At 42.8% G+C, this 72,089-nt stretch overlaps 1 protein-coding gene across 1 annotated transcript; it reads right to left on the reverse strand.

Annotated features, from left to right (window-relative positions):
- Positions 1–2,984: 2,984 nt before the first annotated feature.
- Positions 2,985–15,789, reverse strand: LOC124788844 (neuropeptide F receptor-like). Its single transcript, XM_047256127.1, has 2 exons — positions 14,448–15,789; positions 2,985–3,142 (listed from the first exon to the last, which is right to left on the reverse strand). Exons 1-2 carry the CDS (start codon positions 15,787–15,789, stop codon positions 2,985–2,987), a joined length of 1,500 nt encoding a protein of 499 aa, XP_047112083.1.
- Positions 15,790–72,089: the final 56,300 nt, after the last annotated feature.

The following is a 72,089-nucleotide window of genomic DNA, read 5'->3' on the forward strand; positions in this document are numbered from 1 at the left end:
GGACACCTGTTCATAGGACTTTTTTCCTTCATTTACAGTCATCAATTTGTCCCTGCAGTTTGTCGGTTTTATTAATGTTCACCCTGCATATGACAACAATACTGTCCAACTTTCAGAGTAAAATAAGATGTATAGGTCCCGTCTGAAAGCAATAATGATACAACCGACGGATGTGTCTATGATTTCGAGTGAAAAATGTAAAATACAAGGGTCAATCCAAAAGAAATGCATACTATTTTTTTTAAATCCATCTTTTATTCTACATTTTTGAAAGTTTTAGAGTGTGTAGATACATCTTTTAGAAACGATATTTTCATTTCTCCACATAATTTCCATCCCTCTCAACTGCCTTACGCCATCTTGGAACCAGTGCCTGTATACCCACACGTTAAAATTGTGCACCAACCTGTTGGAGCCACTGTTTGGCAGCGTGCACAAGGGAGTCATCATCTTCCAACCTTGTTCCACAAAGAGAGTCCTTCAGTTTCCCAAAGAGATGATAGTCACATGGAGCCAGATCAGGAGTGTAAGGCGGGTGTTTCAGTGTTGTTCATCCAAGTTTTGTGATCGATTCCGTGATTTTTGACTGACATATGGCCGTGCATTGTCGTGCAACAGTAAAACACCCCTCTTTTACCGATGTGGTCGAACACGACTCAATCGAGCTTGAAGTTTCTTCAGAGTCGTCACATACGCATCAGAATTTATGGAGATTCCACTTGGCATGATGTCCACAAGCAAGAGTCCTTCGGAATCGAAAAACACCGTAGCCATAACTTTTCCAGAAGAAGGTGTGATTTTGAATTTTTTTTTTCTTGGGTGAATTTTCATGATGCCACCTCATTGATTGCCTCTTTGTCTCTGGTGAAAAATTATGGAGCCATGTTTCATCACCTGTCACAATTCTTCCAAGAAATTCATCTTCACCATTCTCGTACTGTTCCAAAAGTTTGCTGCATACCGTTTTTCTTGTTTCTTTGTCAACATCCTGGGAACCCACGTGGCACAAACCTTTTTTAACGCCAACACTTCCAGTATTCTGCAAACATTCCTTCCCCTATCCCAACGTAGCGTGACAATTCGTTCACTGTGATGCGTCTGTCACCAGTCACCAATTCGTTAACTCACTGCACATTGTCTGGAGTGTGTGCAGTACGAGGCCTGCCGCTGCGAGGACAATCCTCAATATTGCCCTGCCCGCTTTCATCACTTAACCTGCTTGTCCACCGAATAACTGTACTGCGATCGACAGCAGCATCTCCATACATCTTTTTAACCTCTTGTGGATGTTTACCACTGCCTCGTTTTCACAGCACAGGAATTCTTTGACAGCACGTTGCTTCTGACGAACGTCAACTGTAGCAGCCATCTTGAAGACATGCTGTGACGGCGCCATTGACTGGAACAGGTTGAACTAAGTTTGAAAACAAGCGGGAAGGAAGTATCTACACACTGTAAAACTTTCACACATGCAGAATGAAAACCCTATTTTTACAAAGATAGTGTGTATTTCTTTTGGAGTGACCCTCGTATCTAACAAAACATCTCAGTACGACAATGTTGACTTCTGTGATGTTTAAAGCTTTCCCGGCGTACTGATTGTTCCATAAAATCACGGGAGAACTGCAGGATATCAGTAACGTCCTGCCACGATATTCTGGCCATCTTCAGTTGAGTGCCACTGTAGTAGTACGGCTAGTACGCGCTGAGCTCAGCGTGTGCGTTCATAACGGCTCCGCGCGCTGCGGCTCGCGCCCTCCACCGTGAAAGCCTGGCGTATCGGTATCAGGTCGAGTCATCTTTCGCCCTCCTTCCAAAATTTCATCACTGGTGGTATCCGTTAAAGACGATCTGGGCCTGCGTAAATCAGATGTTTACAAAATTCCGTCTGAATGCGCAAATCATATATAGGGCAAACAACACGAACTGTGCAGGAACGCATTGTGGAACAGCAATGGCATACTCGCCTTCTCCAACCCACCAAGTCCGCAATCGCCGAACATTGTATTTCCACAGACCATTTCAAGAATTACAACGGCACAAAAATTTTGGCCCATACATCAAACTTTTGGAGCTCGATTATCAATGAATCTGTGGAAATAAGATTGTCTGACAACGAGACTCTCATCAATCGAGATAACGGTTATCAGCTAAACTCTGCTTGGAATCCTGTTATAGAGGAACTTCATAGTCGACGTAGTTATCTGCATAAAGATGGAAATCGACCTGATACCGATACGCCAGGCGCCGGCCGCGGTGGTCTCGCGGTTCTAGGCGCGCAGTCCGGAACCGTGCGACTGCTACGGTCGCAGGTTCGAATCCTGCCTCGGGCATGGATGTGTGTGATGTCCTTAGGTTAGTTAGGTTTAAGTAGTTCTAAGTTCAAGGGGACTGATGACCACAGATGTTAAGTCCCATAGGGCTCAGAGCCATTTGAACCATTTGATACGCCAGGCTTTCACAGTGGAGGGCGCGAGGCGCAGCGCACGGAGCCGTTATGAACGCACACGCTGAGCAGCGCATGCGCAATGTCACCTCAATACGGCTTTAAATAACGGAGCTCAGCGCGTACTCGCCAGTACTACTACTGTGGCACTCGCTTGAAGATGGCCAGAAGACTCTGCGCCGAAATATCGTGGCAGGACGTTACTGATATCCGGCAGTTCACCCGTGTTTTTATGGGACAATGTTGACTTCTAATTCGTTTGCAACGACATCACGTTACTTTATGCCCAAAGTTTTAAGCTAATCCTCTAAAAGAATAATTTTTGATCCTCCAAATTGGTCCGCCATTTTCAGTTTTGTAATTCAGATGTCGTTTTAGTAATCGGGGAACCAAGGAATCTAAAAAGAACACAGTCATGTAGGGTTTTGTAACCATTTTCCCTTTATGTCCAGGTTTTGAAGTGATTTGGCACACTGTGCGCAGTAGCGACACAGACGGAGACTGACCTGCGGTGCTGTGGCGCGGAGCGGCGCGGCCCCTACGCCCTGGACAGCACCGTCATCTCGGTGTCGGGCTGCAGCGAGCCCGTGGCGCCGTTGTCGGTGTCCGTGTCCCGCCGAGACCACGCCCCCGCACCCGCACCCACCGCTTGCGCCTCCACCAGGCGCGTCGTCAGCGCCGCCGACCCGTTGGCGCCTGCAGCAGCAGCGAACAATACACTGCAACAGACTATAAAAAACGTACATTTTCTGATTAAATGTATGCGGACACCTATTCCCGGACATTAGTATGGGATGTGTCGCAGATATGAATGCCTGAACTCTACGGGGGACACAGGGCGGCGTCTGAAAGTCTGTGGAGGCATGGTAGCCCATTACTACTCAAGAACTGAGACCAGAGAACAAGGATGGGGAACCTCTGGCGCCCCGTGGTCCTAATTCAAACGTTTATTTAAACTCGCAGCCGTCTCGTCACGTGATGCGACTGTAATGCTCCTGGCGCATCAGTCAAAACTATAACAAGCGTTGTGACGCTACAACGCAGTCCTTGCTATGAATTTTTTCGCTTACTTAACACATGAAACTGTTTGTATACGATGTATTGTCTAGTGTAAATATGTATTGTAAATACTATGTTTAAATTACATAGTATTTAACACTGGCAAGTCAGGGCATATTTAGTTAACGTTGAAGTCAGAGACATCGTTTTGTCGTGCCGCTGGGCGCGGGACCGCGCCAGCGAGTAGTAGTAGCAGTAACGCCGTGCTCGGAGTACGAAGTACAGTCGAGTGCTGCTAGTCCTACCTGTGTTACATGTAACGGCTAGTGTGTAGACCTAAGTACGACGGGAAAGTAATGGTCGGCATATCTGGAAGCTTGGCCGGGCAAGTTATTATTGATTAATCGGCATAGTGCTGAAGAAACGAGGACTTAAATGTGAAGCGCACTGTGGGCCCAAGTCGCAACAGTAAAAGCCCGCTGCCACATTGTGTCGCTGCCGTGGGCTTCCGTCGATCCACCGACAACGAGAGAAGTGAGATCTACGTAATTTTCGTAGGATAAAACTGTAGAAGGCTTGCCAGTGACTGTGCTTTTCTCTGAAGTTGAACAATTAATAACAAGCACTTTATAATCGAAGTGTTCTAGTTACATTCCACCCGACAATAACACCAAGTAGGTTCCTTTCGATCCTTATCTAATTGAATCGAGTGTGTCACGCCATTATCAAGAGAAAATATGTTAATTATCAAATTATTGGCATAGACGGTGAAGAGTAAATTTCAGACTGGTTATCGTAGTTAATTGTTGCACTTAATAAGCTTACGCCAATCGTAGTAACTTAATAATGGACTGAAGTAATAAATTTGATTATTAAGATTTATTTCAATGCATATTCAGCTGAAGTTAGTTTAAGGATATTTCATGAAACTATAAAGCTTATTCCACCTGACAATCCCCCAATTAATGAATTATTATCATTCAAAACATAGTTAATCAATTATTGGCAATATATTTCATTATCAGTAGATTAAACTGTGCAAAGTACCTAATTTTAAAGACAGAATGACATTCCATTATTCAAAATCTCGATAGATAATTATCTGTGTTGTCAGCATTGCACTTAGCTGACAAATTGTGAACAAAATAATTATCAAAATACTTATTGAAAGTTAACCATTAATGTTTAAGTGTAGTTACATTGTTATGACATTGTTTTATATGACTACTGAGCCTGACACAGCACTTACGTAAAAGTTCCCGTTCCACCTGCTGCGCTACAAACAGCTAAACTTTATTTTTGACACAATTATGCACGTACTTAACAGTACCGTCGCTCATCAGTTGAGCTGGAGACCGATTTTTTAATTGCTTTTACAACTTAATCATTTCTTTCGGCAAAATTTCCACTGGCAAAATTTATTTCCAAATTATTTCCATTATATCATTTACCGATCGTTATTGAATGAAATTACTTATTCAATAACGATCAAGTTATAACAACTCCTGTTTCCCGCGGAATAATCATTATTTACTTCGGATTCGGATGTCTTATACCGACGCAGGTCAAAGTTCATAATTCACGGTTATTGTCAACTTGTAATTTCGCAAATCCCGGGAAGGAAGGGGGTGTTATAGCGTGACATTCACGTTCACAGGATAACACACCGATATGAATAGCATCGCTTTCCCAAGAAAGCACGCCAGCAAATTATGCCTCAAAACACCCGCTTTTGAGAGTACATTCATTTTCATACGATCTTAAGATGTTTACATTTACTTACACGACGTGAACACTTTTCTTTACTTAGGATGTTTTACAATAGCTGCCCTAAAAATCTCAGTTGCAAAATTCTGCGACGCCGTTCGCAAAAACAGTGTTCACAGCACGTAAATACTGTTAATGTAAACATCTGACTAGATGAATAGCAATCTGCTCTCTGGTACTCCCTACAAATACCATGTAAAATATGTATAATTTCCTTACCTCCCGTTCAGAAAAATGAAGACTCCTCGAATGAAATGGGCAGAATCTTCCGTCACAACTTTACGTTTACCGAAATACGTATGCACTGTAAAGGAAAACAGGTGTTTTGAACATTGCACAAGATGGTCGAAACAGGATTGAGAATCAGGCTGGCGTAGGCGAAGGAACTGTCCTGTGATGTTACGACTGTCAAAATAGACAGATGGGTAGTAATAAACCCGGATGTAAATGAGAAAGGAAGATTAAAGGTCAAAATTCCGTAGACCACTTGTACGTCAGCGATGTAGCAGTTTAAACAGTTTACTGTATGCAGCATTCCCTGTCGGTTCAGCATACTTCCTCTAGGCGATTGGCAGAATGTTTATGATTACTGTTACTGGATTTAGTCTTTACATTACCTATGAAACCATACCATTTACGTCATGACTTCAACACAACTTGGAAAACTGAAGACGCTCAACGAACGAAACTGGACCCAACATAATAAATGTTGTTGTTATTGTGGTCTTCATTCCTGAGACTGGTTTGATGCAGCTCTCCATGCTATTCTACCCTGTGCAAGCTTCTTCATCTCCCAGTACCTACTGCAACCTACATCCTTCTGAATCTCCTTAGTGTATTCATCTCTTGGTCTCCCTCTACGATTTTTACCATCCGCGCTGCCCTCCAATACTAAATTGGTGATCCCTTGATGCCTCAGAACATGTCCTACCAACCGATCCCTTCTTCTGGTCAAGTTGTGCCACAAACTTCTCTTCTCCCCAATCCTATTCAATACATCCTCATTAGTTATGTGATCTACCCATCTAATCTTCAGCATTCTTCTGTAGCACCACATTTCGAAAGCTTCTATTCTCTTCTTGTGCAAACTATTTATCGTCCATGTTTAACTTGCATACATGGCAACATTCTATACAAATACTTTCAGAAATGACTTCCTGACACTTACATCTATACGCGATGTTAACAAATTTCTCTTCTTCAGAAATGCTTTCCTTGCCATTGCCAGTCAACATTTTATATCCTCTCTACTTCGACCATCATCAGTTATTTTGCTCCCCAAATAGCAAAACTCCTTTACTACTTTAAGTGTCACATTTCCTAATCTAATTCCCTCAGCATCACTCGACTTAATTCGACTACATTCCATTATCCTCGTTTTGCTTTTGTTGATGTTCATCTTATATCCTCCTTTCAAGACACTATCCATTCCGTTCAACTGCTCTTCCAAGTCCTTTGCTGTCTCTGACAGAATTACAATGTCATCTGCGAACCTCAAAGCTTTTATTTCTTCTCCATGGATTTTAATACCTACTCCGAATTTTTCTTTTGTTTCCTTTACTGCTTGCTCAATATACTGATTGAATAACATCGGGGAGAGACTACAACCTTGTCTCACTCCCTTCCCAACCACTGCTTCCCTTTCATGTCCCTCGACTCTTATAACTGGTTTCTGTACAAATTGTAATAGCCTTTCACTCTTTGTATTTTACCCCTGCCACCTTCATAATTTGAAAGAGAGTATTCCAGTCAACATTGTCAAAAGCTTTCTCTAAGTCTACAGATGCTAGAAACGTAGGTTTGTCCTTCCTTAATCTAGCTTCTAAGATAAGTAGTAGGGTCAGTATTGCATCACGTGTTCCAATATTTCTACGGAATCCAAACTGATGTTCCGCAAGGTCGGCTTCTACTAGTTTTTCCATTGGTCTGTAAAGAAATCGCGTTAGTGTTTTGCAGCCGAGACTTATTAAACTGATAGTTCGGTAATTCTCACATCTGTCAACACCAGCTTTCTTTGGGATTGGAATTATTATATTCTTCTTGCTGTCTGAGGGTATTTCGCCTGTCTCATACATGTTGCTCACTAGATGGTAGAGTTTTGTCAGGACTGGCTCTCCCAAGGCCGTCAGTAATTCTATTGGAACGTTATCTCAGTAGGTGGGACTATACCAGGCGCGGCCTACATCTCAACAGGAAAGGGAAGGGGAAACTGGCTGGGGTAATAGCAGGAAATTTAAGGGGGAGAGGCACTGCCATGAATGGTAAAATACCAGTGGTTACAGGTGTTGGAGCAGCACCTTTTTTAGGATAGGTAAGACAGAAAGGTGTCAAGTTCTACGAGAGGTCAGGATTGAAACAAATCTTCAGTTTAAGAAAGAAATTAAACAGCACAATTCTAGCACATTGGATCACCAATCACAGCTATCAATTATAAATTTTCACCAATCACCAGAAATTTTATCTCCACCAAGTTGTATCTCAGTCCTAGGTAGTTGCATTGATGAATTAAAGTCACCCAACCCAGTTGACATAATCTGCCTCTCTGAACACCATGTGACCACTGGTATAGGAACTAGGCCTAAGCACAATGAGAAACTCAGACAGGAGAGTACTGCAAATGTTAGAATAAGGAAAGGTTCTCATATAAGTATAATTAAAAATAATGTAAGTATATTTCATCAAAATATTGGGAGTTTAAAGAATAAAGTAGATGAGCTTCTGGTTTCTTCAGAAAATTTAGAAGCTGAGAATGAAATAGATATACTATGCCTGTCTGAGCATCACATTGTTACTGATATGGATAAGGTAAATGTAAGTGGTTATAAGCTCTCTGCACATGTAATGAGAGAAAATATGGAGAAAGGAGTTGCCATATATGTCAAAAGTTATCATTGTGCAAAAAGTATAGAAACAAAAAAGTTTTGTGTAGAGAAACATATAGAAGCATGTGCCTGTGAGCTTAAATTAAATAAAGGCACATTTATAATTGTAACTGTATATAGGTCCCCATCAGGAAATTTTCATCTATTTCTGAAAAATTTGGACTCCTTGTTGTGCTATCTGTCAGACAGGGGGAAGCAAATTATTATTTGTGGGGACTTCAATGTAGATTCTCTGAAAGAGGGTAATAGGAAAAATGACCTTGAAGTATTACTCGGTTCTTTCAATTTGACACCCGTTATTGATTTTCCTACTCGGGTGGTAAAGGATAGCAGCTCACTGATAGATAACTTCTTTATAGACCAAGATAAGGTTAACCAGATAAATACTCAGCCTGTTGAGAATGGTCTTTCTGATCATGGTGCACAGCTGGTTACAATATATGACATAGCTTCATTCAGCAATACTAAACAGTCCTCCAAAGTAGTACGTTCAGTCAACGATTTAACAATTGCAAATTTCAGGGAAAGCCTACAGCAGTTAGACTGGGATGAGGTGTACCATGAACCTGATGCCAATTTAAAATATAATTTATTTCATGACATTTTTGTAAATGCATTTGAAAATTGCTTCCCCAAGAAACCTTGTAACAAACCATGGCTTACTAAGGGTATAAAAATATCTTGAAACCGGAAAAGGGAAATGTATCTGACAGCAAGAAAGAGTAGTGACCCAGAAACTATCAAAAATTATAAAAACTACTGTGTTATATTAAGAAAAGTTATTAAAAAATCCAGGAGTATGTGTGTCATGTCTGAAATCAGCAACTCTGATAATAAAATTAAAACAATTTGGAATATTATTGAAAGAGAAACAGGTCAACCAAGAGCAGAGGAAGACAGTATTACCATCAAATTGAATGAAAACTTTATGAACAAAAAGTCAGAAGTTGAAAATATTTTTTATAATCATTTTCTAAATGTTGTGGATATAGTAGGATCCAGGTGTTCATTAGAAGATGCTAGGCTGTTAATGGAAGAGGCCATACCTATGCAATTTGATACAATTGAAATCTCACCCACTTCTCCCTCTGAAATTAGGAAAATAATAAACTTGCTTAAAAGCAAAAACTCACATGGAATTGATGGCATTTCCAGCAAAATACTAAAAGCTTGTTCTCAACAGATAAGTAAGATTCTCAGCCACCTGTGTAATAGCTCTCTGGAACAGGGCATTTTCCCTGATAGACTGAAATATGCTATTGTTATACCTTTGCATAAAAAGGGGGATAGATCTGATGTCAACAATTACCGTCCAATCTCCCTTCTAACAGCTTTATCCAAAATTTTTGAGAAAGTAATGTATTCAAGAGTAGCTTCACATATCTGTAAAAATGAAGTACTAACAAAATGTCAGTTTGGTTTCCAGAAAGGTTTTTCAACAGAAAATGCCATATATGCTTTCACCAGTCAAATTTTGAATGATCTGAATAACCGAACACCACCCATTGGGATTTTTTGTGATCTCTCAAAGGCTTTTGTTTGTGTAAATCATGAAATTCTGCTAGACAAGCTCAAGTATTGTGGCATGAGTGGGACAGTGCACAAATGGTTTAATTCGTACCTAACTGTAAGAGTGCAGAAAGTTGAAATAAGTAGTTCTCGTAACATGCAAAGATCAGCACATTCCTCAAACTGGGGAACTATCAAGAATGGGGTTCCACAAGGGTCAGTCTTGGGTCCTTTGTTGTTCTTATTATACATTAATGACTTGCCATTCTATATTCATGAAGAGGTTAAGTTAGTTCTCTTTGCTGATGATACAAGTATAGTAATCACACTTGAGAAACAAGATTTAACTGATGAAATTGTCAATACTGTCTTTCAGAAAATTACTAAGTGGTTCCTTGTAAACGGACTCTCACTTAATTTTGATAAGACACAGTACATACAGTTCCATACAGTGAATGGTATGACGCCATTAATAAATATAGACCTTAATCAGAAGAATATAGCTAAGGTAGAATATTCCAAATTTTTAGGTATGTCCATTGATGAGAGATTAAATTGGAAGAAACACATTGATGATCTGTTGAAACGTTTGAGTTCAGCTACTTATGCAATAAGGGTCATTGCAAATTTTGGTGATAAACATCTTAGTAAATTAGCTTACTACGCCTATTTTCACTCATTGCTTTCATATGGCATCATATTTTGGGGTAATTCATCACTGAGGAATAAAGTATTTATTGCACAAAAGCGTGTAATCAGAATAATAGCTGGAGTCCACCCAAGATCATCCTGCAGACATTTATTTAAGGATCTAGGGATATTAACAGTAGCTTCTCAGTATATATGCTCTCTTATGAAATTTGTTATTAACAACCAAACCCAATTCAAAAGTAACAGCAGTGTGCATAACTACAATACTAGGAGAAAGGACGATCTTCACTATTCAAGATTAAATCTAACTTTGGCACAGAAAGGGGTGAATTATACTGGCACTAAAGCCTTTGGTCACTTACCAAATAGTATAAAAAGTCTGACAGATAACCAACAAGTATTTAAGAAGAAATTAAAAGAATTTCTGAATGACAACTCCTTCTACTCCATAGAGGAATTTTTAGATATAAATTAAGAAAAAAAAAAAAAAAACAAAACAAAAATATTAAAAAAATAAAAAAATAAAAATAAAAAATAAAGAAAAATAAAAAAACACAAAAAATAAAGTTGTTATATTAACTTAAGTATGTTGTTAAATTAACCTAATTATGTCATGTATTGAAAAATTCGACACGTTCCACATCATTACGAAATATCGTATTCATGATCCATGGAACTGGTATTAATCTAATCTAATCTAATCTTGTCTACTCCCGGGGCCTTGTTTCGACTCAGGTCTTTCAGTGCTCTGTCAAACTCTTCACGCAGTATCATATCTCGCATTTCATCTTCATCTACATCCTCTTCCATTTCCATAATATTGTCCTCAAATACATCGCCCTTGAATAGACCTTCTGCTTTCCCTTCTTTGCTTAGAACTGGGTTTCCATCTGAGCTCTTGATATTCATACAAGTGGCTCTCTTTTCTCCAAAGGTCTCTTTAATTTTCCTGTAGGCAGTATCTATCTTACCCCTAGTGAGATAAGCCTCTACATCCTTACATTTGTCCTCTAGCCATCCCTGCTTAGCCATTTTGCACTTCCTGTTGATCTCATTTTTGAGACGTTTGTATTCCTTTTTGCCTGCTTCATTTACTGCGTTTTTATATTTTCTCCTTTCATCAAATTCAATATTTCTTCTGTTACCCAAGGATTTCTACCAGCCCTCGTCTTTTTACCTACTTGCCTTCACCACTTCATCCCTCAGAGCTACCCATTACTCTTCTACTGTATTTCTTTCCCCCATTTCTGTCAATTGTTGCCTTATGCTCTCCCTGAAACTCTGTACAATCTCTGGTTTAGTCAGTTTATCCAGGTCCCATCTCCTTAAATTCCCACCTTTTTGCAGTTTCTTCAGTTTTAACATACAGATCATAACCAATAGATTGTGGTCAGAGTCCACATTTGCCCCTGGAAATGTCTTACAATTTAAAACCTGGTTCCTAAATCTCTGTCTTACCATTATATAATCTATCTGAAACCTGTCAGTATCTCCAGGCTTCTTCCATGTATACAGCCTTCTTTTATGATTCTTGAACCAAGTGTTAGCTATGATTAAGGTGTGCTCTGTGCAAAATTCTACCAGGCGGCTTCCTCATTCAATTCTTAGCACCAATCCATATTTATCTACTACGTTTCCTTCTCTCCATTTTCCTACTGACGAATTCCAGTCACCCATGACTATTAAATTTTCGTCACCCTTCACGATCTGAATAATTTCTTTTATTTCATCATACATTTCTTCAATTTCTTCGTCATCTGCAGAGCTAGTTGGCATATAAACTTGTACTACTGTGGTAGGTGTGGGCTTCGTATCTATCTTGGCCACAATAATGCGTTCACTATGCTGCTTGTAGTAGCTTACTCGCATTCCTATTTTCCTATTCATTATTAAACCTACACCTGCATTACCCCTATTTGATTTTGTGTTTATAACCTTGTAGTCACCTGACCAGAAGTCTTGTTCGTCCTGCCACCGAACTTCACTAAATCCCACTATATCTAACTTTAACCTATCCATTTCCCTTTTTAAATTTTCTAACCTACCTGCCCGATTAAGTGATCTGACATTCTACGCTCCGATCCGTAGAACGCCAGTTTTCTTTCTCCTGACAGCGACATCCTCTTGAGTAGTCTCCGCCCGGAGATCCGAATGGGGGACTATTTTACCTCCGGAATATTTTACCCAAGAGGATTCCATCATCATTTAATCATACAGTAAAGCTACATGCCCTCGGGAAAAATTACGGCCGTGGTTTCCCCTTGCTTTCTTTCAGCCGTTCGCAGTACCAGCACAGCAAGGCCGTTTTGGTTGGTGTTAAAAGGCCAGATCAGTCAATCATCCAGACTGTTGCCCTTGCAACTACTGAAAAAGGCTGCTGCCCCTCTTCAGGAACCACACGTTTGTCTGGCCTCTCAACAGATACCCCTCCGTTGTTGTTGCACCTACGGTACAGCTATCTGTATCGCTGAGGCACGCAAGCCTCCCCACCAACGGCAAAGTCTATGGTTCATGGGGGAGGACACATAATAAATATGCAAGAAAAAGCTGAAGTGGTTTTTATTAATCATTAACATTAGTGCTGGCTGGGGTGCTCAATATGATCAAGATTATTTAGCAAATAAGGATGGCTGGACGAAGTATGAACTTCCGTCCTCCGCATTCAGCCGGATGAGCTGCTACAGTCGCGTCACGATATGTCTTGTCACCACGGCGAGGTGCACGGCTAGGGCAAGGGGCCCGTGCGTGTGTGCAGCACGAGTAGCTAAGTTCTAACGGCAGAGATCATTCATCTCATGGTCGGTGTGCCTGAGTGAGTTAATGCTGGCGTTCGGAAGGCAGCGTCGGTGCCAGCTGACATGACCACAGTTCAAGCATTATAGAGAAGTGCCTGCAAAAATTATTACTTGAAAAAAAGACTGTCGAGGAAATGAAATTTTGTTTCGTGAAATCCAATCGAAGATGGCGTACATGGCAAAAAAAAAAAAAAAATCCTCGAAGGGTCAAAAATGATTTATCTTCAATAAATAAAAAACTATAGCACCGATTTAAAAATGTTAAATGAGAAAGTTGTAGGACTTAAAAAGATGTATGAATTAATCTTTTTTAGACTATAGATTGATGTTTCCAGATACGTTGAAAAAATGTTAAAAATCTCGTTAACGTTTACTTTCCCAGATTTGGTGTTTACTGTAAGTATAGCCCGTGGTAAGTCGTAAAAGTTCCTGTTTGAAATATTAAAAAAAAAAAAAAATTGTACGATTTAGTTGGAAGGACGGCTACAACTGACGTTCATAACAGTCGAATAATCAACGTTTCAGTTATAAAAATTTGAACTGGTACAAAATGACGACCGTATTCGGGGAGGTGTAAGTCCGTCTTCAGACGTACAAGGACCGTGAAGTCTGTGGCCGTCGCACACTTGTCCACAACAGCCAGTGGGCAGCTGACGTCAAGTGCGGCTGTCTGACTAATAAGAGATATTAATTACTATTCGAGATATACCGATTTTTTGAAAAAAAAGAAAGGTTCTCTCAATAATTGGTTGGATCATCTCAGTGGATGGTCCTACAGTAAGTGTTTTAGAAGTATTTCTTGGGTGAAGAGCTATTCCACCATGCTGTTAAATAATTTTTACGATTTTATAAACTGTAAGGGCCAACAAATGACTCCGAAGAACTTGCTCTTTTGTTGGTCCTTTTTTAAACTAACTATCTCAATTTTTATTTTATGAAAATAACTTTTAAATAAAGAAAGTACTGACTTTTTTTAACATTTAAAATAAAAAAATATTTTTTCTAAGATCTGTAGCCGAGATCTTTAACGGTTTTCACGATATATCTCTAAACAGAACAAATTATCCGATACTTAATCGACAGCTCCTTTTGAGCCCTACAGCTTTCTCATTTTACATTTTTCAATCGGAGCTATAGTTTTTTACTTGTTGAAGAAAAACCGTTTTCCCTGTCTCTTTGCGGGATTTTTTTGGCCATGTTTGCCCGATTGGATCGCTTTCCATGAGAAATAAACTCCATTTAAAATTGAATTCCAAAAAATGCTCATATTTTATGTTTACAGGTAACAATTTTTGCAGATTTACCATTAGGCCGTCGCAGAATGCTTCGACTTATAATCTGCTGCGACCTCTCCCGGTGCTCGGGTAGCAGGATATGTGCAAAACATGTGCTACTCACCGATCTGCGCTGTTACGAGGAGAGTGGCTGTTTTCCCAGCAGTAGGGCCGGAGCCGTTGGTGGTTGTCTCGTGTCGCATACGCGCATCGGCCGAGGTGCGCCTGCGCAGTGAGTCGAGACAGCGGCGCAGCGACCTCCTCACCGCCGGCAAGCACGGACAGGCGCATGAGGCGATCTCACGGAACTCCTTGCGGAAGTTCTCGTTGAGCCAGCCGTATAGCAGAGGGTTGGAGCAAGCCGAGGACATGCCCATCATATGGCACACCGCATATAAGATGATCATCGTCTCACCCTGACTGCTGTCGAACGGGTACCACAAGTCGAGCACTACGTTGAAGACATTGAGCGGCAGCCAGCTGATGCAGAATATCAGAGCTATGGAGTAGAGCAGGGAATTGGTTCGTTTTAAGCGACGATCCTCTTTAGATTTCAGGCGCAATGGGGACTCGACAGTCGCTTCGCCGCCCTTACTGTGGGAGACGGGAGAACTGCTGGAGAACCTGTACCGCAGTTTGTGGCAGATTCTGGAGTACGCTACGGTGACTGTGACGATGGGGAGCAGGTACTGACAGATCAGCGAGAATATGGAGTAATAAGCGCGGCCGTGTTCTATGGGCCACTCTTCCAGACAGTACGAAATGTAAGCTATATCGGGGAGATTTATATCGTGATGCTTGAGTGTCCTCCAGAGATACATGGGAAGGGCCAGTACTAGGGAGAAAATCCAGATGAAGACGAGGATGACGACAGCCCCAACCCTCTGCAGGCTCTCCCTGGTGGGATACACGATCACCTGGTAGCGGTCGAGCGCAATCGCAGTAATGGAGATGGTGGACACGAAAATACTCGTGGCCTGGAGAGTGCCCAGCATCTTGCAGACGAACGGCTGGCGGCCGAGCGGCCAGTACTTGGTGAGGATCTCCATGAGCGTGAGCGGCATGGTGACGAGGCAGAGCAGCAGGTCGGAGACGGCCAGGTTGACGATGAACATGTTGCGCGCCGTGCGCATGGCGGGCTTGCGCACGACCGCGCACACGACCAGAGAGTTGCCGGCGGCGCCGACTGCAATGAGCAGCGAGTAGGCGGCGACGAGCGCGTAGAAGGCGGCCGGGTCGTCCAGCTTGCGGTTGCTGCTGAACTGCGCCAGCACGCGTGGGTCCAGTGAGTCGTTGAGAGCGCTCAGCACACGCGTCAGGTTGCGGATGCGCTCAGTCAGGTTGCGATGCGCCTCCAGCAGGAAGGCGTGGTCCACGGCCGCCTCCGCGCCCGCCCCCGCCTCCGCCTCAGGGAACGCCGTCCCCAGCAGCGTCGGCAGCACCAGCTGGCGGGCCGCGATTTCCATGGCGCCCACCCGCCTCACTCACGGCTCGCCGTCCTCCTGCCTTCCCGGTGTTGGGCTGTAACAGGGTCACATAACGCTTTGGTGTTATCCTTGTTTGTATTACCATGCTTAACAGTTTCTTTTTAGAATAAGTGTGAAGGTAAGACGAAAATTATCTACACACTTTTCTAATTTATTGCAAAGAAAACAAACAACAGCAAGAAATTCACACCGACACACACACACACATACACACACGCACACACACACTCAAAACACTACGTTTCATTAATGCGGTTCTGACATATTAATGTGACTCCCATCTATTTCGATGTCAACTTGCAATAACTACTAACAGACGACAGGTGGCAGCACTAGCAGTGGAAGATATATAAAACGTGTCTGGAGGATGCGGAAAACAGTGCGGTCATTGTAATGCAGAGACGTAGACATTTAACTAAACTCCAAGGATGGAAACATTTCCGAAACGGCTAAGTTTGTAAAGTGTCCGCGTGCCGCCGTGGTTGAAGTACACGGTGCATGGCAAAATGGCGCTATCCAGAACTGGCGCCGAGGCAGCTGCGGTGCACCACAGGCCGTGGACGACAGGTGTGAAGAGCAGTTGTGGAAAGATATTCAGGTGAATAGACCCTCAAATGTGGAGCAGCTGACCATCCAGATGAATGAAAGGCCAACGAACAGTGTCTCCTCAATGACCGTCGTTGCATATGGGTCTCCGCAGCATACCCCTGGTTCATGCTCCTATGTTGGCTACTGTATATTTGCAACGAACGCAAGTGGACATCGACTGAGTCGCGACAGGTGACCCTTTTCAGATGAATCACATTTTATGCTCCATCGGACAGATGGCCGTTGGCGTGTATAGCAAGAAACATCTGAAAACAAACACCCTACAACAATCATCGGAGAGGGACCGTTATGGTGTTCGAAACGTTTTTGTGTTATTGCCTGTGTGATCTTATTACTCTGGAAGGCACAGTCGATCAACACTGGTATGCATCTATCCTGCATTTCCACTCCTACGTGTAGTTTGTTTATCGTCACCTTGGTGGTATCTACCAGTAGGACAATGCAACGCGCGACACAACTGATAGTGCACACTCGTAGTTCGGAGAGCATCATGATGATCCTCCCGTAGTCAACTGGCCACCAGATTCCCCGATCAGGCTACTCACACGTGGATCCTAAATCAAGAAACACAGTGCAGCTGGACACAGTACTGAAGTTGGCGGGGCTCCGCATCCCTGTCGGTACGTTCCACAACGTCATTGACTCTTTTCCTGGACCTCTCGCAGCAGTTCGCACTGCAAAAGATGGTCATTCAGGCTTTTGGCACGTGGACACAGTAATGCGATCGGACAACTTAATTTGAAGGCAATACGATCTTTCGAATTTAAATCACTTACATAACATATGTGCGACTAGTCCTTGAGTACTGTTAGCGTGTTTCTGATCCCAATCACGTCAGATTAAAAGAAGATATCGAAGTAATTCAGAGGCGAGCTGCTAGAAGTGTTACCGCGACGTTTATCAACTTGCGGATGTTACGGAAATGATTCGTGAACTAAAATGGGATTCCCTGGAGGGAAGAAGTTCTTTTCGCGAAAAATTATTGAGGAAGTTTAGACAACTGTCACGTCCAATCGACTGCAGAACGTCGTACTGTCACCGACCTACATCACGCGTCGTGACCGCGAAGATAAGGTGAGAGAAATCAGGCATCTTACGGAAGCTTAGTGTCAGAATTTAAAAGAGCTCTGGAAGACGTGAGATCAAAAAAAGGCAGAGGGCTGGGTAACATTTCTTTGAAATTTTTAAAATCATTGGATGTGGGAACTAAACGAATATTCAAGTCTGTGTGTGGAATCCACGAGTCTGGAGACATAGCACTATACTTTCGAAAAAATATCGTCCACTCAGTCCGAAAGACCAGGTAAGTTCAAGGGCTACACCGAATCACCTTAGCAGCTCATGCATCCACAGTGCTAACAAGCATAATATTCAGATGAATGACTAAGAAACTTTAGGACCTATCGGACGATCAGTTTGGTTTTCGGAAATGTGAAGGTATTGGTGAGGTAGTTGTTCCGTTACAAAGTTTCAGCAAGCCAAATTAACAGGAATTCGTTCTTTGCAAAGTGATTCACGTTTAGTAATCAATTTTTTAAAAGAAAGGAACAATAGTAAAACAAAAATAATCCTTTAGAAATCAGCAGTTGTTGAAATAGTGAGCTTTAAACTCAAAGGAGCACAATGGCTTAACCAGTTCATCAACGATAGCAAAATGTATGATACCTTAAATGTTCCAGTCTGATACAATGGTTTTAAATTACAGACTAGTATTTAACACTGTTCTTTGAGAGAGCTGATAAATTTAATTAAATTCAAGGGCCAGAAAATGGTTCGGCTTACTAGGGAGAACTTGATACAGAAAGGACACAGCACCGAAAAGGATCTAAGCCAAAAGGCAAGAAATACGCGGACCAGTGAAGACAAGCCTTAACTTAAGCAGCAGTCACCGTGCTGTAGAGCAGCTTCACACAAGGAAACGGCAAATCCCAAATGCCGTCTAGAAATATCGTGCCGCCGGAGCGCTCACTTTCCTCAGGCCGGGTCATTTGCACGCATGTATTGCAGAAACAGACGCTTGTAAAATAACCGTTATGCGAGAAGAAAACGCTTAGAAACACACTTTCAGCAAACAGTTGTCTGAACAAGCAATCTGGAATAAGAAACAACAGCAGCCGGAAAAGGGCGATTAACAGACTAAACTGACAATTTAAAGAAAAGTACTGTCTAAACAGTGGTGAAAACCAAGATTGAGTATATTAATATAACCAAGCTACAACATAGTTAAAGTAGATTTTAAATAACAATTTTGAACGTCTATTCCGGGTTGAAATCCTAGTTCTATTAAAAATAAATAACGGCCTGATACCAGTAAAATACAGCCTGCAGATCCAGTCAGACTCCAGGAACCAGGTAAAGAATCTGGCCTTACAACACCCAAGGGTGCCAACGCAGAAAATTTCACTGCTCTCCAGCAGCGCGTACGATACACTAAGATATCTGACCAGATCAGAATATAAAACGTAATTAAAAGAGCAGATCAATCATAAATGTTCCTGAAAGCATCAGCAACACCTGTAACAGCTATCACATTCCCGCCGCTTGCACAGACGGTGACAGGAAGTGCGTTAGGCTTCATTTGACGAGGAGAAACAGTATTACGGGAGAAGTTTCACCACGGCGAAAATACTCGTAACTCCGCTACCGGAGGCATCTTAAAACCAAACAGGAAAAAATTATTACCACAATCGTTACAGCCAGAGATCACAACTAAGTTACTTTTCATGAATGCAACACAGGGCGCTCAGCGAACGATGAAGTGGACAGGCACAGCAGTTTCTGTAAGCGATACAGACCACACTAACGGCGGAACTAAACTTCAAGGAAAGCCAAAATTCTATTGGTCCACCGTTCCACAGGCTATCCATCACTGATTCCCGCACATCTTCAGGTGAATCGACGGCCTATTAAACCGTCAATAAGTTGATGAGCAAATAGATATCTAATGGGGAGGGTTGAGGACTGCATGCTGTATACTCGTAATGCACATTCTGAAGAGTTTGAACTATGTGAGCAGTGATATTGAATATGCTTGCAGTTAAAGGACACCGTTTGTCAATAGACCTGGGCATATACACTACTGACCATTAAAATTGCTACACCACGAAGATGACGTGCTACAGACGTGAAATTTAACCGACAGGAAGACGATGCTGTGATATGCAAATGAGTAGCTTTTCAGAGCATTCAGACAAGGTTGGCGCCTTTGGCGACATCTACAACTTGCTGACATGAGGAAAGTTTCCAACCAATTTCTCATACACAAACAGCAGTTGACCGGCTTTGCCTGGTGAAATGTTGTTGTGATGCCTCGTGTAAGGAGGAGAAATGCGTACCATCACGTTTCCGACTTTGATAAAGGTCGGATTGTAGCCTATCGCGACTGCGGTTTATCGTATCGCGACGCTGCTGCTCGCGTTGGTCGAGATCCAATGACTGTTAGCAGAATATGGAATCGGTGGGTTCGGGAGGGTAATACGCAAAGCTGTGCTGGATCCCAACGGCCTCATACCACTAGCAGTCGAGATGACAGGCATCTTATTCGCATGGCTGTAACGGATCGTGCAGCCACGTCTCGTTCCCTGAGTCAACAGATGGGGACGTTTGCAAGACAACAACCATCTGCACGAACAGTCCGATGACGTTTGCAGCAGCATGGACTATCAGCTCGGAGACGATGGCTGCGGTTACCCTTAACGCTGCATCACAGACAGGAGCGCCTACGATGGTGTACTCAACGACGAACCCGGGTGCACGAATGGCAAAACGTAATTTTTTCGGATGAATCCATGTTCTGTTTACAGCATCATGATGGTCCCATCCGTGTTTGGCGATATCGCGGTGAACGCACATTGGAAGCGTGTTTTCGTCATCGCCATACTGGCGTATCATCCGGCGTGATGGTATGGGGTGCCATTGGTTACACGTCTCTGTCACCTCTTGTTCGCACTGACGGCACTTTGAACAGTGGACGTTACATTTCAGATGTGTTACGACCCGTGGCTCTACCCTTCATTCGATCCCTGCGAAACCCTACATTTCAGCAGGATAATGCACGACCACATGTTGCAGGTCCTGTACAGGCCTTTCTGGATACAGAAAATGTTTGACTGCTGCCCTGGCCAGCACATTCTCCAGATCTCTCACCAACTGAAAACGTCTGGTCAATGGTGGCCGAGCAACTGGCTCCTCACAATACGCCAGTCACTACTCTTGATGGTGTTATGGTTTTGAAGCTGCATGCGAAGCTGTACCTGTAGACGCCATCCAAGATCTGTTTGACTCAATGCCCAGGCGTATCAAGGCCGTTATTACGGCCAGAGGTGATTGTTCTGGGTACTGATTTCTCAGGATCTATGCATCCAAATTGCGTGAAAATGTAATCACATGTCAGTTCTAGTATAATATGTCCGTCCAATGAATACCCGTTTATCATCTGCATTTCTTCTTGGTGTAGCAATTTTAATGGCCAGTAGTGTATTTCGATCTGCGAGCTTCAACTCGTTGCAGAGCGTATCATTGTAACATTGTTTATTGTTGAGCCCTTTTTGCTGTAAGTGCTATAAACGGGCCGCTCGCCCTATCCACGACAGATCCTTGTCACACCTGTGGCACGAGAATGACATATCCTGGCAGGGGTCACACAAGTAGAAGACAAGTCAACGACCATGCATTCTCATCAATCCCTAGACGCAGCAGCGTTATCGCCATCACAGGTCACTGGATCCACGGATGTAATTGCTTCCTCCAGTCATGTGGCCGCAAATAGTTCGTGCTGTATCCTGGCGTCACCAAGGCTTTTAGGTCGACGTAGAGACGCAAGGAGGACAAGCAGACTAGCACTGGCAAAAGGGCATTCCTGGCCACGAGAAGTCTACTAATATCAAACATAACCTTAATTTGAGGAAAAAATTTCTGAGAGTGTACTTTTGGAGCACAGCATTTTATGGTAGTAAAACATGGACTGTGGGAAAACCGGAACAGAAGAGAATGTAAGTATTTGAGATTTGGTGCTTGAGATGAATGTTGAACATTAGGAGGATTAATAAGGTAATGAATGAGGAGTTTCTGCGCAGGATCGAAGAGGAAAGGCGTATGTGGAAAACACTGACAAGGAGAATGGACAACATAACAGGACTGTTAAGATATCAGGGTATCTTACATGGTACTACAGGGAGGAGACTTTCTCTCGAATCATCTGGGCCAGATGCCGACTGCACCCGCAGTCTGTCATTCAGAGCTGTTCCCTTGAGGGAACTTTCGAATTTTTGGACGTCATGCTGTCTGCCAGTCACCGCCGACCACTGGAGCTTGGAGCTGCCAGGCGTCACTGGGACGTGACCTGCACACCTGAGACTGCGAGGGACTTCGGTATCGGCCGTCGACCTTATCTTATATTGTACTGTTCTACTTCCAACGTGAATCCAAGAGTTTTGATTTTGTCCATCACTGGTGCCATCTGCCTACTTACGAATTTTTGTAAATTCACTGTTTACCACGAACCATTACAAACTGGGTTTTAATTCATGTACTTTACAATAAATCTATTCTACAGTGTTTGTCTGGGCTGTATTGTAACTGCACCTCAACTCGTGCCGAATTAAACCGTAATGATCCATAATTAAGCATTGTGTGTCCTCAGAGAGCATAATTTGCCCTGAAGAGAGCTGATTCTCGAATCTCATTTTGGCTAGAGACACTGGCTGTTGTCATTTAATGCACTGGCTTTTCTTCTTTGTTTCTATGTGATGTTTCTATGTGATGAACCTATGATTCATCTTCATTATGATACAAATCACCTATTACCTGTTCTGGGACCTGTCTTACACAGATTTTACTAAAACCGTTCCTGTTATGGATGACGTCATACTCAAAATCATGATTAACGTGCATTTAGTTTGTCACTCCATCAACTGTCACTCGTCGTTATTCCAACTCAGGCGACGGACATGCTCAGAGTTGGCACCAGTAGGTGATGTGACTGGACGTTCTGGTCTTTTCCCGTTCTTCACGATCGTTCAACCGACTTTGAACTGTTTAGTCCACCAGTAAAACACTGACCCCACATTCTTGGGATTTCAGCGCCTGATACACCTTCACCACAAAAAATGGATTGCAGAATGTTCTTCTTCATTTGGGCAAATATAGAGAGGTGAAGCGCTATACACTCCTCAATTTCGCAATGCTAACTGAAGTGACAACGCTGAAACCCTCCACAAAGTTGCAGAGATGTGCAGAGAACTGCTAACGATCAACTTCGGTGCAGGAACTGGAAGTTGACGCTCAGTGTACACAAATGTAACGTCTTGCGTGGAAATATGCGGGTAGACTCGTCATTAAATGATTATAGACAAATATTGGAATTAGTCATATGGCTCTAAGCACTATGACACTTAACTTCTGAGGTCATCAGTCCCCTAGAACTTAGAACTACTTAAACCTAACTAACCTAAGGACATCACACACATCCATGACCGAGGCAGGATTCGAACCTGCGACCGTAGCGGCCGCGCGGTTCCAGAATGTAGCGCCTAGAACCGCTCGGCCACTCCTGCCGGCGCAATTAGACACATCCATTAATTATCTAGTGGTATGCCAAGGGAGCGATTTAAAGTGAAACGACCAGATGAAACTAATCGCAGGTTGCGGATCACTGGAAAAACCTTCAGAAAGTATAGTTCACCCACGAGGGAGACAGTTAACAACGTTACCGTTGGACCGGTAATCCGGGACCCGTATCAGGGTTGATGGAGGAAATATAAAAGATCTAAAGATGGTTGATTTAGCTTTTTCGGCATCGTCTAGATGGTCATCGAACTCCAATGGCAGACGTCTCAACACAGGTGTCGTCCATGCCGGTGTGGTGTACTGGTAAAACATCATGAGCGTGCTTCCACAGGTCAATATATGCTGTACTGCTTTCTCCTCATGTCGCTTAACTACTATGAAAGCAAAATTGGATTAGAGGTCACACGGAGACTTATTAATAATCACTTCTTCCGTGCACCGTTCACGACTGAAACAGAGAAGATGGGAAGTGACAAAGGTACAAAAAGTACCCTCCGTCACATACCACAAGGTTACAAATTATTTTCCGGCGTCTGTCAAAATCATCGATATATTTGGAAAAATAGGTGATACACACTTTGTTGTCTCACAATGTATTTATTCATTATCGGTTTCGATCATGGACCATCTTCGCAGTGGAAAATGAGATATTTTCCCGGTGTGAAAATGGTCCATGATCAATTATCATGATCATGATGGTATTGAATAAATATATTGTAAGACAGGAAGTGTGTATCATGCATTCGTCCAAGTATATCGATGCTATTGACAGCCGCCTGAAAATTGTTTTTGATCTATTGCCCAGCACAGCACAACAGGCAATAATGACATATCAGTACACTAAAATGAGATATTTTTTTACTGTGAAGATGGTCCACGATCGAAACGGATGGTGAACGAATATATTTTGAGGCAGCAAAATGTATATCTCCAAGTAACGCAAGGTGGCTTGCAGAGTATGGCTATAGATGTAGAAGAGTTTACTTTGAGTAGCGAGAATAGCATATTATGTGTCGCATCTGAAGGTGCCTTTGCACAGACGACACAAACACACACACAATCACACACACACACACACACACACACACACACACACACACACACACACACACACACACACCAGAGAGAGGAATGCAGAAAGAGAGAGACAAAGAGAGAGAGAGAGAAATAGAGAGAAACAGATAGGTGTAACGTGAAGGAGCTTAGCTTAGCTTACATTGGCGAAAGAGGGGGGCAAGAACCATCCATGTTCCCAAGCTTGAGAAAATGTGCAGCGTGTTCATAACGAAGAAGCTACACGTAACATTAATTTTTCCTAAGTACAAAAATTGATGGCACATGTATGAGATATCCCAGAAAAAGACAGTGAAATGTTTTAGCGAAATCGTAATTTCTTCAGAGGCTTTTCGTGCGAGTGTTATGATGCATTGCCACTATGTAAACGAGACAGTAGCTTTACTCACAAGTTTACCAAAGAAGTGGTCCACTGGACTGTGTCAGAATACAGTGCCCTATGCCCTATGCTCGTCTACAACACAAAACTGAGTATGGATTCGGGAACGTCCGTTCTTCGGCCTTCTAATGACGTTGGTTTCAAGTTTAGAAAATGTAACGATTGGTGTAAATTTCTCATGGAACGATGGGATACTACCGCCTCGACAGCTACATTTTCGTGTACTATGCACCTGTCGCAAACGGAGCGCAATACAGCTGTGGTTTATCTGGACTAGGATTTCCCATAGCTGTACGAACAAAGAAATTTCGCAGGGCTCTCAGGGAAATGGCGGACGGAAGGTAGCCATAGACACTTACATGTAGTGTAAATCGGTGTTTTGGTACTGGGTGCAGTGAAGAAGTGTCTGTAACAGCGCAAATATAATTTTTTCTGGAGCTGGGAGATATTCTCGATCTTAATAAGGCGAGCTGTCGGAACAAAATATCTGTTGGCGACGTGCAAGTCCTTACCGAGAACGGTGTTTTCCTTAGCAAAGGCGAAACAATTTCACACTTTCACGATTTTTTATTCCTTCGTCTCGATATACTTTTATGTTTTTACGTAAAAATACGTTTCACATGCGTCTAAAAACATTGAATTTTTCATACATTTTTCAGCAAAAATCTGTTGGTGTTTCTGGCTGCCCACAAACTGAAGTGAAATATAATAAATTTCTTGAAACTCTCTTCTAAGATTTGGTAACAATTTTCTTTTGTGAAGTACTCCGTCATAGTCTAGACTAAAATATATATACGTCTGATCTTTTTCCGTAATTTTTGCTAATATTTGATACCACTACTAACTGAAAAAGCTGTAATTAGGTGAGATGGCCATGGCCCGCCTTTATTCACAATAACAGAGCGCAGAACGTTTCAGATTGGACTTTCTGAAGAGACGCACATTGTATTGTTTTCGACATTACAAATGACACAACCCTTGAGTCGACGCGATACATTTGAAAAATTTGTTGACTCCTGCTCAGAATGCTTGCAATGTTCTAGCAGCCATACTCGGAATTAATGTTACAAGCTAGTGATAAGTCTCTGTATGCCCCATGGTTGATTGGTTGATTTAGGGCAGGGGACCAAACAGCGAGATCATCGGTCCCTTCGGATTAGGGAAGCATTCCGGCATTTGCCTGAGGCGACTGAGAATCTAAATTAGACTAGCCGGACTCGGGTTTGAACCGTCGTCCTCCCGAATGCGAGTCCAGTGTGCTAACCACTGCGCCACATCTCTCTCTCTCTCTCTCTCTCTCTCTCTCTCTCTCTCTCTCTCTCTCTCCCTCTCTTAGTCACTCTCTCTCTCTCTCTCTCTCTCTCTCTCTCTCTCTCTCTCCATTACTCTCTCTGGTGTGTGTGTGTGTGTGTGTGTGTGTGTGTGTGTGTGTGTGTGTTTGTTTGATATTTAAAAAATAGGGGTAGTTGAAATATGTCACTATCGAAAGTAAAAGTAGTTGGAAGTGTCTTAGTTTTTCAGTCTTCTTAAAACTATGAGTGATGGACTTGCGCAATACTAGTAATTTACGAATTGTTTCACAACGTACATTATAGATTATAGTTTAAATATCTAGACATTATTACACAGCTAAATGAGTAGAAAATATATCTACGATCATTGTAAATGTTTATCAAGACTAGTAAGACAATTCTCAGTATGACCACTACCAGCGTAACATACACCGTTACCAAAAGGTGAACGAATCTCTAAATTAATAAGATATTTCCTTCATACCTGACATTCCAGAACATTGAAGAGTGAAACTGCGTAATACTGTCTAAGTAGTCGCGAAAGTATATGCCGTGGGTATGTGCGCGATATACGCAGTCTGCTCATTTAATCCGCATTTCGAGTGATTTAAGAGTTCGTGGGCTAATTCTCATGCCGGGGAAAATTTAGCGGGGAATTTATTGCACGGAAGAGGAAGCGAGTTTCCTGGTTGGCTCAAAGTTGCTCGAGTGGTAGCGAAGTGGGTGGATGTTGCTGTTTCACCTTTTTAATGCTTTTACGCTGAACCGTGTTTGGCCGGTAAACGAATATACTTCAGTTTACGGTAACCGGACAAAGAGTCCCTTTACCTAATTCACAAACATTTCGGGACAGTTGGTGGTTTATCAAGCATTTTTTTTACGTATATATAGGTCACAGTTCGTCGTATTTATCTCACGACTGTTATTTCAGGCATAGACGTTCAAATACTTAGCAGTAAACCAAAAGCACGCCATCGAGAGAGGATTATATCCCGTAAAAACTTAGCACTTTACAGTTGGAAGCAAATGAGATATAGCAAGGTTTTGGATAGCATAGCTTGGATATATAAAACGTTAAGCCATGGCATTTATTACTGAAATATACTTAGGTGTCTTTGTCTCTTCGTTGCGATTCGTCTTTTATGCGTATAATTATAAAGCTTTCCTTTAGTTCTGCAACTTACTCAAAAATACGTTCTTTTAAGCTGGTGACAACGGCAGAATTACCATTTTACGCAGCACTGAATGAAAGTAGACTTAGCGGCCTCCGTCTAAATTAAATTTAAAAGATCCCTTTAAATCAGAAAACATGTTAGGACACAGATTTCGGAACAATATTGCGGAAGGAAAAAATAAGTAATTACATTCACGTATCTACACTCCTGGAAATGGAAAAAAGAACACATTGACACCGGTGTGTCAGACCCACCATACTTGCTCCGGACACTGCGAGAGGGCTGTACAAGCAATGATCACACGCACGGCACAGCGGACACACCAGGAACCGCGGTGTTGGGCGTCGAATGGCTCTAGCTGCGCAGCATTTGTGCACCGCCGCCGTCAGTGTCAGCCAGTTTGCCGTGGCATACGGAGCTCCATCGCAGTCTTTAACACTGGTAGCATGCCGCGACAGCGTGGACGTGAACCGTATGTGCAGTTGACGGACTTTGAGCGAGGGCGTATAGTGGGCATGCGGGAGGCCGGGTGGACGTACCGCCGAATTGCTCAACACGTGGGGCGTGAGGTCTCCACAGTACATCGATGTTGTCGCCAGTGGTCGGCGGAAGGTGCACGTGCCCGTCGACCTGGGACCGGACCGCAGCGACGCACGGATGCACGCCAAGACCGTAGGATCCTACGCAGTGCCGTAGGGGACCGCACCGCCACTTCCCAGCAAATTAGGGACACTGTTGCTCCTGGGGTATCGGCGAGGACCATTCGCAACCGTCTCCATGAAGCTGGGCTACGGTCCCGCACACCGTTAGGCCGTCTTCCGCTCACGCCCCAACATCGTGCAGCCCGCCTCCAGTGGTGTCGCGACAGGCGTGAATGGAGGGACGAATGGAGACGCGTCGTCTTCAGCGATGAGAGTCGCTTCTGCCTTGGTGCCAATGATGGTCGTATGCGTGTTTGGCGCCGTGCAGGTGAGCGCCATAATCAGGACTGCATACGACCGAGGCACACACGGCCAACACCCGGCATCATGGTGTGGGGAGCGATCTCCTACACTGGCCGTACACCACTGGTGATCGTCGAGGGGACACTGAATAGTGCACGGTACATTCAAACCGTCATCGAACCCATCGTTCTACCATTCCTAGACCGGCAAGGGAACTTGCTGTTCCAACAGGACAATGCACGTCCGCATGTATCCCGTGCCACCCAACGTGCTCTAGAAGGTGTAAGTCAACTACCCTGGCCAGCAAGATCTCCGGACCTGTCCCCCATTGAGCATGTTTGGGACTGGATGAAGCGTCGTCTCACGCGGTCTGCACGTCCAGCACGAACGCTGGTCCAACTGAGGCGCCAGGTGGAAATGGCATGGCAAGCCGTTCCACAGGACTACATCCAGCATCTCTACGATCGTCTCCATGGGAGAATAGCAGCCTGCATTGCTGCGAAAGGTGGATATACACTGTACTAGTGCCGACATTGTGCATGCTCTGTTGCCTGTGTCTATGTGCCTTTGGTTCTGTCAGTGTGATCATGTGATGTATCTGACCCCAGGAATGTGTCAATAAAGTTTCCCCTTCCTGGGACAATGAATTCACGGTGTTCTTATTTCAATTTCCAGGAGTGTATAAAATCACGTATGGAGCAATAAATCAGGCAGACAAATCTGAACATCTGAAACCGTTCCGTTTAACCAACATATGCAAAATAACCACCATCCATGAACCACGAATCTTGTCATGGTACGGTGGCTAGCGCTCCTAAATAATATAAATAGCTGTACCGTTGGTGCAACCACAACAGAGCTATCGTCGTCTTAATAAGAAGGTGGTCCTGGAGTCGGTGCCACTGCCTGACTTACACAATTGTTTTTCCTGATTTTCTGGCGCAACCGTCGTTACCATCCTTGATTTAAACCAGGCGTATTACCAGATTCCTTTGTCGGAAGTGTCAAGGCCGGTCACGGCGTTTTGCACCGACTGGAACCTTTTCTGAATTCAACCGGGTCCCTTTCGGTTTGGCTACAGGTGGAGCAGTATTATCTCGTTTACTAGATGCCGTTCTCCGCGATTTGAAGTTCGTCTGTGTGTATAATTACCTTGACGATGTGATAGTTTATAGTCGAACCCTAGAGGAACACATAGGCCATTTAGATCAAGTTTTTGCCCGCTGACGTTCGGCAGGACTGACCGTCAGACCTTAGAAGATTACCCTTTGTAGGTCCGAGATTTCATTTCTGGGACACTTGGTCTCGGCTAAAGGGGTCAGTATTGATCTGGAAAGGTTTTGCTCGAGTTCTCCCCTCCTCGGAGTAAGAAGGAAATTGCCCGTTTTGTGAGAATGGCGAATATATTTCGCAAGTTCGTACCCAACTTTGCCCAATTAGCTGTGTCCCTCAACAGCCTTAGTAAGAAACATGAGGAACTTGTTTGGGGTGAGGCCCAGCGAATTGCCTTTCAAAAACTTAAAGCTGTCATTTCTAATCCACCTTTATTGGCTTATCGTATTTCGATAAGAATTGGGTTGTACAAAGCGACGCCTCCCATGCTGGTGTTGCCATTGTCTTGTTCCAGGAGGAGGAGGAGGAGGAGGAGGAATGGAGGCCTTTAGCTTACGCGTCGCGCCTTTTGTGTGGTCCCGAGTGTAACTATTCTGTTTACGAACTGGAGGGTTTGGCAGTTACATTTTCCTTAGAGAAGTTTAGGTTTTATCTTGGGCATAAGCTCTTTCTCCTGGAGACTGATAACCAGGCTTTCAGATGGGTCCTGCTAGGCCAAGGAAAACCAGGCGAATTGCTTGTTGGGCTGTGCGTATTTCAGCGTTTCACTTTGATGTCAAACATATTGAGGGGTCCGATAACGCGGTAACTGACGCGTTAAGTCGTATGTTCACTGAGGAGTCTTCCGAGGTCCGAAGAGCTGAGCCGCAGTGTATGGTAGGAGCTATATTGTCGGATATTCTAGAGTTATTTTGTGATCTGCAAGAAAAACAGTCGGAAGATCCGGTCTGGGGACCGGTGAGGGAGAAGTTAAGGGTGGGGGGCCTTATCCGAGTTATTGCCTCAGTCGTGGCGTCCTTTGTAAGCAGGTGGGCGAGGACCAGCAGTTAAGGATTTGCTTGCCGATCAGTTTGGTTCCTATGGTGTTCAAGTATTTTCACGGATCCGTAGTTGGTTGTCATTTAGGCCTTTATAAGACCTTAGCCAAGATACATGAAAGATTTGTTTGGCCCTCACTGTATCGCGATGTGCGTCGCTTAGTTGCTAGCTGTCAGGCATGTAAAAGGGCGAAGCCCAGCTCGGGTGTTTCTCACAGGCTGTTAGAATCTGAAAGGGAAGATTATCCTCGTGATAGAGTCTTTATTGACTATATCGGACCGTTGCCGCACGCCAGAAGGGGAAACAAGTATATCCTGGTGGTAGTTGATGCATTCTCTCGCTTTGTGTGGTTGCTACCGACTCGTGGCGTTACGGCTCACATTACCGCTCGCCAGTTACTTACAGTAATGTCATGCTTTGGACCACCTACGTCCTTGGTGAGTGATAATGTTCCGGCCTTTTTGTCCAGGAGTTTTAAGGCCTTTTGTTTCAACCAGGGAATCAAGCATATCTCAACCACTCCTTATTACCCAAAGGCGTCCTTTGCGGAAAGGGGCAAACGCAACTTAAAGGCTGCCTTGATGATATACCATTCGAAGTCACCGAGTAGATGGAATATGAGTCTTCCCTGGCTTAATCAGGCATTTAACTCTACCCAACATGAGGCCACTGGTATCACACATAATGCGTTAATGTTAGCGTATTCGGTTAGTTCTCCCCTCTAGAACTTGTCGAGTATTAATGATTTGTTGCGGACATCGATCACCCCTGAAGCTTTGAGAGAAAATTGGCAGCGGGCTCGGAATAATATATACCTGTCGCACAATAGGCAGGCAAAACAGGTAACATAAAGGGCGAAAACACTTTCTGGGAAAGATTGGCGAATTAGTCTTCATTCGCGATTTGGTCGCTCCCATGGGTCAGAAGTAAAGGGCAAGTTAAGCCGAGATACCGTGGGCCGTGCGGAATTTCTAAGATTCTTAGTCCCATGAATTTCAAGGTAAAGGAGCTTAGCTCGGGTAAGGTTTACAGGACACACTTGAGCCAGGTTAAGTTAGCGTGAAAGTTGTTTTGATGGTTGCTCCTTTAGTGAGTGATTCTCCTATAGGAGGGCGAGGTTGAGCCGTGGCGCTGGCGCTAGGGTGTTCTATTCGTATCGCTGATATCGATATTCGGCTGTCTCGCTATCTTTAACTGCTCCTCCCCCCTCCCCCAGCAGGTTTCCCGGGTGAACGTGTGATGGAAGAGTCTCCGGTCGGCGTTCACCGAGCCAACTTGTGTTGAAAACAAACCCGCGTCCCTAACCGTGGTGCATGGGCCTCGCCGTGCTCGCCGTCCTTGTATATTGTCGCGTCGGATGTGCGGTGCCGATCACTGGGCACCTTGACGTGCAAAATTGTGGTGGGTTCATCGTCTCAAGCTGAACAATTTCCCAGCTCGTAATTTGCAAATTCCAAGTTATTCTGTGTTTAACTAAGAAGGTTGTTGAAATTTATTGTGGCATGGGTAGCTGTCGGACATGGATATGAACTTGGTTCCACAGTGGCTGTTTTAAGGAGGCTGATGTTCCTCGTTTCATTTGTAGAGTGTGTGTTTTAAGTGGTTTTCACACAAGTTTTAACTTGTTTTAAGACTATTGACCTCTTGGAGACTGGTTGCAGTTGTGTACGCGACCGGCAGGTATAGAGTTAATGGTTTAATCATTTTTCACAGCAGGATTTGGTATGTTTATTTAATGATGAAAGTGCCTTAAGGTGATTTCTAAGTTTCCTGCTAATTTACTGGGTGACGAGTACTGTTAGAGTATTGCTGCATAGGAATTTGGGGGCATGCTTATTATATATTAAAGTAAGGCTGTGATTTGACCTTGTTTTCATTGCAGTCTATTTGTGCTGCAGGCCATTTGTTAAGTCTGCTCGTTTCCTGGCGTCGGTGCGGTTATGGATTCCTCTAAGGATCGCGCATTGTAAGGCCGGTCGGACTATATATAAATATATACCGCCTGCTTGTGAGTCTGTGCACAAGCCGTGGGCAGTGAACGCTCGTATTGTATGCCGGCCGTAGCGATATTACTTCCAAATACTGCTGTGGGCCTTAACGCTGTTTCTAAAGTTAAGCGAGACCACTTTGTTAATATTAGCGTTTCTGTAAGTTATTTTACTGGTTATTACTAGCCATTCTTATTCAACACTTATGTTAATCATTTGTGTATCTTTAATGAATGTGCAACTTGTTATTTTTCCTGTGTGCCAGTTTTGCGACCTTGTTTGGCCCACTTTGCATTTTTAGTTTAAGCATGTTTCACTGTGGACCTTTATGTGGGCAGTTCAATTTTATTAAGCTTCAAGATCTTTGTTTCTTTTAATGAAGTTCTGGTATTACGTGGCTGTGTAACTTTGGGTTGGAAGTGTGTAGTGTTACTAGCATTTTGAGATATGGTTAAATAAGAACGATTGTTATGATCGATTATTCACCGTGCCTACTATCTATGTTTTTGGTTGCGGATGCAAAATATGATTCTTATTCGTGTTTATGTTATTCAATTAGAGTGAAAATTTGTATATTGCATCAGTAAGAGGCAAATGTCCGAACTGAAGTCTATAATAAAATCTGTTTTGAGTCAAATTAAAATTGTAAAACGATCACAGGCTTGTCCATCACCAGTGATCCCGAACTTCATATTTTCTTTAAATAACTGTGGTGAGATAGTTAAAAAATGTGTGTGAAATCTTATGGGACTTAACTGCTAAGGTCATCAGTCCCTAAGCTTACACACTGCTTAACCTAGATTATCCTAAGGATAAACGGACAAACACACACACCCATGCCCGAGGGAGGACTCGAACCTCTGTCGGGACCAGCCCCACAGTCCATGACTGCAGCCCCTAGACCGCTCGGCTATACCCGCGCGGCGGTGAGATAGTAATTTTGATTTTATAAAGAATTGAGTAGTACCCCGGTTCAGGGCTATGGTTCCATTCAGGTCGTGCTTTTAGCAAAGACACAGCGTAAATGCGTGGGCAAGAGGCCGCGAAGCTGAATGTTTTTTCCTTTTTTAAAGTCGCTGGTTGCTCAAATCTGTGTATGCAGAGCAAGGGGCAGTCTCCCGGCAACGAATGCTGCGCTCCAGCTCATGATTGGCTTGGGCTAGACTGGGTGTGGTCTAAGCATGTAAATGTGCTATGTTACTGAGGTGGCGAGGAAAGCGGGGAGAAAGAGAAGAGGACACTCTTGTTCTGGCACTTCGCTAGTAAAGAACTGCAGGTCGTTATCTAAACGGCCAAACTTGTGTCCTTTGCCAGTGTGCCACTTAGAGCCTGTGTCAGTCACCATCTGAACCGTGAGAGGTACTGCTTCTAACATCACGCACACTCGTTGGGTGTACTTATATGTTTTGAATCAGCTGTCAAAACATTTGACGTATTCCGTCACGCATATTCATGGCACGGAGTCGTATTTGTTTGGCAGACCACCAAAAGTGTCTACCTGCACACTGGAATCCACCGGGGTTTCAGAGGCTCGTAGGGCATTCCGAATTAGTTGAACGAGTACTTGCATTTTGTCGGTCGCGCGTTTTTAATAACAGATGACTACAGTCGGCAAGCGCATTGTGGTGTGCCTCTCTGACCTGCAGAAGGGTAATGTATTTGCTGCTGTGGCGTAGGGCTCCAATATATGTTCCTAGCACCCTGTTCTTTAGAACCACATTTTTCTTTATGGAATAGTGGAGTAAAGATCTTTGATAGTAGCGTTGTTTTTGTGCCATAACACGGATTCACATTTATAAAGTCAGATAAAGCTATTAGTTCTGGTTAGTGTGATGTGTTGATCCCCAGCTGATCACTTTGTTCACCAAAGACCGCATATTAGTGAAAGCGTCTGTTAAATAAAAATGTTTGTGTGACGTTTCTTTAGCCATTTTTTTGTCTTGTGATGTTAAGAATGAACAAATCGATTGTTATTTACACCACGACTCCGCGTAGTGTTCTGATTAACATTACCTTTGCCATTTTCCATTGCAGTCTTGATTGTAACTGGTAGAGTAGAATTCTGCACAGAAATGAAGCCCACAACCACCGTAGTGTTACAAGTTCACATGGCAATTACCTTCACAGTTGATGAAGATACTGAAAGAATATATTATGAGATAAAGGAAATAATTCAGACAGTTAAAAGAGAGGAAAATTTGATTGCGATGGGAGACTGGAATTCGATACTAGGAAAAGTAAGAAAAGGAAAAAATATTAGGACTATATGGACTTCGGGGAAAGAATGGAGGAGGAAGCCGCCTGGTAGAATTTGCAGAGTACAATTTAATCATCGCAGACAGTTTGTTTAAGAATCATGAAAGAAGTGTTATACGTACAAGAGACGTTATAAAGACGTAGCAGTATTTTTTACTATGACTCCATAGTGTTCCAAATCTGGAGCAAGAGGCATAAATTACATTAACTTTGTGATGTCATCTCTATCTCTGGGCTGTCTTTCTTCTTCTGTCACTTCATTCGTCACCTTTCATCGTCATGGCCTTGGTCTGCTAAGATATATGTCTCATTGTAAACACACGAATAATTATTTTTTTCAAGTGATAACCACAGTTTTTAAAATTTTTTAAATATGTTACTAATAGGTTCCGAAATTGATATGTGGATGAGTCTATGAGCGGATTGGACGACATTTGTTTAGCAGCCACTGCCGCCATCTCGAAGAGATAGCCATGAGCTGTAGTAATTCCTTAGAACCTGCATAATATTTGAATGAAAAAAAAAGTCCGACTGCCTAGTGCGAATAAAATTACTCCACTTGAGTTATTCCAGATATTTAGATCACGAAAGTACGAAACCAAGCCAGGTATTTAAGAGAATAATGTTCGTTTCTTAATTTAATTCCGTAAGCCCTTCGTCAAAACTCGCTCGTTTCTAATTATGACGAGTTAAAACGTGGAGACACTGGAAGAATCAGATATATTAACTAATGGTAAGACAGAGATCGCGGAACCAGATTTTGAATATTAAGACATTTAAAAAGGCACATGTGTACTCTACCGACAATTTAATGGTTATGAAATGTAGATTATTAATGAAGAAATTGCAAAAAGGTCTGTAATTAAAGAAATGGAACCCATAAATTGAAAGAACCAGAGGATGTTGAGAGTTTCAAACAAAGTGAAACAGGGGAAAGAATTACATTACAAGACGAATGGGCAGCTGTAAAATATGAAATATTGAAGGCAGCACAGGATGAAAAAGTAAAAAAAAATACAATCCTTTGATGTCACAAGAGATATTAAATGTCATTGGCGAAAGGAGAAAATATAAAATGCAGAAATGAAGCAGGCAAATGGAATACAGGCATCCAAAAATGAGATTGGCGGGAAGTGTAAAGTGACTAAGCAGGAAATGCTAGAGGACAAATGCAAGACAATAAAATCACGTATAACGGAAAAATAAATACACTTACAGGAAATTAAAGAGGTCTTTGGAGAAAAGAGAAACAGCTGCGTGAGTGTTAAGAGCTCAGATGGAAAACCAGTACTGAGAAAAGAATTGAAAGCTGAAAGGTGGACGGAGTATATAGAGGGGCTACACGAGGGAAAAGAAACTGAAAACAATATCATAGAAAGCGAAGAGGAAGTAAATGAATATGAGATGGGAAACACAATACTGGGAGAAGAACTGGACAGATCACTAAAAGACCTAAGTCGAGACAGTGACTCTTGAATAAACGACCTTTCGCCTGAGCTGCAGATATGCTTAGGAGAACCAGTCATGACTAAACTAGTCTACCTTGTGAACAAGATGTGTAACAGAGGCGAAATACCCTCAGACTTCAAGAAGAATGTAATTATTTCAATTCTAAATTATTTTAATTCCTGGTGTTGACATGTGTGAAAATTGTCGGACTATCAGTTTAGTAAGTCATGGTTACAAACAACTAAAACGAATTCCTTACAGACGAATGGAAAAACTGGTGAAGCCTACCTCGAGGAAGATCACTTTGGGTGACGGAGAAATGTAGGAACACTCAAGGCAATAATGACTCAATGAGATAGGCTGAGAAAGGCAAATTTCCTTTTATAGAATTATTGATATGGAGATATGTTTTGACAGTGTTGGCCGGCCGGTGTGGCCGAGCGGTTCTAGGCGATTCAGTCTGGGACCGCGCGACCGCTACGGTCGCAGGTTCGAATCCTGCCTCGGGCATGGATGTGTGTGATGTCGTTAGGTTAGTCAGGCTAAAGTAGTTCTAAGTTCTAGGGGACTGATGACCTCAGATGTTAAGTCCCATAGTGCTCAGAGCATTTGAACCATTTGACAGTGTTGTTTGGAACAGTGTAAACTCTTCGAAATTCTGAATGAAGGAGATGAAATAAACCGGGAGGACAGGTAACTTACAAGTTGTGCAGGAACCAGACGCCAGTTACAATAGTCGAAGGGCACAAAAGGAAAGCAGTGGTTGACAAAGGAATGAGTCTGGGTTGTAGCCTATCCCCGATTTTATTCAACGTGTACGTTAACTAAGCAGTAAAGTAAAGGGAAAAAAAAACGAACGAATAGTATGCCGCTGTTACTAAGAAGTGTGATACAACGATCCATCTGACACGTCCGAAGGAACAGGCACCTCATCGACTGCAGCCAACAAGATTCGCAATTATGTATATGAACCACCCTCGGCTGTATATTGGAATGACGACAGTGAAAATTTGTCTCGGGCCGAGACTTTAACCGGGATTTCCCGCTATACGCTAGCGGTCGCTGTAACTACTTCGCTTATCAGAGGAAGAACCACGACGAAATCCAAACTTACATAGGTAGCCATACATGTGTTACAACCGGCACCATATGTTATGTATTTTCCCACTCAGGAAGGACATGTTTATTGCGAGTCGAGTGCCTGGTATTAGCGAATAAATACGAAATAGCAGTGTCTGTGTTTTTATGAAGCACGATGTAATGTTCCTTCGGACATTCATGCATGTTCTCCGGAGATAGTTACTATGTGTGTGTGAGGTATGCTTCATTGTGTGAATATGTGTGAGTTTTTCGTTTCTAAAGAAAGCTTTGCCCGAATGCTTATATGTAACAGTTCTCATCGTGCCTATATGCAGCTCAACATGTAATATTTACGGTGAGTAACAATCTATACTTTTCGTAATGTTATTAATATTTACGACAGACGAGATACCCTCTACAAACATTTGGCGCCTGTGCTGCTCCAAGATGTTCCACAGATCAGTGTCCAGCAGGCAGCTTCCACGTCGCTTGAACCTGTGTTGCGTGTGCGCTTGCTGAGACAATTTTGCCAACATCACATAGAAAATAAATACTGACTGGTTTCCAGAATGAGATTTTCACTCTGCAGCGGAGTGTGCGCTCTGTAAAGTTTGGAAGGTAGGAGACGAGATACTGGCAGAAGAAGTTTCACTGACTGGTTTGCCACATAATGCTACATAACCTCAACAAACATACCAAAATACTGTCGGGTCCCTGATAAGAATAAGTGATATATTTCGTTCCAAAGACGGACAAACAACCTACTAAGCAGGGGTCATATCGTTTTGCCTTATCAGCTTATTTCCAAATAGGAGACGAAGTGCGTTTATTGAAACCGTAATTTAAACGTATATGGAAAAATGCTAAGAATACTGAAAACACTGAGAATGATCCAAATATATTTCAGTGCTCCAGAGGTGCATAAAGAATCCAACACCCTTTGATGTGGTTGAGGGAGTGGACATTATTGAGGTCTGGGCGTTAGCTTTGACATCATACTATGTCACGGAACTCACAGGAAAGACACTGTTTGGAATACAAAATTATGTTGATTTGTATTACAGCCGAAACGCATTTTCAGTCTCGTCTGCTTGTGCAGAAACATGCAGTTCTTCTCAAATAAAGAAACGATGATGTACATTGCCAATGCGGAACAGGGACATTGCGATGGGGAAGACGTGTCGTTTTGGGATTACGGTGCAAAGAACACTTATGTCTTCACACTACGCACGTTCCTTCGAGAAGACATTGCAGAAATGCTAAAGACGACTGTCGGCGATTATGCATCTGCGACAGATAATGCCTACTCGGGATACGAAACAGAAACGTGATCGACCATAACAGCCCAAAGACTGTTTGTTGCACATCATCGTTCAGGAAGGCAATGTGTGCTATGTACGTCTGTAGCTGAAAAAATTATTTTTTTTTCACTTTGTGCGTGATTATGTTGCTACTCGGCTTTTAAAGAGAATTATTACGTATTATGTTCGTTGGCATATACAATGAGGTGACAACAGTCATATATTTGCACATATACAAATGACGACAGTACCGCGTACACAAGTTATGAAAGGGCAGCGCATTGGCAGAGCTGTCATATGTCCCCATGCGATTCACGTGAAAACCGTACGACAAGAATCAACAGACTTTGAAAATGGAGTGGTAGTTGCACCTAAACTCATGGGAGATTGTATATCAGAAATCGTTAGGGAATTCAATATTCCGAAATCCACATCATCAAGTGTGTTCCGAGAATATCAGATTTCAAGCATTTCCTCTCACTACGGGAGTGGAATGACCATATGAAACAGATAGTGTGAAAAGCAGACACCGGACTAAGATTCATCGGAAGAATTTTAAGGAAATGTAACTCATCCACGAAAGAAGTAGCTTATAAGGCGCTTGTTCGCCCAATTCTTGAGTATTGTTCATCCATCTGGGATCCCTATCAGGTAGAACTGATAGAGGAGATAGAGAAGATCCAACGAAAAGCGGCGCGTTTCGTCACGGGATCGTTTAGTTGGCGGATACGCTAAACAAACTCCACTGGCAGACGTTACAAGAGAGGCGTTGTGCATCTCGGAGTCGGACAATATATCACTTTCCCCAACATACATATCGCGTATTGACCATGAGAAAATTCGAGAAATTAAAGCCAATACAGAGGTTTAGCGACAATTATTCTTCCTACGCACTATTTGCGAGTGGAATAGGGTTAGAAGGATCAGATTTTGGTACCGAAAGTACCCTCTGCCACACGCCATTAGATGGCTTGCGAAGTAGGATGTAGATGTGGATACGGGCAACACAGTGGCCGATGGCATTCACTTAATGGCCGAGAATACCGGCGTTTGCGTACAGTTGTCACTGCTAATAGACAAGCCACAGTGCGTAAATTAACCGCAGAAATCAACGTCGGACGTACGACGAACTTATCTGTCAGAACAGTGCGGCTCCCCGCCATCCTCATTTAGGTTTTCCGTGATTTCCCTAAATCGCTCGAGGCAAACGGCGGGATGGTTTCTTTCAAAGGGAACGACCGACTTCCTTCCCCGTCCTTCCCTAATCCGATGAGACCGATGACCTCGCTGTCTGGTCTCCTTCCCCAACACAACCAACCAACCAACAGTGCGGCTGAATTTGGCGATAATGGCTATGGCAGCAGGCGACCTAATAGCTGACATTGCCTGCAGCGCGTCTCCTGGCCTCGTGATAATATCGGCTGGACCCTAGGCGCCTGGAAAACCATGGCCCAGTCAGACCAGTCCCGATTCAAGTTGGGAAGAGTTGATGGTAGGGTTAGAGTGTGATGCAGACCTCACGAAGACACGGGCCTAAGTCGTTAACAATGCACTGTGCAAGATAGTGGTGACTCCATAATGATGTGGACTGTATTTACATGGAATTGACTGGATCCTCTGGTCGTTCGGCTGTTTGGAGATCATTTGTAGCCATTCATGGGTATCGAGTTGTCAAACAACAATGGAATTTTTAAGGAAGACTATGCGCCATGTCACCGTGGCACAACTGTTTGAGAGTGATTTGGACACTTGGAGCGAGATATTTGGCCACCCAGATCACCCGACATGAATCCCTATGAACGGCTGTAGATGCAGCATGGCTCAAAATTTCTGCAGGAGACTTACCACGACTTGATGAATCCATGTCACGTTGAGTTGCTGTACTACGTTGTGCAAAAGGTGGTCGGCCATGGTTTTAGAAGGAATCCCAAGAGCTTCGTCATCCCTGCGTGTAATGCCTTCAGGAACACTTTCACACTGAGATACTACTTTGCAAAGTAATTAAGTTTGTTTAATGAAAACGTAATTTTTGTTGCTTTGCGTCCTGAGTACGCTACTTTCAGTTTTAACAACCTCTTTAACAGTCATTTTCTTTTCCAAGTTGTACAGGGATTTACGGAAAGAGAACTTAAATGTGGTACTGCATTGACTGTTCAAATCAGTACGTAAGTCCTACCTAATACATCATCGAGCCATTTATTCTGAGTCAACAATACGTCGTTTCTATTTGACTAAAATGACGTTAATGTACGAGGGTTTAAAATGGATGAAAACACCATGTCAAATTTTGTATGCTGTCGTTCTCGATTTCAAGATAATGCAGTTCAGTCGTTTTTCCAGACACCTCCAATGTTTCCTGCGGACCGCTTGAATTAGCGCGCAACGGCCCATTGACTAACTTCAGTACTTAATCGGAAATGGCGTAAAATATCGTATATTTTATTAGCAGTTATTTCTCAGCACCTTACAAGATTTTCAGACTGTTTCTGACTACCCTGTACATATTTCCCTTATTGTACCATTATTATAAGTTGATGTTAATACAATAGGAAGATGAATAGATGTTGAGTTGCACAACAAAATGGCTCAAATGGCTCTGAGCACTATGGGACTTAACATCTTAGGTCATCAGTCCTCTAGAACTTAGAACTACTTAAACCTAACTAACCTAAGGACATCACACACATCCATGCCCGAGGCAGGATTCGAACCTGCGACCGTAGCAGTCCCGCGGTTCCGGACTGCAGCGCCGGCAGTTGCACAACAACTAGCAATTTTGATAAGAGGTAGTAATAACTCTCATTACAGTGTAGACAATTTTTGTTTGCATGACCTGACCACTGTTTTTGCAGTAGTGGGAGACGGAAATAATTTTTGCAAAAAGTTGCGAGAATTTCATATTTTGTTGTTCTTTAGTCTACGAAATATACAGATTAAGTGCTCTGCTTATCACACATCTAAATACTGCCTGTACAAACAGAAGTGGAAACAATATTGTAAATCGAAGAATTTTTCAACGTAGGGATGGATTAATGGAGGAAAGCGAGAAATGGCTTCAGTTATTTATGCTAATTGGCTGAAATGGGTCTGAGCACTGACTTAATTTCTGCGATCATCAGTCCCCTAGAACTTAGAATTACTTAAATCTAAGGACATCACACACATCCATGCCCGAGGGAGGATTCGAACCTGTGACAGTAGCGGTTGCTCGGTTCCAGACTGTAGCGCCTAGAACCGCTTGGCCACCCCGGCCGGCTTGTGCTAATTATTTGAGTGTCAAGTGGGAGAAATCCCTCATGATTGAACAAATTCTTCACAGTTATGTTTTCGAATTGAAGGTGGGAATATATAAGCACTGTGTCTTCAGTACGTGAACCGTTTGACGAGGCACGCAGTAACCAGAAAATTACCTTGCGCTGTCACACTGAATAATGTTGCGTCTTTGTGTTCCTCCCGTCAGCCGGACGCTACACCACCGCTCTGACACTTGGTGTCCAGCCAGACGGCGCGTCGGTTGGCACTTGAGCTGCAGCAGTGGCGTGGCACACCGGTAGTTATTTTTGCATGTGAAAAGAAACGGGCTACCTTGTCTGAGGCCAGCACCGGGATTGCTGTGGAAGCAGCTGCACGTCGCCGGCGGTCAGCTGGCTGAGATTGTCTGTTGCATTGCTGGTCTGATCAAAAATGTGCCAGAGTCAGCAGAGGAGTTCGCTGTACTGGGCCAAACGCGTGACATCTACACAGGCTAGCGTCACTGATCGCTGTGGCAGTGGCTGATTGGTTGGGAGGTGGCGCCACGGTCTTGGTTGTGTACTAACAGTCCTCGTTGGCGGCTGGCCAAGGAGGCGCTGTGGTACTTAGGCAGAAAGAAGGAGTGGAAGAGAGCATCGTCTTGTGCCAGCATCAGAGGCCACTGTTCTGGTGGCGGAAAAGTCATGGGCAGTGCTGCCCGGCGGTGCACTGTCTGGCCCTATCTTCTATCGGCCTGCCTGGAAGGAATTCGTCGCAGTTATCAGCATAAGATGCTACAAACATGGTAAAGCGAGGCAGTTCGTTCATAGCCAGCAAGCGAACAAGAGAGTCTGTAACAAGAAGCGCTGTGGAATCGGGCGGCGTGTTTACGAAGCAGTAATGTCTACATAGGGCATGACCAAGCTGTACGTGGATATCTTCTACTTGGGGAATGGATGGTGTTTTTTTCCCAGTGTCCAGAAGAAGACGGCAGCCCTCAGCCAGAGACGAGGAATGGTGGTGAGTTTAGTTACCGCATTGTTGTGCATAGCACCAAGTGGTGAACTTACGTATCCTATTAGTGGGCAGCTGATAGGCTTCTCGGAGTAAAGTATCGTACGGGAGGTTCCAAAGGTGCTGGTGCCTGGTGTGGTATTTTCAAACACAAAAAATGCATGTGCAATGTGAAATTCTCGGTTGTACAGCGGAACCGTGGTGCATAAGAAGTGACATTTTATTGTTTTGTGGTGACTGTACTCACGCAGAGATTGTCATTCAATAGTTGTATATACCAATAAGTTGTTTGTGTTGTCCTGTTTACCTTCGTCTGTATAATAGGTAGCTCTGTGTAGCTGTGCTGTCCGTTAGCACTGGTTGGATAATCGATGGAAGTGGATTTTGGAAGAATGTATCTCTTTCTGTGGCAGTTGTTAGCCTTAGTTATACAGAGTGATTCTGGGACCCCGTTTTTAAGCTACTAAGGGTGATATTGCGACATTTGTTTCTTGTTTGGTATCCATTTGTAATGTCAGCTGGGCTAGATAAGATTTTTGTTTAGGAATATTAGGATCTGTTTAGAATAATTTTTAATTTTTGCCATTTTGCTGTAACCATTTCTGGTATGAAGTATTCCCTGGGCGCAATATTGTTTACTTCTCATTTCATCTATGGAAGAGATTCCTGCAGAAATTGTTATGTGTTTTTATGTTATAATACATGGTGGTAAATAAAGATTTCGCAACGCAAATGTTGCTAGAAGCAAGCACAGTGGTATCGAGTTAAAGGCTCAGATCGGCTGCATTAACATTTAGTCTTATAGACGGGGGAAATGAACATGTGAAAGTTAAGATAGGAAGTGTTTAAGCAATTACATCAGGCTGTTTACTGTTTGATTCATACAGGTTAATTAGAAGATGTGGTGGTCCCTCACGCTGTGCAAAACAGTTTCACCGGACTAGTTCGTGTGAATACAAATAGTCGGTGTAAATATCGGCTCGCGGAATAAATCATAGCTGGAGTTACCATACATATAATCAGGTTCACACTGAACCACCGTCAAGGCCGGTCGAAGTGGCCGTGCGGTTAAAGGCGCTGCAGTCTGGAACCGCGTGACCGCTACGGTCGCAGGTTCGAATCCTGCCTCGGGCATGGATGTTTGTGATGTCCTTAGGTTAGTTAGGTTTAACTAGTTCTAAGTTCTAGGGGACTAATGACCTCAGCAGTTGAGTCCCATAGTGCTCAGAGCCATTTGAACCATTTGAACCACCGTCAACGAAATGTGGCTTCGTTGGAATAAATATAGATTGTTAGTTATATCACCGAGAACGGAAAATTGATAGGTAGGTGTATTCCACCACTTGAAGTTTAATAACCTAAGTGAACATCGTGGCGTGTCGCAGACGATCTTTGGCATCAGTAGCTATTATTTCTGTGTAGCGGTTACAGGTGCGTCAGGGGCAGAAGGCACATGGTTTCATGATTTCTTAGGGCGTTGGCTGTAAGTTGTGCGTCTTCGAAACATCCGATTGCGTTCAAATTAAATGCATTGTAGTATTAGGTGAAAAATGGAGAGGGAGCTTACAGACGGCAGAGAAGGAATCCCAGCTTTACAGGAAATGAGCTGCATTATCAAAATGTAATGCAACATGATTTAATCAAAGTGTACAAGGAAACAGTTTTTAGTGCATCGGTGCTGCTGACAATGATCTACATTCTTATCGTAAAAATAGCTGTAAGCAGATTCTCCTGGCGGTAGTGAATCTGTGCCTTGCACGAGAACCCTCAGTTCCAGAAATCTTTTCTCTTCTGTTTCACTAATCGTACCACCATTGTAGAAGAACGTAATCGTAGCGCTTGAAAACGCTTTAATCAGTCAAGGACACGCATTTAATCTCTCCGTCCTCTGCATGGCAACAGATTTAATATCGGAGCCAAGCTTTATGCTATTGCAAAGTTAGCCTCTTCTACATCATTATTCCAAGTTCCTGCACGGTTAACGGTGATTCCTCCTAGGGCACAAAGGGAACGACAATAGCATGATACGATATATAAGACCTGTGTATTCGTATGTAATGTCTGGTGAGATACTAAGACAATCAAGCAGACAAACACATTTCATGTATTTAATGTTTTTACATGAAACACAAAATACGCTAAATGTATGGATTTTTAATGTGACTGCCATCTGCCTGAAACACTTGACATCAATTTGCTGACATTGCTTTTGCAATTTCACGTTGTTACAATTGAAAATCATTAAACGACCGAGAATTCAATGGTGAGTGTTATGAATAAATAACTTCAACACTCAAAAGCGACAATGGTTCCTCTCAAAGCCACATCGCAGACACTGGACAGTGGAATATATAATTTCACGCGTTCATTTCTGGAGCGTGGAAACAGGACATTTCCGGACAGTAGTTCCAAAACGCTCTAAATGTGTGATTGAAACTGCCACATATCCCTTAATGCCATTCTTGTAAGCGAACGGGTGGAGTGAACAGGTGTGATCACTCAGCTATTTGAAGGAATCTCATTACAGTTGGTCATGAATCAATCATCAACCTACGCTCATAAAAATAATTTTCCAATTAAAAAAAGGTTTTACAGTTCCAGAATTTTTCGTTTGAGTAACGGAACACCGTTACTGAGCCGTCACGTAACGTAGAATAAAAACGCAGTTTTTGATCATTTTCGATGTCTCATTATTTAGAATTAAAAAAACCAACACATGGAAACCATACGAACTTCAGAGGCAGGACTGGCAGTTCAGAGTACAGAGAAACTGTTTTAAAAGCAAATAAATGTCTTTATGGTAACGAGGCTAACCATTTCAAAGCGCACGATGTAGGAAGTTAGTGCTGCATTTGATATTGTATTAGCTGAGACGTCTTCCTTAAAAGACTGTGCATAACAAATGAATAGTTATATGCTTAAAGGGGTATGAAGAAAGAACTTATTTTCGCTACATTTCCTGAGTTTTCTCCAAATTTTCCATTCGATAACACAGTACAATCACTCTTAATGAGGATGGTTGGTCTGAAATATTTAATATTAAGCAGAATGATAAAGTTATTATATTTCAAAAACACCACACTTGTGCCCCTTTAATTAATTTTGAGGAAATAAACAATATTTAAATTAAAAAGACTTTTTCCTGGCTTTTTAATGCTTGTGCATGACCCGACGTTTTTGGTATGCTCCCCGAAAGGAAATTGAAAAGAAAAACATTTGTAACAAGTTCATATTTGTCCTCTAATCCGTTAGTTTCCCCTACCAAAGGGTCCTTCAGATTGTCCATATTACATTTATTGCAGCTGTCTTCCACATACTGACTGATTTTTTAAATGTCCTCCATTATTTGCTTTTTTATGGGCACATTACCAGAAGCGTAGCATACATTTCTAGGTAATTCAACACGCTGGCTTAGATCAACATTAAAGGTATGTTTGACCAGACCAGTGATGAATGGCAGTCCCACAGAACAGCCAGGATTACAGGAATCATAAATGAAGTGGTGCAGTGAACTTAACGCTAAATGAATTCTCTCATTCCTTTGTCTGAAAGACGTTTCTAGAGAGACAACTGTCCCCTTGTCCAACCGATTTAACTTGCTGGACAAAAATACTAAACAATATGAAAGTACCTGCAGGCTCCACCAATCATTTTGGCGTTTACATTCTTTTCCGCGCAGTTCTTATAATAAGCTCCTCTCAGAATTGTTTTCTTTATCACATTTCCATTATAGCTTTCAGCGTTTGATTTTCTTTTTCCTCAAAGAATATTCATCTTCATTTGAGGAAACCATGGTGTTTAAAGTGATAAAAACAGTAATATTTTACACAATCAGTGAAAACGTGAAAACCATAAAAAATGTGACAATCTTTTTTTCTTTAACAAAAGGCTATTCAAAAATGCTGTCAGTGCGATTTACCTGTTCCTTCCCCTTCTCTCCTGTTTTAAAGATTACTGCGATAGAAGTTTCTGTTCCATTTTGATGGACAGAAATTTACATATCTAAATGGAAATTACATGCTTAACGCTATAAGTTCAATATCATAGTGTAATTAATGTGCCCGAAAAACAATGGCCCTGTATTACAGAGAGACGGTCCTTGCATCTTAATATCAGCACTCCATTATTTTATTTTACTTCAACAAGGCCACTGCTACTAGCTTCCCGATCTAAAGTGAGACTTCGCCGGCCGATGTGGCCGAGCGGCTGTAGGCGCTTCAGTCTGGAACCGCGCGACCGCTACGGTCGCAGGTTCGAAACCTGCCTCGGGCATGGATGTGTGTGATGTCCTTAGGTTAGTTAGGTTTAAGTAGCTCTAAGTTCTAGGGGACTCATGACCTCAGATGTTAAGTCCCATAGTGCTCATAGCCATTTGAACCATTTAAAGTGAGACTTCCAAATGTAAGTTAAGAGCGGCTGTCGTCAGTATTGTCCAATTTTGTACATTTATAACGTATCTGAAAATTTCTGTAATACGATAAATAAGTTGTGTTCTTCTTCATATACAGATTCAAATTTTTTTTTCTATTTAATAATATTCACTCTCAAAGGAACAGTCATGTCTTCAACGATAAGTTAGGAATTTTGTAGAAGTGTATTTCTCAATACCCCTGTGAAGGAGTCAGGATTTCGAGATGAAGAAAAATGAAGGCAACAGAAAACGAGGAAGACGACGAGACAGAGCCTGTGACAATTTATCCCGGAGACAGGAACCCGATGTGCTGGGCGGGAATCGATACTGGAGTCCGCTCGTCGCCAGAAAACAGAAGTAACGCGAAGTTCATAATAACGGGGGAGAGCAGGATAATTTACAGTGTAAACTGACTATAGGCTCAACGTTATCGACACAATGGCGTAGACGATGGTCTTCTAAACACATTCCGTACACTGTGGCTTTCCTGTTCTTAGAACTTATTGCCTTTAAAACGGCCGGCCGGTGTGGCCGACCGGTTCTAGGAGCTACAGTCTGGAACCGCGCGACCGCTACGGTCGCAGGTTCGAATCCTGCCTCGGGCATGGATGTGTGTGATGTCCTTAGGTTAGTTAGGTTTAAGTAGTTCTAAGTTATAGGGGACTGATGACCTCAGCAGTTAAGTCCCATAGTGCTTAGAGCCATTTGAACCATTTTGAGTCTTTTGAAACGCAATCGCTGCCCTATTGTGCTGTTGCGTTCTTCACTGCATTTTGACCCGAGCTACTGAGAGTCTTTCAAGCCAGTGGGCTGACAAAGAACGAGAACAAGAAATTTGTAATTAGTTCGTCTGTGCTAATTATGAAGTTTCTCAACTATTGTTTCATTGTTTGTGCAATGTGTGCTTGGAAATTAGACGTGGACTCATTAAGATTGACGCATTCGGGAGGACGACGGTTCAATCCCGCGTCCGGCCATCCTGATTTAGGTTTTCCGTGATTTCCCTAAATCGCTCCAGGCAAATGCCGGGATTGTTCCTTTCAAAGGGCACGGCCTACATCCTTCCCCGTCCTTCCCTACTCCGCTGAGACCGATGACCTCGCTGTCTGGTCTCCTTCCCCAAAACAACCAACCAACCATTAAGATTGATACTGATAGCGTCCTAAGTACCATGACTAGACAGTCTGTATGTTGAGTCTACTTGTCTTCTAACAAGTCTCGTCTTGGAGCTTTTGGCCATCAGGTGTTGTTCATCTACAAACATATTTTATTTTGCATTTCACTCTCGGTTATGGTGTATGATGTAGCACGCATAGTGTAGTAACATCATTAGTCCTTCCTATTACACCAGCCGCGATTGTTCATATGGTACGTACTAGTGTACTGAAGTTAACAGATTCATCAAGACCGTTTGTTGAGTGTTTTGAGATTAGAAACCCCTGGTATTGAGCAGCTGGTTACAGGTTAGTACGTTCGGGTTGTGACCTCTGTTATGTTACCCGTGTTACCTTTGTGATTCTGTTCAGTTGTGGATGGGTGCATTACAGTGGGAATTGAACTTAGTGTGAATTGTAGTTGTACAAATACTTACAAATTAAACATTTCCATTACCTCGCGATAATCGTTATCGTCATCAGGTTAGATTCCGTCTCGCCTTTTCCAACAAGCTCGAATTCGAACACTGGCAAAACATCATCATGTGAACAGGACAGCTGGAGACGCCTCACAAAATAAGAAGCAACCAGCTTCTCTGACATCCGGTATTAAGCACATGCGAATAGAGACAGATTCTTTCCAGGATCTCTTTAATCTTTCTATTTCCATGATAACGGCAGATTATGCAGCAACAATCATTGGTTGTATTCAACGGTGCGAAACCCTTGAGTTTACTATACACCTTTAGCTAGTGTGTCTCGTAAACTAGAATCGTCACGTGATATTACGGAGACTAGTCTGAGGGTGAAGAGCTGTCGTGAACAGCGAGTGTTTTGGGCCAATGGAAACGTTGCAAAAGCATTTACGCTGGGGTGTAGTTACTGTCGTTGGCAGCAAACTAATTTTTTTTCTACGTTTAGACAGTGGAGACAAAGGGTTCCTAGAATCACCGGGCAGGTCTGAACTGCCTTTGGAATTTCGTTGGAGATATTTTGAGTCACTTTGTTATAAGTATTTTTTGTCTCGTATTTGAAGTTGGAACTCAATGATTTTTAAGAGCAGGTACGATGGTTAGGGTTTAATGTCCAGACGATGAAGCAGTCGTTAGATCCGTCCGGATAGCCGAGTACAATCGCACGCCGGGATTCGGGGAGGGGTTCCGGTCTGGGATCGAATTCAGACGACGGACTGACGACGGAGTACGGTGAGCTGGTCTGCCTGGATGTGCTATTTAGGCGGTTTGCCACATCCGGCTAGGGAGGTACCCACGTCGCACCTCACCTGCACGATTCGCAAACATTTAGAAAACATTCTCACGCCTCAACATGGGATAACAGTAGACGCAGACAGATGGGCTGCAGAAATTCTATTCCGGGAGGGAATGGGCGGCTGCAAAAAGGGATTCAGGTCACCCTCAGCCACCAATATTGCCAAATACCGACTAAAATGCTCTTGTTGACAGTTTCGAACGTAGCTGAAAGAGTTATACAGGGTGAGCCTAAACTCTTTTTGCAGTTAACAATACTTTTTTTTTTACAAAAGCTACAGAATTTACATATGTGTGGTTTGTGACCAATGAAAGAATAAATTATCAAGTTTATCTGCATATTTTTGTTGCAGGTAGAAGCAGAGCAGAGAGCACTACAATCGCTGTTAATGCGAAACGGAGTCACGCGAAGTCAAGGCGCAGTATGTTGTGTGGTATCGTGAGACAATATCTCCAGTTACTGTCCACTCAAAGTTTCGAAGACAATACAGAAGAGAAGCACTCAACTGAAGGTCTATTTCTGCGGAAGTTTAAGCAGACCGGCAGTGTGCTGGGTCTTTCGCGAAGACGGCAGAAGTCGGTCACTGAACAAGATGTCGGAACTGTGCAATAGACGTTCTTACTAACTCCTTCCAAATCGTCTCAACGCAAATCTCGTGAATTGGCATTCCGGGAACCACAGTGCGAAAAATTCTACACAACAGGTTGCACCAGCATGCATATAAGGTGGAGATAAGGCACGTGTCACAAACGGATGATGGAAGACGTCGAGCAACTTTTGCGACTGAGACGATGCCACGAATCGACACCAGCAATGAGTACCTTACGCGAAATGTTTCTCAGATGAAACTACTTTCCACGTAGCAAATAAAGTTAAGAAGCACGAAGTGAGAATATAAGTTCGGAAAGTCCATATGTTGCCTTAGATCACTTTAGGGATTCCCCGAAAATGTACGTGTGGTGCTGTTTAATGCACAACAGATTCATTGTCCCCTTATTTTTTTGTCAAAAAAATCATTAACAGCTAACATCCATCCTCATATGCTAGAACAGTTTGAGGAACCGCAATGAGAGACTTGCAGCCTGATGTCATTTTCCAACAAGATTGTGTGCCACTGCATTGTGGTTTGTATGTTCGAAATTTTGCTAACGAAATACTTTCTGACAAATGGACTGAGGGTTATGGTCCCACTGCCTGGCCTGCAAGATCACCAGACATAACGCCTTCAGGTTTCTGTTTGTAGGACTACGTAAATGACATGGTTTCCGCTACACACTGATTTGGATCCATTAAGAAGAAGAATAACAGAGGCTGTCTCTGGTGTTAGGCAACGAATGTTATCAAATGTATGGCCTGAAATCAAATATCGATTAGACATTCTTCGAGCAACAAAATGACTCACATGTTGAAGTTTATTGTCACCTTAACAAAAACTTGGTGATTTATTCTTTTATCTCTCAAAAACCATAAATTTGTAAGTTTTACAGATTTTATGAAGTAAACATTGATAGTTGTACAGAGAATTTAGACCCACCTTGCACTTCTTCGAATCTACGAAACATAGAATGAGTAAATACATTTCGTCGACAACACGCTGCCTCCCTGCAATGACAATAAATCCACAGTAGTAGTAGGAGCGGACATTGCTCAAGTCTTCGACAGAATATAGCATAATGGTTCACTGGACGAGTCATTGAAATTAAATTTCACGTGATATATTTTAAGTTCAATTCATTCCCATCTTTAAGACCATATATTTAGTGTAATCATTGGTGACAATCTTTCTGATGTCTACCGTATAAAAGCCGGAATACTACAAGGTTATCTTTTGGGACCGACGCTATTTGATACTGAAGAGCCAAAAACACTAGTACACCTGCCTAATAGCGTATAAAGCCCCAGTGAGCACGCAGAAATGCCGCAAACACGACGTGACAAGGACTCGACTAATGTCTGAAGTAGTGCCCTGGAGAGAACTGACACAACGAATCCTGCAGGGCTGTCCATAAATCCGTAAGCGTCCTTGATATCATCTGAACAGCACGTTGCAAGGCATCCAAGATATGCTCAATAATATTCATGTCTGGTGAGTTTCGTGGCCAGTGAAAGTGTTTAAACTCAGAAGAGTGTTCGTAGAGCCAATCTGTAACAATTGTGGACGTTTGGGGTGTCGCATTTTCCTGCAGGAATTGCCCAAGTCCGCGGAATGCACAATGGACAGGAATGGATGCAGGTGATCAGACAGGATTCTTACTTACGTGTCACCTGTCACGTATTAGGGTCCAATATCGCTCCAACTGCGCACGAGCTACACCATTACAGAGCCTCCACCAGCTTGAACACTCCACTGCTCACATGTAGGGTCCATGGATCCATGAGGTTTTCTCCATACCCGTACACGTCCATCCGTTCGATTCAATGTGAAACTACACTGGTCTGACCAACAACATGTTTCAATAGTGCAATGTCGGTGCTGACGGGCCTAGACGAGGTGTAAAGCTTCGTGTCGTGCAGTCATAAAGGGTACACGAGTCGGCCTTCGGCTCCGGAAGCCCATATCGACGATGTTTCGTTGAAAGGTTCGCATACTGACACTTGTTTATGGCCCAGAATTGAAATCTCTAGCAATTTGCGGAAGGGTTGCAGTTCTGTCACGTTGAAAGATTCTCTTCAGTCGTCGTTGGTCCCGTTCTTGCAGGGCCTTTTTCCGGCCACTGCGATGTCGGAGATGTGATGTTTTACCGGATTCCTGATATTCAGGGTACACTCGTGAAATAGTCGTACGAGAAAATTCCCACTTCATCGCTTCCTCGGAGATGCTGTGTCCCATCGCTCATGCGCCGACTATAACACCACGTTCAAACTCTCTTAAATCTTAATAACTTGCCATTGTAGCAGCAGTAGCCGATCTAACAACTGCGCCAGACACTTGTGTTAATAGGTGCCGTATTCTGCCTGTTAATATATCTCTGTATTTGAATACGATGCCTATACCAGGTTTTTTGGCGCTTCAGTGTGTATTTATGTGGCGTACTAGACTTGCATCCAGTTAACGTAGCTTTCTTCACTGACGATACACTGATAACTAACTGACGAACATTCACAGTAAACTCCAGCGTGTTCTACTACTGCTTGCAAGTATTTTGCAGAACGGTGGATCAAAATAAATGTGAAAATTAGTCAAGACTCGTTTTATAGACGAAATAGACAGGACTTCTAAACTCCGCTATTACTGTTTAGTGAAAGCATTTCTTGGACTAGATCCATCAAATATCTTGGATTTTTCTTGCACAAGCTCCTTTCCTTGAAGAAACATATAACAGACATTGCAAATAAAGCAGCATTTAACTCTCTTGTATCCCTTTATCAACAGAAAGACGTATCTAAATAGGAAAAACAATTCCGTGCTGTACAAATCGATAATATAATCTTTTTTGGGACGTAAATCGGTAGGTATTGTGTACAGACAAACAAATGATTGCAACTTCAGAAAAACTGCGTCATTTATTGAAGAAAAAGAGTTTCACGAATTAAGGCGTCAATAACGTTGGTCCACTTCCGGCACTTACGCAATGAATTCTGTCAAATTGGCGCTTAGATCATCAAAATACCGAGTTGGTTGGACGCTACTGCCCATACTGCTCCTAAAGTTTTCAATAAGGGAGAGATCCGATGACCGTGTTGCCAAGGCAGAGTTTGGCAAGCACGAAGACATGCAGTAGAAGCTCTCGCCGTCTGCCATCGGGTATTACCTTGCTGAAATGTAAGTACAGAATGGCTTACCCTGAAATGCAACAAATCGAAGTGTAGAGTGTCGTCGACATACCGCTGTGCCACCAGGGTGCCGCTGATGACAGCCAAAGGGGTCCTGCGACGAAACGAAGTAGCACCCCAGACCATCGTTCCTGGTTGTCGGACCCCAAGGCGGGTGACAGTCGTGTTGGTATCCCGTCACTGTTTGGGGCGTCTTTGGCCTGGAATCTCGCTGACTGTAGTAAAACTGTCTTCAGTGATGAGTTCCACTTCGAACTGAGCCACGACGTCTAAGACGGCCCGTGCAGTAGTGGGACACTAACACGACTGTCGCCCGCCATACAGGCCGAGAACCAGGAGGGATGGTCTGGAGCGCCATTTTTTTCATAGCAGGACACATTTGGTTGTCATCTACATCTACATCTACATCTATACTCCGCGAGCCACCTTACGGTGTGTGGCGGAGGGTACTTATTGTACCACTATCTGATCCCCCCTTCCCTGTTCCATTCACGAATTGTGCGTGGGAAGAACGACTGCTTGTAAGTCTCCGTATTTGCTCTAATTTCTCGGATCTTTTCGTTGTGATCATTACGCGAGATATATGTGGGCGGTAGTAATATGTTGCCCATCTCTTCCCGGAATGTGCTCTCTCGTAATTTCGATAATAAACCTCTCCGTATTGCGTAACGCCTTTCTTGAAGTGTCCGCCACTGGAGCTTGTTCAGCATCTCCGTAACGCTCTCGCGCTGACTAAATGTCCCCATGACGAATCGCGCTGCTTTTCGCTGGATCATGTCTATCTCTTCTATTAATCCAACCTGGTAAGGGTCCCATACTGATGAGCAATACTCAAGAATCAGACGAACAAGCGTTTTGTAAGCTACTTCTTTCGTCGATGAGTCACATTTTCTTAGAATTCTTCCTATGAATCTCAACCTGGCGCCTGCTTTTCCCACTATTTGTTTTATGTGATCATTCCACTTCACATCGCTCCGGATAGTAACTCCTAAGTATTTTACGGTCGTTACCGCTTCCAATGATTTACCACCTATGGCATAATCGTACTGGAATGGATTTCTGCCCCTATGTATGCGCATTATATTACATTTATCTACGTTTAGGGAAAGCTGCCAGCTGTCGCACCATGCATTAATCCTCTGCAGGTCCTCCTGGAGTACGTACGAGTCTTCTGATGTTGCTACTTTCTTGTAGACAACCGTGTCATCTGCAAATAGCCTCACGGAGCTACCGATGTTGTCAACTAAGTCATTTATGTATATTGTAAACAATAAAGGTCCTATCACGCTTCCCTGCGGTACTCCCGAAATTACCTCTACATCTGCAGATTTTGAACCGTTAAGAATGACATGTTGTGTTCTTTCTTCTAGGAAATCCTGAATCCAATCACAAACCTGGTCCGATATTCCGTAAGCTCGTATTTTTTTCACTAAACGTAAGTGCGGAACCGTATCAAATGCCTTCCTGAAGTCCAGGAATACGGCATCAATCTGCTCGCCAGTGTCTACGGCACTGTGAATTTCTTGGGCAAATAAGGCGAGCTGAGTTTCACATGATCTCTGTTTGCGGAATCCATGTTGGTTATGATGAAGGAGATTTGTATTATCTAAGAACGTCATAATACGAGAACACAAAACATGTTCCATTATTCTACAACAGATTGACGTAAGCGAAATAGGCCTATAATTATTCGCATCTGATTTATGACCCTTCTTGAAAATGGGAACGACCTGCGCTTTCTTCCAGTCGCTAGGTACTTTACGTTCTTCCAGCGATCTACGATAAATTGCTGATAGAAAGGGGGCAAGTTCTTTAGCATAATCACTGTAGAATCTTAAGGGTATCTCGTCTGGTCCGGATGCTTTTCCGCTACTAAGTGATAGCAGTTGTTTTTCAATTCCGATATCGTTTATTTCAATATTTTCCATTTTGGCGTCCGTGCGACGGCTGAAGTCAGGGACCGTGTTACGATTTTCCGCAGTGAAACAGTTTCGGAACACTGAATTCAGTATTTCTGCCTTTCTTCGGTCGTCCTCTGTTTCGGTGCCATCGTGGTCAACGAGTGACTGAATAGGGGATTTAGATCCGCTTACCGATTTTACATATGACCAAAACTTTTTAGGGTTCTTGTTTAGATTGTTTGCCAATGTTTTATGTTCGAATTCGTTGAGTGCTTCTCTCATTGCTCTCTTTACGCTCTTTTTCGCTTCGTTCAGCTTTTCCTTATCAGCTATGATTCGACTACTCTTAAACCTATGATGAAGCTTTCTTTGTTTCCGTAGTACCTTTCGTACATGATTGTTATACCACGGTGGATCTTTCCCCTCGCTTTGGACCTTAGTCGGTACGAACTTATCTAAGGCGTACTGGACGATGTTTCTGAATTTTTTCCATTTTTGTTCCACATCCTCTTCCTCAGAAATGAACGTTTGATGGTGGTCACTCAGATATTCTGCGATTTGTGCCCTATCACTCTTGTTAAGCAAATATATTTTCCTTCCTTTCTTGGCATTTCTTATTACACTTGTAGTCATTGATGCAACCACTGACTTATGATCACTGATACCCTCTTCTACGTTCACGGAGTCGAAAATTTCCGGTCTATTTGTTGCTATGAGGTCTAAAACGTTAGCTTCACGAGTTGGTTCTCTAACTATCTGCTCGAAGTAATTCTCGGACAAGGCAGTCAGGATAATGTCACAAGAGTCTCTGTCCCTGGCTCCAGTTCTGATTGTGTGACTATCCCATTCTATACCTGGTAGATTGAAGTCTCCTCCTATTACAATAGTATGATCACGAAACTTCTTCACGACGTTCTGCAGGTTCTCTCTGAGGCGCTCAACTACTACGGTTGCTGATGCAGGTGGTCTATAGAAGCATCCGACTATCATATCTGACCCACCTTTGATACTTAACTTAACCCAGATTATTTCACATTCGCATTCGCTAATAACTTCACTGGATATTATTGAATTCTTTACTGCTATAAATACTCCTCCACCATTGGCGTTTATCCTATCCTTGCGGTATATATTCCATTCTGTGTCTAGGATTTCGTTACTGTTCACTTCCGGTTTTAACCAACTTTCCGTTCCTAATACTATATGCGCACTATTTCCTTCAATAAGAGATACTAATTCAGGAACCTTGCCCTGGATACTCCTGCAGTTTACCAATATTACGTTAACTTTTCCTGTTTTTGGTCTCTGAGGACGGACGTTCTTTATCAACGATGATAATGTCCTCTCTGGTAAGCCGTCAGGTATTTTATCGTTTCGCCCAAGGGGGGTCCCTCTAACCTAAAAAACCCCCGTGTGCACGCCACACGTACTCTGCTACCCTAGTAGCTGCTTCCGGTGTGTAGTGCACGCCTGACCTGTCTAGGGGGGCCCTACAGTTCTCCACCCAATAACGGAGGTCGATGAATTTGCAACCATTATAGTCGCAGAGTCGTCTGAGCCTCTGGTTTAGACCCTCCACACGGCTCCAAACCAGAGGACCGCGATCGACTCTGGGCACTATGCTGCAGATATTAAGCTCAGCTTGCACTCCGCGTGCGATGCTGGTTGTCTTCACCAAATCAGCCAGCCGCCGGAAGGAACCAAGGATGGCCTCAGAACCCAAGCGGCAGGCGTCATTCGTTCCGACATGTGCTACTATCTGCAGCCGGTCACACCCAGTGCGTTCAATAGCTGCCGGAAGGGCCTCCTCCACATTACGGACGAGACCCCCCGGCAAGCACACCGAGTGCACACTGGCATTCTTCCCCGACCTACCCTCTATTTTCCTGAGGGGCTCCATAACCCGCCTAACGTTGGAGCTCCCTATAACTAATAGGCCCGCCCTCTGTGACTGTCGGGACCTTGCCGGAGAATCGGCCACTGGCCCAACAGGCGAGGCATCCTGTGGTGGCTCGGAAACGATGTCATCACCACTAGGAAGCACCCCGTACCTGTTGGAAAGGGGTAAGGCAGCTGCCACGCGGCCAGATCCCACCCTTACAGCACAGTGGTATGTCGACGAAATTCTGAGCGCCTTATTGTTGCCATTCATGGAAGTCCATCCGGGGCTTACATTTGAGCAAGGTAATGTTCTCCTGCACTAAACTACAATTTCTATCACTTTTCTTCGTGCTTGTCAAACCCTGCCTTGACCAGCAAGGTCATTGGATCTATCCCAAATTGAGGCCGTCTGGAGCATTATCGGCACTGCTATCCAACCAGATTTGGATTTTGACGGTTTAATGCGCCAGTTGGACGGAATCTGGAACGATATCCCTCTGGAGGGCATTCAACAACTCGTTAATCAATGTCAAGCCGATTAACAGACTGTACAAGGGCCAGAGGTGAGCCAAAGCATTATTTACTGGCTCAATTTGTGAAGGTCTTTCTCTTCAGTAATTTTTTTTTAATTGTTATTTTTTTTGTTTTTACATCGCATCTACCATTTCCGTCCCATTCGGGTATTTCCTTCGTGAAAGGCATTTTATGTCCTTTTCAGTGTATTTCAATATATTTTAGACGATCATCTTAACTTACTATGTACACATACGTTTAGATTGACGTTGATAATACATTAGAATATTTTATGATCTGAAGATGGGCGTAGCTGAAATCGGTAATACTGAAGTGTAGAAGTTTGTATGATCAAGACGCACTTGTAAAGTAAAGTGCCAAAATATAATCACGGACTCAGTTGTCTTCAGTTGATGAACATCTCAACTCCCAACAGTAATGCATGGACAAATATTTTCATTACGAAGTCACTACAGGTTACGCATCAACAAAGATACATCTTCAGGTGATGTGTACCCGAAATTAAAACATTACAGAATTACAATGACGTGAAATTGGATGTGTTCTACCACAGAGCACCATATATCAATGAGAACTGCGCACTCACAGGTCTTTTAAACAAAAATGGCACGGCAAAGAGATTGCTTAGAGCCAAGTACCATCGCTCATAGTCGGGATTGAAACGGATAGCGTGCTAAAAAACGTTAGTCCATGGCTGTGGAGCTCCTGTAAGTGATAATAAATCTGGTAAACCTATTGAAATTCCTGTCTACGCATAAATATGCGTACTAACTAAAAATAGCACATTAATATGTGTTAACGTCTCTACTTTTCATTCTATACATAAAAAGACTCAATGAGGGAAATAAAGGTTCAACAGTGGGTTGAGATTCAAGGTGAAAGGATGTCAATGATAAAATTTGCTGATGATATTTCTATCCCCAGTGAATACGAAGAAGAATTATAGGATATGTTGAATGAATGTACAGTCGAACAGATTACGATTAAATCGAAGAAAGACGAAAGTAATAAGAAACTTAACATCAGAATTGGGGATCATGCAGTAGCTGAAGTTAAAGAATTCTGCTACCTAGAAAGCAAAATAACCCATGGTGGACAGAGCAAGCAGGAGATAAAAAGCACACTGGCTCTGAAAAAAGGGCATTCCTTTCCAAGTGAAGTCCCCTCGTATCAAACGTAGTTCTTCATTTAAGGAAGAAATTTCTGAGAATGTACAGTCTTAGACATAAAAACTGACCGCCGGCCGGCCGCCACAGAGGCTAAGTCCGAGTCGTTCACTTAAGGTGGCCAATAAAACTGACCGCCCCTGACAACTGTAAGTCCGGCCATCTGCACAATCTGGCAACACTGTAAGTTGCGGAAGTGTTAGGAGGAAGTGTTGTCTACTTCCGAGATGATTTGGATTAAGTGAGCCGGTGGTCTTGTGGTAATCGTCGTGCATTCTAAACTTACAGTCGCATGTTCGCGCCCAACTGTATTTTTTAAAATTTTTTTTTTTTACCACATTTCGGTCTAAAGTTATGAGTCTGACTGAACATCGAAGATAATTCGCTTAACATTCTTCCCACCAGCAATAACAAGTATTCCAGGAACAACTCTGCAGGACAGCTCGTGACTGCGTCGCGATAATAATATCTTACGCTCGAGTGTTTCCTCGCGCTGCAGAGGCTACCGGCCACCGGCCAGACGCCACCCGCCGCCTGAAATCCGGCGCCGCCCATTTGAACGCGGCGCCACGTTGTCAGTGTGTGTATCAATGCCATTTTCGAATTTGAAGTTCTAGTTATTATCTTGCAGTTAAGCATTGGATTTTGCATACTTGAAAATCATGAACTACAGTTAAGCATTGTAAAATTGAGTCGTAAGTGGAAAAAGGTGTAACATCTGCACACAACGTTTACTTTTGGTATAACAGAGGGGTGAATATAGAGGAGGCAGCTAGGAAGATTTGAACTGTGTGTGAAGCGAGTGCTTTTGGGAAAAATACGCCAGAAAAAGATATTCTTGTTTCAACAAAGATCGTTCTGGCATGAATGATTTTCCACATCAAGGAAGTCTCGACTACTGATATATGTGACAGATTACCGTTTTACCATCATGCGACATTTGCATTCAGCAGGCAAAGTTCAGAAGTCTGGTGTATGGTGTAGCAGTACTGCATGCTCTAATTCGAAACAACGAAAATCAACGGAGAGACTTATTGACCGTCATCAGGTCGCTCATTGAGCATTCCTATGCAGTACTGTTACTGGTGACGTGTTATGATGCCTTTATCGTTAACTTCCTAAGAAGAAATGAAAGGCTGAGCTCCATCCAAAGGCGTAAACTCGAACAAAGAGTAGTGTGAACGTAATATTTTACATTTTATAGCTCCAAAAGTGTGTTTTGGGCTACGAATTCTGCCCCAAGGGGTGTGTGCAACACAGCTGGAATTTGTTGCTAACAACTGAGACACCTTTCGGTCCCAGTGTAAGAAAGTCGAGCAACAAAACTAGCCGGCCGCTGTGGTCTAGCGGTTCTAGGCGCTCAGTCCGGAACCGCGCGACTGCTACGGTCGCAGGTTCGAATCCTACCTCGGGCATGGATGTGTGTGATGTCCTTAGGTTAGTTTGGTTTAAGTAGTTGTAAGTTCTAGGGGACTGATGACCACAGATGTTAAGTCCCATAGTGCTCAGAGCCATTTGAACCAACAAAACTATATCTGCCGTGCTACTGCATGATAACTCACTCTGTTGATTTGAGAAACAGAACTATCCAGGATATTGATAGGAAAGTCGTCTCTCAGGCCCTTGTATTGATAGTGAAGTCATCTCTCAAGCACTTGTCCCTCTCATCATATATTCGTAAAATTTTACCTTTCCCGCTCTTCATCGGTCAACCGTGTAGGCAATTCATTTCTAGACGAAAATACTCTTAAAACTACTCTGGTTTAATGACATCATTAGAACAAGTAGGTTTCCACAGGTGTAGAATTTGTAAACAACTTTAGCATTGTCAGATTGTTTTAGATATCGTGAAAGAAAATTCTGCTGCTGATTAATTTCTCTTTGATGATTACTGTTGCGATTAGTAAACTAATGGAAAATGCAATTAAAATATTCACTGTACCAATACAAATTAAATTCAGCTTACTACAGAAACATCACGACGGGAGTCTTTCTTAATAAAGCATTAAGTGTCTGTAAGACGATTGAGCCTATTGTAACACGAATTAGTTGGATATTACCGACTTTTGACTTCGAAAAGATCTGTATTTACTTAATTTATTATTCGCAAGTATTATGAAAATGTGGCATTTCATAGATAAAACTATGTATTCACAACAACAACAAATATGTCGGCAGAAAACAAAAGTGGCATTATGAAATTGGCAGTACCGTAAGGTTTTCGCTCTGACACTATGGGCAAGTAGCAAGACGAATTTTCCTAGAGCGTTACGATACCCTTACTGAGTTTTTTATCTACCTGCTTGTAGCTCAGCTACTAAAGAATTAAAAATCTGGCTTTCAGCGAGTCTCGTAAGGCGAAAGAAAGCATGTTACCTGGGAACTGGTTTTTTCCTAAAGTGGGAAGACATCCTTTTGTGGTTGAATTGTTGGCAAATGTCAGTCAGACGTGTGCCGTTGGTCTAAGCGTTTCGGTATGTTGCATTTGTACCAATGTGTTTTCTACAGGTTTTTTCTGTCCCAAATAGAGAGTTGAAGTCTCCCATTAGTATTTTCACGTCATCTTGGTGAATTTTGCTCATAGTATTTTCGAGTGTGTTCCAGAAATTTTCGACATTTTTGGTATTTTTCTTATTTTCGATGTTGGTGGGGACATGTGCATTGATGAGTGTATATTTTTTACTGGGGCTCTGAATTAGCATAGTCATAAGTCGATTGTTGATGGGTGTGATTTCTTTGACAGAGTTGATGATAGATCTGTGTTCGAGAAAAACAATGACGAAGATTGGTACGCCTTCCGCTACCTTTTGCTGTACTTTGCTCTTAAAGATGCAATGGTTTCCGTAATGCAAGGTTTCACTGTCAGTTAGTAGTGGTTCTTGAAGAGCAAGGATGAGAATTTTTTGTTGGTCGATTTCTTTTGTGAGATTATTTAGTTTTAGTGCTTGGATCAATGTATCGATGTTTACTTTTCAAATGCATGTATTCTGCTTGTAGGGAAATATACCAGAGATCTTCGATATTCTCTGCCGTGATAACCTGGACTCCCCAGAATCCGAAAATCCAACTGCCGACTGTCGACAGGCGGGTTGTGTACCACCTGGGGTAAAATTGACTTTGCTTGCACAGTTTATGTTTTCTTGTGTTTCGCTGGTTTGGCTTAGGTGATACCAGGACCGGACAGGACCAGAGGGTGTTGAAGCCTTTGGAAGCAAATATTTTCAGCCGAGCTCATTGAGCTAACAGACGGTGACCAGAGTAGCGGTGATTTTCACTCACATGTGCCTGGATTTTGGGTTCAACGGATTGAGTAGCCTTTCAGGATTGTGATAGTATTTGGTTCACCCCAAGTATTGAATTTCCTCGTACCACCAATATGGGGGATGGTTTCCCCTATCGGCCCCACGGGATTTTTATAATTCGTATTATTATTATTATTGTCATTATGTCATCAGCAAATCCGATATGGTGCATCTTCCCACCACTGTAATGGATGTGCATTGTTCGATTAAGTACTTCCATCACATAAATAGGGGTTATAATTACGTTACATTGCTGCTAGTAGTCATATTTCTCACTTTTTCTTAGACAGTTGCTACCTGTTACTCGATCATATTAATTTATGTGCGCAGTATTGTTGCAATACTGACGTTCAAATTATCCGATTTCTGTAATTTCATTTCGATACCACGTCGTTCCAATCGGATTCAGCCAGTCACGCTTAATGTGGATATCCGAATACGACTCTCATCATTTGATAGATCGGGTAAACCACATTCTTAATCGGGCGGTTGAATCTAGATCACTTATTTATGACAGGGCCTGAATTCTTAAACACTGTGGAAAATAATAATACAATGTGCTTATTACAAATACGTTATTTAAATATAAATATATGAACGAACGAGATAACAGTTTATTTACAGGAGCAGAGCCCCATCCATCATCGCAGAGCAGTGCGAGATTGGTTTCAGGGCCAAGAGAGGATAAAGCTGTTGCCGTTTGTTCCACGATCACCGAACATCAACCAGATAGAGAATATGTGGGCAGAGGTAAAAAGGTCATTGCCATGTGGACCTACAAATGCAAGCGACCTTTGGACGAATATAGAAAACGTTTGTTGGGAAGTAAACAATCATGCAACACTGTCGACGACTTAATGAAATCAATGCCCCTACACCTTCGAGAAATCTTACGTAATGATCGTGGGTGGGTTGGTTACTAGAAGTATACTCGTCCACAAAACCCATGTGGACAATTATCTGATAGTCGGTCAAGTTTTGCTTTGTCGCTGCTCTTTAGATACAAGTCCATTTACTTTCAGTCTCCTCCTTACAATTCTTGCAATGCAAGGTAATTGAAAAATCTCATCCACTCGACGCCAACTGAGGTATTGACTGGTGCATGTGTTGTTCAACACACAGTAGTTGTCACCCTCACTGGAATCAATGACTGTTTGTGTGTGTGTGTGTGTGTGTGGGTGTGTGTGTGTGTGTTTTCGTGTTCACGCACAATCTGAATCAATACTATTAACGTTAGAGAGACAACCAACAATAAATATTCACAAATATGACTGTAAAGTATTTTATGCGAATTTTTACCCAACCCACGACCTGCGTATTACGTTATGTAAGATGTATTAGCTCCATAGTATCGTTACCAGAGACAGTGCGCTCCTGTTGTCGAGGCTCGCGACAAGTGCAGCGATTAGCAGTGCCCAATGCCGCTGCGATTTGTTTATGTTAGCTGAGCGTGGACACTGCAGCAGACGCTTCGCCATTAACAGAAAGAAATCACCTTGGCTCTAACTGCAATGAGAGGATAACACTGCCTGCGTGTTCTTATAGTAACCAACGTGAGACTCTACTCACAGGTGCCATGGAGCAATTGCAACGGCTGTCATGTCAAGAGTCATCAGAATATTAACCAGTGATGAAATGTCCACTCTATTTGAATCCCAAGAAAATTGGAACCTTCTCACAAAGGAATGTGAGGTGATATCAAAATTTATCCAACATACAAAAATTAACTGCAGGGCTTTCTTGTACGCAGCAGTAGCACACAAGGAAACTTTATGTCTTGGAAGCACATATTTCATTTCCTCTTCTCATATTAACGCCCTTGTTTTAGTATGAAGTGAGAAAATAAACACGAAAAATTGAAGTTCCTGAGAAGCATATCAGTCATTTCCTCTTCCCATATGTTAACTTTTGTTTTAGTTTAAGGTTGTGAAGCATAATATGACACCAGATTCTTATCGTAGGCGCTATCGGAAACGCAAAAAGCAGGGAGCTGTCCATTCTTTTCTCCATTCATGCATTACTCTCGCTAGGAGATTCTTATTTAAGGACTTGTGGGCATCAAGTTCTTCAGCAGAACAAGCCTTATGTAATTGTGCTAATTACAAAGACGATTTCCCCTAAAGCAGTGAGGATATTTGCACATGTCTGTATTCACCAATGACTGCCAGCCGCCACAACACTTCACAGAATCCATGCGGCAGGCAACACAACTGTTCGTGCACTTCAGACTTCGTTCAGTAAGACGTCAGGAGATGGATGTAAACGTCAAATTAACGTCGCTTTCCGAGTCGTATTCAATCGAGAATGAGGTGTTATTAAGGTAGTTGAGCGTTCTAGCAATTACACTTTGATATTTCCCATATGAGTGTTCCGATAGCCATAAGAACCCGTTAGTGTGAAACTATCGGGAACTGCATTAATATCAAACTGCAAGAACTTGAGACAATACGTGGACTCTTCTCTTCGCTAGGTGACCTACTACTGTTATTTAGGATTCTCTCCATCCTAGGCGTAATGCAAATGGAACTTCAGAGGCGCTTTCCGCTGTTCTTGACGAACATCAGCAACTTGTAATCACTGCGAGTTACAACTGCGTGATGATATGGTTCAGGTTGTCAGTAGTCGTGGTGGTGTTATGCTGTCAAACTGCTGACAGTAACGTTAATGGTGGCCCACATAATTTAGCGCTGACTACCTACTTAAGTAAAGAAGGTGTTGTGGCGTCGTCGCTTCTCTTTATTTGACCTCAGCTTGAGTAATCCAATTTAACGAACGTAGTTCTCCATTCGAGGGCTGCTAATGATACAGTATGACTACAGAGTTTATCGTGTGGGTATTACATTAATTCTGCAATTAATTTGCTTCACAAATATTACCCTCAGCTATACAGCTGGAATGACTTATTACACAGGTACTCTATGTTGCACTTGGTTAAGGGATCAGTTCGCTGCAATCCTGCTTCTATTGTTCGCAAATACTTGTATACTTCAAAAATGGCTCAAATGGCTCTGAGCACTATGGGACTTAACTTCTGAGGTCATCAGTTCACTAGAACTTAGAACTACTTAAACCTAACTAACCTAATGACATCAGACACATCCATGCCCGAGACAGGATTCGAACCAGCGTCCGCAGCGGTCGCGCGGTTCCAGACTGTAGCGCCTAGAACCGCTCGGCCACCCCGGCCTCCATATTTGTATACTGACCATTCGTTATTTGACTAAATATGATCTACAACCTGATTCGCATATATATATATATATATATGACATGAGTTAGCGCCGGCACAAAGCAATGACTAAGGGTTGGATGCCGCTGAAGTCCCGTTACAATAATGGCAAGACATATGTTCGCAAATCACCTCTATTGCCTAAAAAAAATTGCATCTTAAATATCGAAGGACCGACGTCCACACTGTCACAGTGCGTTGAAATAACAGCAAAGACGGTAGATGAATATTTGTGACCTACTGGGCTTCCAACCTGGACCTCCTGCTTACTAGACAGACATGCTGATCACTGCACTATTATTTTTTTAAAAACGTTTGAGAAAACTTTCAGCACTAGGTAGGCGGAGGCAAAGAGGGCAGGGGTCGAAGATGCGAGGCCTGGCCTCAATGCCTCCCCCATACCTGTCACTGAGCAGCTGCATTATTCCCATGTATTCCATGTTTGCACCCATATATGCCTTTAAATTGTGGAACAAAATTGAAGTGGTAATTAAGGTAATATAAATTACAGATTGCCGCCTCCAATGGCGTGCGTTCCTTGTAGAACATAACTTACAACAGTGAAAAGGGTGACGGAAAAATACATAACAAACATTCATTCAGAAATATATTCACAATTTAAGTTATTATGCACTGGATGCATATGAGATCTACATCTACATCTACATGACTACTCTGCAATTCACATTTAAGTGCTTGGCAGAGGGTTCATCGAACCACAATCATACTATCTCTCTACCATTCCACTTCCGAACAGCGCGCGGGAAAAACGAACACCTAAACCTTTCTGTTCGAGCTCTGATTCTCTTATTTTATTTTGATGATCATTCCTACCTATGTAGGTTAGGCTCAACAAAATATTTTCACATTCGGAAGAGAAAGTTGGTGACTGAAATTTCGTAAATAGATCTCGCCGCGACGAAAAACGTCTTTGCTTTAATGACTTCCATCCCAATTCGCATATCATAACTGCCACACTCTCTCCCGTATTACGTGATAATACAAAACGAGCTGCCCTTTTTTGCACCCTTTCGACGTCCTCCGTCAATCCCACCTGGTAAGGATCCCACACCGCCCAGCAATATTCTAACAGAGGACGAACGAGTGTAGTGTAAGCTGTCTCTTTAGTGGACTTGTTGCATCTTCTAAGTGTCCTGCCAATGAAACGCAACCTTTGACTGGCCTTCCCCACAATATTATCTATGTGGTCTTTCCAACTGAAGTTGTTCGTAATTTTAACACCCAGGTACTTAGTTGAATTGACAGCCTTGAGAATTGTACTATTTATCGAGTAATCGAATTCCAACGGATTTCTTTTGGAACTCATGTGGATCACCTCACACTGATCTGTAAGGAAACGACATATTTCTCAACAAATGGTAAAAATTTCGGAGCCAGAGGGGTTTTACCAAATTAGAACAGTTCTGATTTTAGAACCAACGTAAAAGAATATTCCAGGAATAAAAAAAAGTGAAAGAACTGTCAGTATTCTGCTTCTAATCAAAAAAGCAGTCCACCTCTTCGTAGCTCACATAAAGCAATAGATAAAAAAATTTGAAACCATTCCTTATATTTGTTATTCTTCTTCAGCGTAAAGTGTTCTTCTGCAATATAAAACATGTACTCTTCTAAGTTCTAAGTTTTGTTTGTTACGACGTAAAACAAACTGTCCCAGAAGACACGAATAACTGTTATTCTTTGTGGACGGGTAACATTTCCAGTCGGGTTGTAAAGCTTCAGTTATCGGTATATGACTTTCTGCGGTTCTGTTGATAGTGCTAATTTCTTCCTAGACCAGTACCAAATTCTGATTCTATTTTCACATAAGAAGATGTGCGCTACAGTTTCTACAAGCCGACATTTGTCACAGTATGGAGATGGTCTCAATTTGATTTTCCATAATCGTTCCGCTGAGGGTATGGTTTGGTTTACAACGTCGCACCATACGGCAATGACTCTAGATGGTAGAATTTTATTGTTGGTATTTTTCCACACGTTTCTCCAGTTTTTTGTAGGTTAATTTACCGGAATTGGTTTGTGAAGACGATGTCTGGTAATATAATCATAGACGTGTTGGTTTGTGCTGGTGAAAGTCTTATACATCCATTTTTGAAGTATACAAGTATTTGCGAACAATAGAAGCAGGATTGCAGCGAACTGATCCCTTAACCAAGTGCAACATAGAGTACCTGTGTAATGAGTCATTCCAGCTGTATAGCTGAGGGTAATATTTGTGAAGCAAATTAATCGCAGAATTAATGTAATACCCGCACGATAAACTCTGTAGTCGTACTGTATCATTAGCAGCCCTCGAATGGAGTACTACGTTCGTTAAATTGGATTACTCAAGCTGAGGCCAAATAAAGAGAAGCGACGACGCCACAACACTATCTTTAATTAAGGAGGTAGTCAGCGCTAAATTATGTGGGCCACCATTAACGTTACTGTCAGCAGTTTGGCAGCATAACACCACCACGACTACTGACAACCTGAACCATATCATCACGCAGTCGTAACTCGCAGTGATTAAAAGTTGCTGATGTTCGTCAAGAACAGCGTAAAGCGCCTCTTATGTTCCATTTGCATTAGGCCTAGGATGGAGAGAATCCTAAATAACAGTAGTAGGTCACCTAGCGAAGAGAAGAGTCCACGTATTGTCTCAAGTTCTTGCAGTTTGATATTAATGCAGTTCCCGATAGTTTCACACTAACGGGTTCTTATGGCTATCGGAATACTCATATGGGAAATATCAAAGTGTAATTGCTAGAACGCTCAACTACCTTAATAACACCTCATTCTCGATTGAATACGACTCGGAAAGCGACGTTAATTTGACGTTTACATCCATCTCCTGACGTCTTACTGAACGAAGTCTGAAGTGCACGAACAGTTGTGTTGCCTGCCGCATGGATTCTGTGAAGTGTTGTGGCAGCTGGCAGTCATTGCTGAATACAGACATGTGCAAATATCCCCACTGCTTTAGGGGAAATCGTCTTTGTTGCATTTTTTCCATACCGTAATTAGCACAATTACATAAGGCTTGTTCTGCTGAAGAACTTGATGCCCACAAGTCCTTAAATAAGAATCTCCTAGCGGGAGTAATGCATGAAAGGAGAAAAGAATGGACAGCTCCCTGCTTTTTGCGTTTCCGATAGCGCCTATGATAAGAATCTGGTGTCATATTATGCTTCACAACCTTAAACTAAAACAAAAGTTAACATATGGGAAGAGGAAATGACTGATATGCTTCTCAGGAACTTCAGTTTTTCGTGTTTATTTTCTCACTTCATACTAAAACAAGGGCGTTAATATGAGAAGAGGAAATGAAATATGTGCTTCCAAGACATAAAGTTTCCTTGTGTGCTACTGCTGCATACAAGAAAGCCCTGCAGTTAATTTTTGTATGTTGGATAAATTTTGATATCACCTCACATTCCTTTGTGAGAAGGTTCCTATTTTCTTGGGATTCAAATAGAGTGGACATTTCATCACTGGTTAATATTCTGATGACTCTTGACATGACAGCCGTTGCAATTGCTCCATGGCACCTGTGAGTAGAGTCTCACGTTGGTTACTATAAGAACACGCAGGCAGTGTTATCCTCTCATTGCAGTTAGAGCCAAGGTGATTTCTTTCTGTTAATGGCGAAGCGTCTGCTGCAGTGTCCACGCTCAGCTAACATAAACAAATCGCAGCGGCATTGGGCACTGCTAATCGCTGCACTTGTCGCGAGCCTCGACAACAGGAGCGCACTGTCTCTGGTAACGATACTATGGAGCTAATACATCTTACATAACGTAATACGCAGGTCGTGGGTTGGGTAAAAATTCAGTTTGTAACTCCCCATCTCATTAAAATACTTTACAGTCATATTTGATCTCTCTGAGCACTGTGGGACTTAACAACTGTGGTCATCAGTCCCCTAGAACTTAGAACTACTTAAACCTAACTAACCTAAGGACATCACACACAACCATGCCCGAGGCAGGATTCGAACCTGCGACCGTAGCAGCCGCGCGGATCCGGACTGCGCGCCTAGAACCGCTAGACCACCGCGGCCGGCAGTCATATTTGATGCAATATCTATTGTTGGTTGTCTCTCTAACGTTAATAGTATTGATTCAGATTGTGCGTGAACACGAATACACACACACACCCACACCCAAACACACACACACACACACAAAAAGTCATTGATTCCAGTGAGGGTGACAACTACTGTGTGTTGAACAACACATGCACCAGTCAATACCTCAGTTGGCGTCGAGTGGATGAGATTTTTCAATTACCTTGCATTGCAAGAATTGTAAGGAGGAGACTGAAAGTAAATGGACTTGTATCTAAAGAGCTGCGACAAAGCAAAGCTTGACCGACTATCAGATAATTGTCCACATGGGTTTTGTGGACGAGTATACTTCTAGTAACCAACCCATCCACGATCATTACGTAAGATTTCTCGAAGGTGTAGGGGCATTGATTTCATTAAGTCGTCGACAGTGTTGTGTGATTGTTTACTTCCCAACAAACGTTTTCTATATTCGTCCAAAGGTCGCTTGCATTTGTAGGTCCACATGGCAATGACCTTTTTACCTCTGCCCACATATTCTCTATCTGGTTGATATTCGGTGATCGTGGAACAAACGGCAACAGCTTTATCCTCTCTTGGCCCTGAAACCAATCTCGCACTGCTCTGCGATGATGGATGGGGCTCTGCTCCTGTAAATAAACTGTTATCTCGTTCGTTCATATATTTATATTTAAATAACGTATTTGTAATAAGCACATTGTATTATTATTTTCCACAGTGTTTAAGAATTCAGGCCCTGTCATAAAGAAGTGATCTAGATTCAACCGTCCGATTAAGAATGTGCTTTACCCAGTCTATCAAATGATGAGAGTCGTATTCGGATATCCACATTAAGCCTGACTGGCTGAATCCGATTAGAACGATCTGGTATCGAAATGAAATTACAGAAATCGGATAATTTGAACGTCAGTATTGCAACAATACTGCGCACATAAATTCCTATGATGGAGTAACAGGTAGCAACTGTCCAAGAAAAAGTGAGAAATATGTCTACTAGCAGCAATGTAACGTAATTACAACCCCTATTTATGTGATGGAAGTACTTAATCGAACAATGGACACCTATTTCAGCGGTGGGAAGATGCACCATATCGGATTTGCTGATGACATAATGACAATAATAATAATAACAATAATAAAAATCCCGTGGAGCCAAATTCGAAAGTAAAGTTCTATGTACTGACTTGGCAGAAAATCCTAAGAAATTTTGGTCTTATGTCAAAGCGGTAGGTGGATCAAAACAAAATGTCCAGACACTCTGTGACCAAAATGGTACTGAAACAGAGAATGGCAGACTAAAGGCCGAAATACTAAATGTCTTTTTCCAAAGCCGTTTCACAGAGGAAGACTGCACTGTAGTTCAAATGGTTCAAATGGGTCTGAGAACTATGGGACTCAACTGCTGAGGTCATTAGTCCCCTAGAACTTAGAACTAGTTAAACCTAACTAACCTAAGGACATCACAAACATCCATGCGCGTGGCAGAATTCGAATCTGCGACCGTAGCGGTCTTGCGGTTCCAGACTGCAGCGCCTTTAACCACACGGCCACTTCGGCCCGCTCAGCACTGTAGTTCCTTCTCTAGATTGTCGCACAAATGACAAAATGGTAGATATCGAAATAGACGACAGAGGGATAGAGAAACAATTAAAATCGCTCAAAAGAGGAAAGGCCGCTGGACGTGATGGAATACCAGTTCGATAGTACACAGAGTACACGAATGAACTTGCCCCCCTTCTTGCAGCGATGTTTCGTAGGTCTCTAGAAAAGCGTAGCGTTCCATAGGATTGGAAAGGGGCACTGGTCATCCCCGTTTTCAAGAAGGGACGTCGAACATATGTGCAGAACTATAGACCTATATCTCTAACGTCGATCAGTTGTAGAATTTTGGAACTCGTATTATCTTCGAGTATAATGACTTTTCTGGAGACTAGAAATTGTACGAATCAGCATGGGTTTCGAAAAAGACGGTTGTGTGAAACCCAGCTCGCACTATTTGTCCACGAGACTCAGAGGTCCAAAGACACGGGTTCACAGGTGGATGCCGTGTTTCTTGACTTCCGCAAGGCCTTCGATACAGTTCCCCACAGTCGTTTAATGAACAAAATAAGAGCATATGGACTATCAGACTAATTGTGTGATTGGATTGAAGAGTTCCTAGATAACAGAACGCAGCATGTCATTCTCAATGGAGAGAAGTCTTCCAAAGTAAGAGTGATTTCAGGTGTGCCGCAGGGGAGTGTCATAGGACCGTTGCTATTCACAATATACATAAATGACCTTGTGGATAACACCGGAAGTTCACTGAGGCTTTTTTCAGATGATGCTGTGGTGTATCGAGAGGTTGTAACAATGGAAAATTGTGCTGAAATGCAGGAGGATCTGCAGCGAATTGACGCATGGTGCAGGGAATGGCAATTCAATCACAATGTAGACAAGTGTAATGTGCTGCGAATACATAGAAAGATAGATCCCTTATCATTTAGCTACAAAATAGCAAGTCAGCAACTGGAAGCAGTTAATTCCATAAATTATCTGGGAGTACGCATTAGGAGTGATTTAAAATGGAATGATCATATAAAGTTGATCGTCAGTAAAGCAGATTCCAGACTGAGATTCATTGGAAGAATCCTAAGGAAATGCAATCCGAAAACAGAGGAAGTAGGTTACAGTACGCTCGTTCGCCCACTGCCTGAATACTACTCAGCAGTGTGGGATCCGTACCAGATAGGGTTGATAGAAGAGATAGAGAAGATCCAAAGGATAGCAGCGCGCTTCGTTACAGGATCATTTAGTAATCGCGAAAGCGTTACGGAGATGATAGATAAACTCCAGTGGAAGACTCTGCAGGAGAGACGCTCTGTAGCTCGGTACGGGCTTTTGTTAAAGTCTCGAGAACATACCTTCACCGTAGAGTGAAGCAGTATATTGCTCCCTCCTACGTATATCTCGCGAAGAGACCATGAGGATAAATCAGAGAGATCAGAGCCCGCACACAAGCATACCGACAATTCTTCTTTCCACGAACAATACGAGAGTAGAATAGAAGGGAGAACCGATA

This window comes from Schistocerca piceifrons, chromosome 3 (assembly GCF_021461385.2).
Source record: "Schistocerca piceifrons isolate TAMUIC-IGC-003096 chromosome 3, iqSchPice1.1, whole genome shotgun sequence".
Classification (NCBI taxonomy): Eukaryota; Metazoa; Arthropoda; class Insecta; order Orthoptera; family Acrididae; genus Schistocerca; species Schistocerca piceifrons.

What these genes read in the sequence shown, in the direction of transcription:
- LOC124788844 (XM_047256127.1), bottom strand. Translation starts at nt 15,789, where the DNA reads ATGGAAATCGCGGCCCGCCAGCTGGTGCTGCCGACGCTGCTGGGGACG. An exon ending in CCTCGTAACAGCGCAGATCG is followed by an intron (nt 3,143 to 14,447) that starts GTGAGTAGCACA and finishes CTGCTGCTGCAG; the next exon opens with GCGCCAACGGGTCGGCGGCG.